The sequence below is a fragment of the Chaetura pelagica genome, unplaced genomic scaffold (assembly GCF_000747805.2).
Source record: "Chaetura pelagica isolate M959 unplaced genomic scaffold, ChaPel_1.0 scaffold62, whole genome shotgun sequence".
Lineage (NCBI taxonomy): Eukaryota > Metazoa > Chordata > Aves > Apodiformes > Apodidae > Chaetura > Chaetura pelagica.
In genome coordinates this window covers 96,583-151,507 of record NW_009952438.1, presented here as the reverse complement: position 1 = coordinate 151,507, position 54,925 = coordinate 96,583, and the positions used below count along the sequence as shown (strand labels likewise).

General features: G+C 40.1%; 2 protein-coding genes across 2 annotated transcripts in view; both read right to left on the bottom strand.

Annotated features, from left to right (window-relative positions):
- Positions 1–2,322, bottom strand: part of KIAA1919 (KIAA1919 ortholog) — a 9,005-nt gene extending 6,683 nt beyond the window's left edge. Inside the window, exon 1 of the mRNA XM_010008379.1 lies at positions 2,299–2,322. The gene's annotated coding sequence lies outside the window, so the exon portion shown is untranslated. The remainder of the gene's footprint in view (positions 1–2,298) is intronic.
- A 4,413-nt stretch (positions 2,323–6,735) lies between these two features.
- On the bottom strand, positions 6,736–33,106 carry SLC16A10 (solute carrier family 16 (aromatic amino acid transporter), member 10). Its single transcript, XM_010008388.1, has 6 exons — positions 33,040–33,106; positions 31,776–31,920; positions 28,432–28,870; positions 10,166–10,309; positions 7,767–7,995; positions 6,736–6,971 (listed from the first exon to the last, which is right to left on the bottom strand). The coding sequence occupies exons 1-6, from the start codon at positions 33,104–33,106 to the stop codon at positions 6,736–6,738; spliced, it is 1,260 nt and encodes a 419-aa protein (XP_010006690.1).
- Positions 33,107–54,925: the final 21,819 nt, after the last annotated feature.

Below are 54,925 nucleotides of genomic sequence, written 5' to 3'. Positions count from 1 at the left end.
GGCCCCGCTGCAGCTCCTTCCCCTATTAAAGCCAGAAGCAGCCGGGGTAGCATTCAAGCCTCACCAAACACAACGATAATAACCGAGTTTGTTTGGTTTTTTTAACAGACCCGTAGAAATCTGATTATTTTGGGTCCCCTTCTATAAGTAAAGAAGGACTTGGGGGTGGTGAGAGCCTGGCCCAGGTTGCCCAGGGAACCTGTGGCTGCCCCATCCCTGGCAGTGTTGAAGGGCAGGTTGGATGGGGCTTGGAGCAGCCTGGTCACTTCCAACCCATTCTATAATTCATCAGTAGACAGCATTCCAAATAAAAACAATTTCAAAGTATAAAATGACAGCATTAGTTTTCTGAAAACCATATACATGTTAAACCCCATCTCCGGATGCTAGTATTTTCCTCCCTTAACTAGCTGTCATCATAAATGCTGGTATAAAAACAGCTTCCTGAAAAAGTACTAACGTATTTGAAAGGTATTCTTCTCACTTGTGTTTTACAAGGTTACAAAGAGGTTTTGCACCTTGGGAACGTACAAATGACAACAGCACTAGGGCTCCGAAAAAGCTTTAAGGCACCTTTTTCAAAGTTTAATTCAAAATACAAGCAGTCTAGAGAATAACCCCCAGCGGAATGGGAATATTTCCTCCTTATCATCAGATACATCTATGAAAGAACAAAGTATTTGGCCCTACTACAAAGGAAAGGTGAATGAACCCCTCTGATTTACTGAAGCTGTCAATGAGGAAACACTTCACACTGCCAAGGTAAACCAAGGTGGAATTGGTAGTGGGCCAGTGAATGATCAAAGTTCCCCTGATTTACACTGGCAGGGCATGAAGCCAAATATGGACAATTCTTGTAAAAAGCCACTCAAGTTTATTCTACCACAGTTTCCCTCTCTCCATTTTACTTTTGCCTTTTGTGAATGCCACTGTTCTGGAAGTTTGAGATGAAACCCCAGAATGGAAGAGTACACAACATTTTCAGACGCATGTAACAGACCTGTCGGGGCTGGAAGGGACCTCTAGAGATCATCCAGTCCCACCCCACTCCAGCAGGACCCCCAGGAGCACATCCCACAGGGCTGCATCCAGGGGTGAATCTCTCCAGAGAAGGGGACTCCACAGCCCCCTGGGCAGCCTGTCCCAGGGCTCTCTCACCCTCACAGCCAAGAAGTTTCTCCCCACCTTTCAGGGGCACTTCCCATGTTCCAGCTGGTGCCCGTTGCCCCTCGCCCTGTCCCTGGGCACTGCTGAGCAGAGTCTGGCTCCATCCTCCTGCACCCACCCTCAGACACGTGTAGGCAGTGATCAGGTCTCCCCTCAGCCTTCTCTTCTCCAGGCTGAGCAGCCCCAGCTCCCTCAGCCTTTCCTCAGCAGGGAGATGTTCCAAACCCCCCTGGCATCTTTGTCACCCTCCCCTGGACTCTCTCCAGCAGTTCCCTGTCTCTCTTGAACTGGGGAGCCCAGAACTGGGCACAACACTCCAGCTGTGGCCTCACCAGGGCAGAGCAGAGCAGAGGGGCAGGATGACCTCTCTCCACCTCCTGGACACACTTCCTTATGCACCCCAGGCTTCCATGGGCCCTCTTGGCCACAAAGACACATCCCTGCCTCATAGATCATTTCCAGTGGTATTAAAAGCTGTAAAGGCTTTAAACCCAAGTCTGCATACGAGATTCAATAGTAATCAGAATATAACTCTATTTTTTAAAAAATACATGTTTTGCAGGAGATTTAAGACTAAAAATGATGGATGCAGTAACAAATGGGGCTCTTAAGAATTATTATCTTTATTCTGAATCATTTGAGACTGATCACAGTTACTTTAGCACCATGAAAACATTAGACATTCATTTCTTACCCTTCTCACAAAGCAGAACTTTAAAGAATGGAGTTAAGGCCAGCAAAATGTATATCTTTTAATATCAAAAACAACATACAAAATATGATGTCTATAAAGATACTCAAAGATGTCCGTATTATCAATATTAGCACACATTTTAGTATAAATTCAGTCTAATCTTAGCATATGCAGTTCTGAAACATTAAACATGTTGACACAATATATATATGTATATATAAAGGATTAGAAGGCATACTGAGAATATGCCACAGTTTGCATGACTAGAAACTCCCTGGCTGTCTGGAACTGTCACAGTGCTGTGCTTGTCAACAGTGAAACACACAGGAGAACAATTGCTTTTCCTCAGCTCTGCCCCCATCCCAGTGCTACAGCTCCTGTGGTTAAAATGCAGAATGTTGGTGTGTGCCCTGCTCAAAATACAGAGCTACACACACAATACCAGAGAGCCAGTTCAGGCAGAGGATGTGCCTGAAGTCAGCTCCCATAGCCCTTCCAGCTGCTGGAGGGGCTCAGAGCCCAGAGAGGCAGCACCTCTCTGAGTTCCCTGCTCAGAGGGGACAGCCAAGCCCCAAGGGCTGCAGCACCATGAGATGCCCCAGCCAGCACAGTGAGGACCTGTGAGGAGAACCCCAAGGATAGCAGTCTTGATTCCCATCCTTTGGAAGCATCTCCTGCCCTTCAGCAGGTACCACCTGATGCAAGGAAGGGAGCAGGGCACTCCTGCTTTCACAGGCAGTGTCCATTTCTTACCCCATATGTGACCAAAGCATCATCTAGTCTGAGACCTGCCCTCAGCACTCCTGGAGTTGCCAGTTGCTCCCCCCTCACAAAAACTTGCCTGCCCTGTCAGGCTACAACTACTCACAGGGTTACTGCAGCTTGAGAAAGGAAGGCTGACAAGTGTGCAGCAGCTGGGACAATCCCGTGTCTCCAATGGGAAGGGGGGTGGATGTGCCCAGGCATCATCCATGAAGAGCCAAAGCAGAAAGATGTCAGTGCCTCCCTCATCTGGTACTGACTGTGCCCTGAAGGGTGGCCACAGAATGGCTGTGCCACCTGTGACATGAGTGAGCAATTCAGGAAGCTCCATAAGTGGTCGGTGAAAGTAAACTTAGGAAAAAAATAATTAAGTGTTAATGCAGAACGTACAAAGATCTGGATGAAAGAAATTCCAAGAGTGTGTTAATTTGAAAGTCTTGGTTTGAGACTTGTACAGGTCCTTTAACATGTAGCCAGAACAAATCCATCAATACATTTTCATTAATTACACATTGTAGATTGTTGCACAGCTTAGAGGTAAATAAGAACCTGAAGGGTTTTTGTTATTTCAGACTCTCTGAACAAACACATGAAGACTTACAAGGCTCATACCTCCTGAAAAAAACGTGTCAGCCGCATATAAATCCAACCCCTTGCTCAACATTAATCCTGATTTCATGGTCTGGTGAACATCGAGGAGGACTGGGAATTTCACACTGCCATTTAAGGGACCCTCTTGCTACTCCCTTTCTGCAGCTCACTCTGAGAGCACAGAATGGGAAAAAGACCATTATTCTGCTCACAGAAAGGGAGGGTGATGTCTACACAAAGTACTTTGCTCAAGGGAGGGATACATCTGAGCAAAGGTTTTCTTAACTAAGCTAGTGCTTTAATTCTAGCATCTACCCCCCAACAAGATCCAATCTAACATGATTTAGGCCATCAAAATATGAGTTCAGCAGGTTTCCCATCACAACAGGTTTCCACACTTCAAATTAGATTTTGTTACAAACACTTATTTACATTGACTTAGTCAAAAGAAAGTCAAATATTCTGTGCTTTTCTCTTCTAGTTTTCAGAACAGCAACAGTTTCTACATTACTGAATAATTTTTTCATAGATGTACTAAATAATTGCTGTGGGGTTTGTGGGTTGGGTTTAGTTTGTTTTTTAAAGAGAGACCACTAACCTCATTTTTGAAACCTCAGGGTATATAGAATCCAGGATCTCTCTGAGTTTCTCAGTGGTTAGTTAGCCTCACTGCTAACCAGCTGCAACTTTAATTTCTGCTGCACCTTATCTAGCTCTAGGGCACAGTCTTTTTATGCTTGTGTCAATTAAAGAGCATTTTCTGCTGGACATTTCCCCCACAGATACAAGCTAACAGTGAGGATGCTAAAAAAAAAAAAAAATGCTCATGCATTCATTTCTTTTTTTACTTTTTCTGAAATATCTTCCCCCCACCCCTCCCCGAAGTTTTCTCAATTTCAGCCTTGTTGTAAAACAGGCTCTGGCATCAGAAATGAGTTCATCATCCCAACCTCAGACCAGCAGAGCTTCTCACCCCTCACCTCTGCTTCCCCCTTGCCTGACATCCCATTCCCTAGCTGTTTTTCACACAGTAATCACTCCTAAACAATTATTCACTCATCATACCTTCTCCCTGGAGTCCCTGGGTTTTGTGAGGTGTTTTCAATGCACATCCTTCATATTTGTGAGCAGAATTTACATATTTCGTTCTTCAAATATGCAAGTTTGGATTTTTATGTATAAATACATTTTTTTTCAGGTATGGTCATAATTAATCCATACTATTGTTATACCATTTCTGTATAATTTCTAAAATTTACCAACAACTATTTTATATTTTCTCCCAGATAATTTATATACAAACAGAGCAGCAAGTCAGGAAGATGCCACAGTTATATCCAGATGTCTGGTCATAAGGATTTCAAATTGCATCAGTGCTAAAAAGCAGCCTTGTTTTTGGTTAAAAAGTCAAAGCTAAAACACCTGAAATAAGATCTGTGATGAATACTGATTTTTCACAGCAAAGCAGGAAACAAGAGGCTTTTATCACACTTAATCAAGACCTTTTGCATTGCCCAAACAGGAGATAATACTGAAAAATGTGCTCTACAGAAATACTCCAGGCAAGAACAGCATAAAATGTTCACATAATTTTTTGTCATGAAGGCAGCATCTTGCAGTCATTTTAATTAACAATACTATAAGCATTTTAATGATATTTTTAGAAGCACTTGGGAGGTCCAGAAGCACAAGTTCTAGTGAACCTAAAGGAACCTTTGGATTACAGATTGGTTGGGGTGTTTGTTTATTTCCACCTCCTCATCTTTCCCATCCACCTCTAACATTTTAACATCTAATTCTTTTAAACCTCCCCCTCATGTAAAGCAGGGATTGAAATCCTGCAATACAAAAAAAGGTGTGAGTTTTGGTCTCAAAAAATTAGGATGCTTTGTGTGATTATATTTAAAGGACTTTTGTAAGCTGATAGATGTAAACATTCTAAGCAGTAGTATTGCCAACAATGTTTTATATCACAAGTATACATGGGCTTTATGTTCAATTTACTACAACTCTGGAGAAAGAAAAATAACAGAAAAGACAATAAGGGTTATAATTTTGAAACAGTATGCCTCTGGTTTATGTCAAGAACAGGTATGGTTACTAATTAAGAAAATGCACTTCAGTGTGCACTTTGTCTGCAAACCACACATAGTTTACTCTCTGCTATGACACTTCCAAACAGGAAAACAAATATTATTTAGTTTCAAATGGACCTGAAATAGTGATTAAATATTCCACTCTTGATCCATATCCACAAATAAACAGTGTACTTGGAAGTGGTTTCTGATTAACTGAAAAGCAGTGTTTTGATCTCAGAGTATTATGCTTCCAAATACTTATCAAAGAGGATTTCAGAAATACCTGCTTGAGAAACAGTGCATAATTCCTAAGAATACATAAGCAACAGGGCCAAGTTTAGTATGCTAGGCAATAAACAGGACATGCAAAGACATTTATTTATATCTGAATAAAATATGGAGCTATATCCTACAACTGAACTACAAAGACCTATAATAAACCTGCATGTTCACTTAGTGCAAAAATCTTCAATTGTTGAATGTCATTTTCATAGCTTGTATGTCCATGTTAAAAAACAACTTATTATTGCACTTAGAATGTATTCTTTAAAGCTGTCTTGTTTTCAAGAATAAAAAAACCCTAACAACAGAACAATTTGAAAATCAATCTAATAATTCACAATACTGCTCCAAAGTGTTACTGTCAGTGTCATTTCAGAACTACCAGCTCCTCTGAGGTTTAGCTGAACGAGAAGACACACATATACATTAAGAATATTGCCTTCAACCAAATAAAAAATATCTCTCACTCAGCAGCTTCACTTCTGAATGTGTTTGCACCTGGAGCTTAGTTTGCACATAATTCCAAACCTGTGCCCATCAAAAAAATTAATCCTTAATGTTTTGTTCGGGCTCCTGGGAGAAGGTGAATCGGTGCAAGAACAGGTGAAGGTTTAAGCAGAATGAATGCTGGGGTGTTTTAGGAAAAGAATACAGGTGATTCATAATTTAGCTTTCTAATTATTTCAGCAGTAAAGGGAATCAAAGAGGTGCAAATTTGTGTTGTTGATCTAGAATCGTAAAAGACAAACTTCAACAAATCAGTCCCAAGAGCTACAACATTTCCCAGTGTAAACAGCCACAGGTGTGTGCCTGCACTGATGGACCATCAGAGTTAATGAAGTCACTGGGTCAGTGAACCAAAACCAGCTTTTACACCTTCAGAAAGAGAGGAATTAGAAAAATATTCTCTTCACACACAGAATCACTATACACAAACACACCAACACTACAAAACTTCAAATACCTTGAAAATGTGGCTTGAAATCCAACTCGGCCACTCATCAAAAAAAGTTCAAAGGTATAAAAGATTGTTATAGCAGTTTTGCCATTTGAGCAATAGTTCAGAACTTCTCCACTATCATATAGTATCTTCAGCCAAAAAGTACCAGTCTAGCTAGCTTCAGCAGGGAGGGGGTGGGGCTGGTAGAGGAAAAGCAAGCATCAAACCCCAGACTCTGTTTCTTTGATTGGCTTTTGTGTAGTGTCTGACACCAAAGTGTTCTCGTTTTCCAGCATTTTCTCAGTAGTTTCTCCATCAACGGGCTTGGCTCTTGCTTTTAGCTTCTGTCGCTCATGGACCCAGGGGATGAAACACAAGATAGCACCACCAATAAGAGGAGGGACTCCAGCCAGGTAGAACGCCACGTCGTACGTGCCGAGGTGATCCCGCAGGAGGCCTGGGAGGACACAACATCATCTCTGATCAATAGTGGGGACCCAGCAACCTACAGAAGAGTCCTCTCTTTGGATTCCAAAACTTTAGAGCTAGCACAGATTATCACTACCACCAATCTGACTACCTGATGGCCAAATCTAGGTATATATGGGCAGAAAGGGATTCCAGAATTCACTAAGAACTCCCCAAGTACCAAAGAACTCAGCATGTCACCACTTGACTGATTGGTTACCATCCCTCCATAAAAACATGCACCATAGTCCCCATAGGAAAGCTGCTCTTTTTAGCTTCTCCAGCCCTTGACTCTTCATGGAATCACAGAATGGTTTGGTTTGGAAGGGACCTTCAAGATGCCCTGTGAGAGGACAAGGAATGGGTATAAGTTGGAACATAGGAAGTTCTACCTCAACAGGTGGAATGGGTATAAGTTGGAACATAGGAAGTTCCACCTCAACAGGGGGAGAAACTTCTTTACTATGAGGGTGACAGAGCCCTGGGACAGGCTGCCCAGAAAGGTTGTGGAGTCTCCTTCTCTGGAGACTTTGAGGACCCACCTGGACACGTTCCTGTGTGACCTGCCCTGGGTGTTCCTGCTCTGGCAGGGGAGGTGGACTAGATGATCTCTGGAGGCCCCTTCCAGCCCCGACCATTCTGTGATTCTATGATTCTCTGGAGCACATGCTGAGAAAGCTGACATGGTAAGTGAACTGCAAGTGGTGCAGGAATGGAAACCATGTCCACAGAGTCATGCAACCACAGGAGCATATTCACAGCTACAGACCAGGTCTGTACTTACCTGCAATGGGTGGACCAACTGTCATAGGCACTGACATGAATCCCAGTAGAAATCCTATGGCCTGGGAGACATCCTGAGCCCCAACAAGCTCAAAGGCAATAGGAGCCATAATGCAAATGAAGCAGCCATCAAACAGGCCCATGAAGAGACAGACAGCAATGAGACCTCCGAAGACATGGCACAGGGGGATCATCATGGACATCAGGCCAATAAAGAAGAATGAGGCCACCTAAACAGGACCAAGGGAAAAATTTAAGCGTGTTACATCAAATAAGCAAAGATCAAGGGAACAGAAGAGTTTTGGTACATTTCTAGTGAATTATCTGCCTGTACATACTTAAAAATGAAGAGAAGCAGTCTCTGGGGGTTACCAGCACCAAAAGTTACACACCAAGATAAACCAAACACACAGAACTCATGACATGCCAAGAGATTCAACTGCCCATTTCACAAGTTTTCCAAATGCATTTCTAATCAACTCTCCTGCTAAAACACTATAATTAGACTCCTCACTGCTGCATTTTAAGTTTAAAAAAAAAATATCTATTTTATGAGTGATTGCTTCAAGGTGCTTATTTTTCCATATACAGGTATCTTTCCATATTCCTGTATCCATGCATACTAACAAGGATTTTATATTATAATCTTAGTTTAAGATGATTATTTGCTTGTTTAAAATTAAAGGAATGAAACAGTGTCTTTCAGCAAAATTAAGAAAATAAAAAAGGTAAGAATTTTGCTTGTGCACCATCCCTGTGCCAGGACACAAAACCAATGTCCCACCTTAATGCACAAACACATTTTCTAATCGAGACACAGGAATTATGCATTGGTCACTTGTAGGATACTAAAGAAATACAAGGTCACTTAAAACCTACTAGACATCACCTTTTTTTTTTTTTTTTAAATGGATAAGCAACATCACATAAATTACTTCATTAGGAGGAGTCTTGAATCATAGAATCAGAGTGGTTTGTGTTGGAAGGGATCTTAAAGACCACCTAGTTCCAACCCCAACCTGAACACACTGTGGGAAGGCACCAAGCACCCAGCTTTGTTCAAGCCTGCAATGAATGACAATGTCTCCTTCCTAAACATAGTCCCCTGATCTGTGTTTTAGCAGCCAGCTTAAAACAGGAGAGTTAACAGTATGAACTGTTGGACAAGACAATCCAGACTAATTCTTCAGGTGAACAGTCGCTTTCTTTCACAAATACTTATTTGAAACAAGAGAGCTGGAGGTGCTGGGCCATGGCTTTGCAACATGGTTTTCCTGCTTAAAACCAGGGAACACCAACAGCACCCAGATGTATCTGGTTCATGCCTTGAATAAAAGGCCCTGGTTTTCAGTTCTAGCTATTCAAGGAAAAGAATATTAAAAGCTTGTAGTTTTTACTGCATTTGGTATTTTTGCTTTGTTGATGTGTAACATCTCAATGCTGCCTTTTCATTTTTTTATCTTAACATTGACTTTTCCTGAAAATAGAACAATAGGTGTTCAATCAATGCATGAATGAGATCCAGTCCCAGGCTCTATCATCATGAAGCCCAAATTTTTGTAACTATGGCAACAAATACTCCATCCTCAGAAAGGTAGTTCTTTCCTAAGGATGTTTGTTTTCAATCATGTAGTACAGACAATACCCATTAGATGTCTCCCTTGTTACTCATTTTAAAACAACAAAACAAGAACACCCACAGGTTGATAACATGCAAGTTACTAAATAAAGCTTTTCCAAAAATCTACACTAACATTGCTGCTTTCTCAGAAAAACAGTATTTATAAGTGTGGAGGGGAAAAAGTGTATATATCCTCCTTCATTCCTAAGCTTAATCATTTCTGGAAGCTGAGACTTTCTGCAAATTACCCACTGCATTCAGCAAAATCTCTTCAACTAAGCACCTCTTATTCCCTTGGCTTTACCTTGGACTATGCACAGAACATACTTGACACCAAATTATCACTTATCAAAGATCAAGAAAAGAGATCCCAAATCCTTCATACAGGGAACACAGAGAAAAACAAACAAAACAGAACAAAAAAAAAAAATCTTTCTGCAGCCATTATGAAATCATGAGATAAAAGAGGGAAAGCAGAATTTAGAGAATTCCCAGAGGTTTTCCCACTCACATACTAATAATTAGCAATTTCATTCCCAGCAAGTAGGGAGCAGACATGTTTCCTTAGCATTAAAAGAGGAAAAAAAAGAAAGAAATCAGATTCCTGAACTTTGTACCAAAGGTTCCAAGTATCAAACCACCATGCATTGACTTTCCTACAGTTTTTTTAATTCCTCAACTTCGAATCTCCAATCAGTTAATTCCACTTACTTAAAATAGTACCTGCAACCAAAGACTTCAGAACACTGTTTGTATATTTCTTCAGGGTAAAGGCATACCTGTAAATAAACTTTTTTTGCACCAGGAATATAATCTGCAACTCTGCCAAAGACCAGTCTGCCAACTCCTGAAGTAATACCCAGGCACAGCAGCAGCACTTCTTCTGGCACGTTGTCCCCGAATCTGTCTTTCACATGATTCATCTGGTTAAAGAGATGGTTGAGAAAAACAACTGGCTTTAGAACCAAAAGGAAGGTAATCCTTAGGAAACCTGGGTTAAACAGAGGTAATATGTGACTCTCAGACTTAAAAATACAGCTACAAATGTTCAGCTTGCTCTGCTTGTATACATTTTAGAATCAGTTTTGCACTGGCTTTATCAGTATGAACTGCAATACAATAAAATCAACCTGAAAACATGTCATTTTATTCACAATTAAGGAGCTTAATTCAGGAAAACAAAAAGGCTGCATCTATTACCAAGAAAACTGAAGAGATCCCAGGAGTTATTCTCCTCTACCACACTGAGTTTACTGGTCACAGGTCTAACACAGAACCCCAGAGGATGTCTGGAACAGGTCCCTGCCCTGGCTGGGGCAATGCTCTCGGGTCTGCAGGCACTGAGTGGTTACTGAGTCTCACCACAGCTCAGTTCTGTGCACTAAGACAGAGATAACACACCAAACTTTCAGGATAGCTCAGGGCAGGAGCAAGAAGCAGAGGGACAGAGAGTTGGAGAGGCTCCTCCAGGCTGCCTCAGCCTGCCATCCATCAGCATGACCTCCTGGGACAAGGAGGAAGAGGAGCAGGAACCACCGCAGGGTCAAACACAGCAGCACCACACGCTTCCAGGAGAGGGTGCAGCTCCAGCAGCAACGAGCTGGGCAAACTGCAGGCAAGATTTATCAGTCACCTAAAGAACTAAAGCAACTGACCAGCAGTCCCAGCACTACTGACCATCAACTACCCTGTGCTGAACTACCCCTGTCAGTAACTCCAGCCTTCTGGGTCATGTTAAAGAAAAAAGGAAAAATAAAAACCGTAAGACTGGCTTGATGGATTGTTTAGATCCTGTCTGGTTCCACCTTGCTTTTTGTTTGGCTGTGGGTTGTGTTTTGTTTTGTGTGTGTGTTTTGGTTTTTTTTAATCAACTAGGAAGACAAGAAGGTACCCACAGGAAGGACCTTCCTGCACAATCACTTTTTGAAACACACTTGGCAACACCAAATATGCCAAAGTAAGCATTAAAGGACAGAGGAATCATTGGCATAGTCCTGCCATCTCTGTGCTCATAACTAGCTCCAAACTAGCAACTGTGAAGTCTCATTGGTGTAAGGAAGCAAACAGAAAAACCTCTTTTTAAGGAAAGATGTAGTAAAAAGATTTGAAAGATAAGGTGGCCACAGGCTGACAGACAAAAGCTGCACACCAATTTGTGTTCTTAATTCTGATTATGTGATATCACTTGCAGCTAAAGAATCTTTATCCTCCCATCTATAAAACTGAAAAGCTCCGTTTTAGTAAATACTTCTAGAGTAAAATAGTCAAGATTCTTTCCTGGCCAGAGCATTAATACACAAACAGAGCCTTTTTTCCCCAACACAAACAGCATTTGCTGAGTGATGGCCATTTTTCTAAAGTATAAAATCAGCTGCACTTTGTTTACATGTCACAGAAAGTCCATTCACTCTAATAATAATTTGCCCAATATAATTGATTTTGTCAGAAAGGAAATAAAAAATAAGGCTTAGTGGCTTTGTTTTGGTTTTAAATAGTAACTTCTGGACTCAATTGAAGACAGATGCTTGCTCTTTCTATTTTTGAGGATTGTTTTTTTGCTCTTTAAGACACATTTGGGAACAGAATCTGATGAAATGTTTCTTCTGGAATGATATTTGAACATAAGATAACCTGTTCTATTTATTCTCTTTCTGTCAAAGGTGAGAAGAGGAAAAGCTGACAGTTTTCCCACCCCTACCTTTATGTACCTCTCAACACCTGCTGGCCCAGCCAGCAAAAGCAGTCAAGGTATTTTCTTTCCTTCTTTCCACCTGCTCCACTTCCATGTTTCTGCAGCCTCTTGCTTGTTTAACTAGCAGACCTGATTCATCCACTCCCTGGAGGCTTTTCAAGAGGTGAGATAAAGCTCTGTGTCTAGATAAGCATTAACCCTGCATCTGCAACTGAGTAACTGGCTGTCTCAAAGCAGAACTCTCAAGGGTAAAATGCTGCCTTCTCTTAGACCAAGGGGGGAAAATACTGGACTCAGTCAACTCCTTAAGTAGGAAGATAATCACTACTCATCTCTTATCTTCAAATATCTAAATTAGTATTTATTTTTTTAACTTTCACTCCTCTTAAACACATCATGACCTTAAAGAGAGCTTCCATCTCAATGTGAAGAGGAATTTCTTCCCCAGAGGGCAGGCACTGGGCAGTGGCACAGGCTGCCCAGGGAGCTTGTTCAGTCTCCTTCCTTGGAGCTTTTCCAGACCCAAGTGCACAAAGCCCTGAGCAACCTGGTCTGATCTCAGAGCTGACCTTCACATCCTCAGCATCACATTCAATCTCCAGTGATACAGTCACTAAGCAAGCTGTAAGTAACAGCAGTATTATTAACCAAATACCTGAAAATACAGTGATTCAGGATTAACTCAGTAACTTACACAAGTGCTATCTATTTATGTACTCAGAGACATTTCTTGTAACCCTAGGTTAAACATCTCTATCTATTTATGATGAAGCATCTTGCACTACATTCAGATTTCCACGGGTTTTTAATGGAAAATGCCAAAAAATGGGCAATTACTTGTTGACTTTCTCAGGCAGCATCCAGGCTGTGTTGCTGTGACTCCTCCAGCACCACCTGCAGCAGCCATAGGCAGTGATTGTCCTCTGGATTTTGCCTGTTCTCAGGAACTCAGCTAGCTCCTCACTCTCAGCAGAGCTCTGGGCCTGCTCAGTCACAGGTCTGATTTTTCCAAAGGTAGTAAAAGCCTGGAATTTAACCTGAGTCATGAGTACAAGATTTCCCAGACTAGCACAGTTTCTTTATGATTTCTTTAATTATTCTTTATGACTTTAAAATGAGTTAGCTTTGTACAATGCAGTTTTGCAAACCAGGACACAGACAATGGACAATATAACTGAATGCATCCCTGGCACCTGCATTTTATCCTGTAGCCTTGCTCTCTAGTACCAGGATAATGCAAACAAACACAGATCTTGTTGTCCAAGTTCTCATTGACCACTTGACAGTGGCTGGAATGTGTTCAGACACACCTCTCTTGGCTAACCTCTTTCCATTGAGTAAAGATCCTAATTTTTCAAAAGATCTTCCATTCAATGCAGATACATGGGAAGGACTTTTTCCAGGGTGAGAGGACAAGGGGTGATTGTTTTAAAATGGAGGAGAGGAGATTTAGGTTTAGGAAGAAATTCTTGAATGTGAGGGTGGTGAGAGCCTAGCCCAGGTTGCCCAGGGAAGCTGTGGCTGCCCCATCCCTGGCAGTGTTGAAGGGCAGGTTGGATGGGGCTTGGAGCAGCCTGGGCTGGTGGGAGGTGTCCCTGCCCATGCAGGGGGTTGGAACTGGATGATCTTTAAGTCCCCTTCCAACCCAGACCATTCTGTGATTTCAGCTACATTCATGCACTGAACAAAATACAAAGCACTCTGAGTAGAGCTCCAGTTTCTTTTTCCAAACACCAAAAACCTGGATCTGAAAGAAGTGAAAGTAATGAACTAGCAAGAAATAATTCTGTCAACTGCTTTCCTCCTGTGCATATTCCATTTTGGAGCTCCCAATAAAGTAAAGCTTTAGTAGGCCAAAGCAATGCACTCCCTGACTAGAAGGGATAGCCAACAGCAGTACATAACCTGGAAAAGTTCCAGCACATAAACCCCAGCATTTCCACGTCCAGATGCAAGGCCTGATGTCTGACACTGTCCTTACACTGGTTCTGCATGAAAAAAAGGGAACTTGTACAGAGTACTGCTGGTACCATTTATAAATTGGAGATATTATTCCTAACTACTCCAAATTAACAACTTTCTGAAAGAGCTGGGGGAGGTTCTTTTGATTTTTATTTTGCTTTCCCAGACAGGAAAAGAAAAATTATAGCCTACACAAACTGACTTTTCATTATTCATACTTTCCAGCAATGTGAGAGTTCTACAGAAATCCAGGGAAAATTGTGCAAAGTGGTGAGCCATGCCTGTAAGGAGCACACACAGAGCTTTTCATGAGGTGTCAGATGAGTATAAACACAAGCTGACAGGCATAAACTATGATCAGACACTGAGTCTATCATAGGGCTCATGGTATAGAATCTGCCTTCAGGTATAAGCACTTGAAGTATAAGCACTTGTACTATCCAGAGCTGTTTTAATAATCTTGATTTTTTTCAGTACTAATTGGCCCTCTTAGCCATGCAACAATTTTAAATCCAGACATCCAAAATAATTCTAGACTTGCATAATCTATGACATTTAGCCATTCATCTAGCCATGGCAATACCTCCATTGTCTGTCATTTTGATGATTACTACTGTTTGTTTGATTTTTCCCCAAGCTGTAAGTGCAAGAAAGGAAAAAAAAAAAAAAAGACAAAAACAAGTGCATGTCCAAGTAAGGGTATTAGGAACTGACAGGATACAAATAGAGTGAATACACATAGAAAAATTATGCTGGTGATCATCCTCACATCTACAACTAGATTTTTGAAAATTTCAGAAAACCAAAACTTCAGGTTTGTTTCACAAACATCTCCTGAGAAAAGCACAGCCCTAGTGATGGTGCCCAGATCTGTCTGTACTAGGAGTGCCATCACTCAGCAGCCTTCCTTCCATTCACATCTGCCACGTGCCTGAACCAGCCAGCCCCCCAAAGGCCTAAAGAAAAATATTATCTGTTGCCTTGATAAAGTTTATCAAGAACTTTGCAGTGAACTGTCCTGGAAAACTGAGAGTTTGAAAGGATGGGCTGAAAAACAGAGCATAAAGTAACTCTGATGACATCACTCCTTATTCCCTAACAGAACAACTTGCCACAAAAATGGGGTGGAGGGGGGAGTGGTGAGGGAGGGGAGAATAAAGCCTTGATAAAGTTTATCAAGAACTTTGCAGTGAACTGTCCTGGAAAACTGAGAGTTTGAAAGGATGGGCTGAAAAACAGAGCATAAAGTAACTCTGATGACATCACTCCTTATTCCCTAACAGAACAACTTGCCACAAAAATGGGGTGGAGGGGGGAGTGGTGAGGGAGGGGAGGAATAAAGCCAGATAAGTAAGAACTGAAGTGTTGCCTACACATGAAGGCAGAGTTAAAATGTCAAATAGCTTATCTTTTTTAAGCATTTTTTACAAATAGATTCTCATTTGTGACTACAGTCCAAAACTTACAGCATGAGTTCTATCCATGCCTTGTGGCCCTACAGCAGTGTTTCCTGGGCCCATCTTACTCTCAAAACTCAACTGGCAAGATGTCCAAAATAAGCAACTGTCAGCAAGTCCTGGAGAGTTACAGGGCAATCATCTTATCGTGAATTTCCAGAGTAAGAGCAGAAAAGGAAACCAGAGCTATTCATAAAGATCTAACAGGTAACATCATAAACTGAGTATTGACATAGATTTGGGGTTGGGAGGGGTGGAACAAGCACAAAGAAACAACAAAACCCAAACCCAAACAAATGAAAAAAACAACCCTAATTTCTCTCTATGGCATGGCAGGCAGCAAACCTTGAAAACAGGGCAAGGACAGATATAACAAGTCTTGGCATTGGCCAGTGTTATGAAGTTCTCTCAAACATAACTCACATGAGCCAGTCTGGAATACATAACTTAAACAGAACAACTGTAAAGATGGATGTTCAAGTGTTTGGGAAAAGCTGCTTTTAATTAGTCATTTGTTGCAAAATTGAATATGCCAGAGGCAGCTCCATAAAAACCTACACAAATCTACCACTATTTAAGTTTAATTAAGGATATGAACGATGCAATAGAGAATATACTTATTAAACTACATCCAATGATAAGTATTGCAGGTGCTGTACAGAAAACAACTGCAATTCACAATTATCTTAGCAACCTAGCATCTCAGTCAATAGTGTTAAATAAATATTAATAAATTCCATTAAAACATTATGAGGTAAATAATACTAAAAAAACATTACATGAAGTGAAACTCTGATGCAGAAAAGCAAGATGGAAGCACAGTCTGGCAACAGCTCTTTAGAAAGGGAACTGAAGGCTTAACAGATTAAGCTCCAGCATATTCTAATTATTCCATCATCCTGCAAAAGTAAGAGAACCTATCAATTCCTAACATGATGTGACCTTCACGTGCTGCTCAGGGCTTCGGCTGAATTATTATGGCCCATTTTGGATGTTACTCATTAAATACACAGACCATGTGTGCAGAGTCCAAAAGAAAGATCTGGCAACAAGCAGGAAGTGTCCTAAACATGACTTATAAAAAAAGATTTTAAAGGAAAAACTTCTGTACAGAAAGGGCTGAAAGGTGCTGCCCAGGAAAGTGGTGCCATCACCACCCCTGAACTTTAGTTTAAAAGTCCTTTAGATACAAGTGTTCAGGGACAAGGTTGAGCAGGGGGCTGGCAGAGCTGGGTTAGCAGAGTTAGGTTACAGCTTGGACTGGATGATCTTCCAGGTCTTTTCCAACCCAAACAATTCTAGGGAATGATTTGATGGATGTCTCAGTACAGTCACAAATACACACTTATTGTTAGAACTTGAAAACTAAGTTCTTGGCAAAACTCTGCTGCACATTTGCTTAAAAGCAACCTTATGACTGAAGGAAGCAACTTGCTGACATCACCACTTCCATTCTAGAAGTGTAATATAAGTAATTATTTTCAAATCATTGTGGCATTTAGTAATGTGATAAAGTGTTATCAGGTTATAAATTCTGTAATTACAACTGAGCATATTACATGCTACGCTATGATACCTAATGCACTGTGTTCTCTATCATATTCAATTAAGTTTCTAGTATGGTTTAACTTTATTTAGCATACTAAAGCAAAATGTTATTGCAAGTCTGCTGCTACACATCCAGTTTAGTCTTCCTCAGCTTTAAAAAAGAAAAAGAAAAACACATCTATTGTAGTATTTTGTCTAATGCTGATAATGCTTTGGCCTTGAATTCCAAAGAAATGAGGTTAAATTACATTAGTCTACTTAAAAATAAAAATAATAGAATACAGAGAAGGGGAATGTAACAGCATATGCTATTTTTTAAAAAAAATGTGCAAATATATGTTAACAAAAGCATTTTGCTTTTTAACTTAAGAACTGTTAGTAGTTACACTTATTTCAGTTCAATACCTAATTTTCTTCCTTTTTTTTGCCCGAATTGGACATTACTGGAAATATTACATCAGTTTTATAGAAAGCATATATTTAGCTCCTGAAAATTCAGTTCAGCAAAAGTTGAAGGTAAGCTTTCAGTTGATTAAATGGGAAGACAAGAGGAATAAACTGTGTGTGAACCAATTAAGTGAAGTTACAAGTGGAAAAAAGAAAGGGTTAACACCATTTTAATTTTAAAAAGGCAAGACCATTATTAGGATGTTATATTAGCTACAGTGTTTACACAAAATAATGTCATCTCTCTGCTAATCTTAAATGTCTGGCCTTAGCCAGGTAATCTTCCTAACCAATTAAAAGAAAGCAATTATTTCAGAGGCAGTTCAGAGGCCTGACCCTGATGCTCCAAGTTGCCCTCTGGGGAGGAGCTGCTTATGCTTTGAACTACAAGGACTAGTCAGTCAAACTAAAGGTCTTCAAGAAAAGTGAGGTGAGTACTCCTTGAAAAACGTTTTGAAAGACAGCTAGGAGACTGATTCCAGGTCTCTGGAATATGCCCTGCTGACAAACGTTGTAGGAGAGAGCTCATGTTCTGTCACTGCTCAGCAAGGAAAGTGGCAAAGGCAAAGAGAAACACTGGAAGCTGGAAAAAGATCAGAATGAAAAAAAAAAAACAACACCAAAACCAACAGTGCTTATTTGCATCAGTGAAAGGAATTATCCAGGAACAATAACGATTTTTCAAAAGGATGGTTTCCATTTTACAAACACTACTACCTCAGGTTTTCCACCTCCCCAGCAGAATTGGCAGCAAGATCACCAGACAAGATTGTGCAGCTCACTGGTGTGAAAAGAAACCAGCTTTTTGCAGAAGCCCCTTCTAGAATTTACTAACAAAGACTGTATTTCTTACCTATCTTGAAGAGCAACAACACGATAAGCAACTAAATTTGAGTTAACTGTTTAATAAAAGAGATTTCTTCATCTACCTACACGTTACAACACTACTGTCATCTTCCAAGAAAGCTGGACTTCCTTACTGCACAACAGAATCTGAGCTACTTCTATCAACTCTCTCAGGATTAGACTCCTTAAACCACAGGATTTAGGGAAGCAAAATCAAAACACAGATTCACAAACCTTTATTCAGCTGCCATATAATTTTTAGGGCATCCATGACACATTGATATTAGAGATCTACTTATGGGTATGGTCAGAATCACCTCAGCTCTGACAGAGCTGGGTGAAGTGTCTGTCTCATTCTACTGGGAAACAGGGAAAAAAAACCACTCTCAAGAGTCTCAATTCTAGATGGAAGTCCCAGGTACACTGCCAAATATCTACCAGATCAGGACCCAGAGAAATTGCATTAACTAGTCATATTTTCATTTAAAAAACAATAAAAAGAGACAATTATAGTCTTCCCTCCTCTCACAGAGATATAGCCCTGACTCAGGATATATTTATGTTGTTTTCTTTCCTGCCTGGAGCAATCCAAAACCACCTCTCCCTTTTCCTAGAATACATTCTGCTCAGTAGTAATGACAATTTTAAAGTCAATCATCAGAAAAGAACCTGAAAAATAGCTCACACCTTGGCAATTACTGGCAGTCAAGTGGAAAGAGCTAGAGTCCAGGATTTATTCAAAGGAAAAAACAAAATACAAGGAAAAAGATTCACAAGTCTGAACAGGATTTAAAAAGCAAGGAGCATTTCTATGCAGCTCTTCCTGAAGCAGAATATGGACACAAGAACTGGTCTGTAGATGAGTGAAGGGAAGTTCCTAGTTTAATTTTGGTGATCAGTTTTCTTTACTCTGTAAAAACCAGGAAAAATAATCAACTGTGATCACAGGCTTCTGGGCTCTTTTGGAGCTTGAAGAGTTTAGTTGAGGTCAAGATCCTTCAAGCATCCAAAGACAAGATGCTGAGCTTACCATTAAAATAGCACATTTAAATTAAGCAAAACCAAAATCAAAACAACCCAATTCAATCTGAATTTGACCTATATGCTCCATTTGCTATTAGAAGAGTTTGTACTATGCAAGGGTCCATCAAGCAGTGTGTTGGGAGACTGATGCAAAGGAAATCATGATATAACTCAGACCTTTCCCCTTGCTACTATGGCACAGACCTGAGGAAGACTGCTTTGCTCTTTCCCTTTGACATCACCTTATTGTTTCTACCACAGCATACCTGCTACCTAAAATATTTTTTTATTTTAATTTACTTTTACTTCTAAAAATACAGAAAACATTAGTTTTATTCTTTTCAGTTTCTATTGTTTCTGTACTTAGGATTTTTATTCTCCCGTATTCATCTGGAAAACACATTTTAAATATGTTTTCATAACAATAACAAGTATAAGGTAGGAAATAATTTCTTTCTTCCCCCCCAAATGTCAAAAGTGGACAATGTAGCTGAGAATAAATACTGACAGATCAACATTAAGGGATACTGGGAAAGAAATAGGTGCACAGGATAATTACAGAAGCGGATAAAGGGCGAAAATTTCACTAACCTGAGCAAACTGCAGCAGATGTTGAGATCTGAAGGGAGATAAATGCAAAGATTAGAAAGGCAAGTAAAGCATGAGGAGACACTGAAGGTTTGGGGTCTCAGAGATACATGTGCTTTATCACTTCATTGGACCTTTATGAAAACAGCACCTTGTTAGTCTTCCATTGGAGACAGAAATATGGTAGATTAAGCGGAATGAGAAAGGTATTAGTGCTAAAATGGACAACTATGCCTACAGCTCTAAACTGTTTAGATTATCTACTGTATAGAGAAATAAGTGTTGGACACACAGTTACATGTTAGTACTGGACGTAATTTAAAAGATACTACCCTATCATTCCAAAACAGAGAAAGAGCAGGTTCTGGGAAATAAAAGACGTCATAGAGAAATGACTGATGTAGCAGAACTGAAGACATGAACAGCTTTCTTGAGCAGCAGCCCATAAAAGCAAGTGAATGCAGTGATGGAGGCTGATTTCTTTCTAGTTGGACTAAAAAAATCCAGACATACCAGTTAGATATTAAACATTATTTTACACCACATTTTAAAAGTAGCAAATTCATGAGATAACACAAGTGGTTCAAAAAACAGAGAGAGTACTTACCTTACAACAACTGAGTTTGTTCAAGATGTGCCATCTGTGTGCACTTTACTGTGGCTGTGCATGAGTTTATAGGTTTAAGCTCAGAGATTTCTGGTTACTGGAGCCCATACAGCACAACAACACACTTTCCATCCTGCTCTCAGACAAAGGACAGAATTGGTATCTGTGCTTCTGTTTGTCTGCAATGTGGAGTCCAGGGGCACAGGACTTAAAGGGAGGAGAAAGATGCAAGAGTAGGACTGTGCACACAGAATGCATAGCCTGAAGACCTTCATTTACTGCAGGGTCTCTAACTCCTTTCTACCATGGCTCCTGCACATCCCACTGCAGAGAACAGAAAGCAACTACCCCCATCTTTGCAGAGATGGCCACCCTTGCAAGGGCCACAACCAAAACTCTGGTTTCTCAGATGAGGCATCAATCTAGAGATGTCACATCTGGCAATATTTGGAGAACATGACATTAGTAAGCAGGGCTTGAAGAGTTACAAAAAGATTTGTAAGCCATGTTATGGATGATGACCAGGGTCATGTTAAGCAGAACAGCAGCTGCTGCTGTGAGTTTCATCCTGACTATCCCATAGCTTGTCCAGGTACAGCAGCTCAGATCTGCTTGGAGAAGCTTGGATGGTTTCTGTACCCTTCATATTCCCCAATATAATTATTCTTCATGACCCAGAGCTTTTGCTGGGGAAGGGTGCAGTGTAAAAGTGGAAAATGGCTACTTTTCTGAAGGGATGGAATAAAGAGACTGTTTTGTCCTGGATAAATAAGGCCTTTTAGAAACTGAGCATATGGAAATGAATACAGTTTTCAAAGTATGTAACAGGAATTTCAAATAAGTTCCTAGAAAAACTGGGTACAGATGATCTCATGAGAGCTTGGCTCTTCACTTCTCCAAGTTGCACAGGAAGACAGTTTTTACTGGCCCATGTTCTAGGGGGAAAAAGCTTCACATACTGAATTTGCACAGCAGAATCTGATCTCATAATGACAAAAACAAGGCACATCACTAATACTGAGTGCAAAATGGGTAGAGCCAAGTCAAAATAGCTGGCTGGTAAGGAACAAAGCTGAAGGACAACTCACCCCAGTCCAAGTTAAGAAGGCAATCAAAGGAGATAAAACACTTGTAGAATAGTTAGATCACATGCAGACAAGAATCTTACACTACAAAGGGGAAGGAGAGAATCAGATCAGCAAGATCTCCAGACAACAATAGGAACAAAAATGGATTTTCCAGCAAAAGATAGGAAGTCTAGACCAGCAGACAGCACTATCTTTTTGTCTAAGGACAGACGATGTGGGCACAGCACTAGACCCCACAACTTCAAAACAACAAACACAGAAGATCTGGAGTCAGACTAAGCCACAGAGAGGACAGACTAATACTTATCTGTCTGGTTTTGTGATGCTGCCTGGCAAATGAGCTTGTTATTATGTGTTTAGAAGTTCTTGTGACTGACAAAGTACTTTACGGAGATTCCAACCATCCCCTCCCAGGAATAAAAATGTGTGTCTTGTTAAGATGGTGAAGATTATGAACACAGTTAAGCTTCCATCTGAGAAGCAGATGCCTACATGAATTAGCCTTTAAGCATCCATCATCTGTTCTGATAAGAAATATCTGAAATACTTTGCTTGAAGGCTTCTCTATGCAGCAGAAGGACCCTGACCTCTCTCTCTGATAACAGCAAATACAATTGCAAAATTGTCCAGGGCTACATTTAAGCCCAGAGATTGTCTAGAGAACAGATTCATAAGTTCTAAAAGACAGTTTACATTCTGAGGGCACTGTATCTGTTGCTACAACCAGTGAGTTTCCCCCAGTGAACTCGTTGCCCTGGATGTCAAAAGGAGATTCTTCAGACACTTAAACTCTTCTAGAATTTCAAGAAGGCAACAGCATATATATTAAAAATACCTGCCTGTGGAACAGGCTAAGCCTTCAACAGCCCACATGTGATCACAGATGTAGCCTGGCATGTGGCACAAGGTACACTGGTGTTTTGATCTGCAAGTCTGAACAGGCTCTAGAACTTACTGCAAGAGCGATACACCTTTGCAAATGTGGAAGGAGGCCACCATAAACTTCATTGTGCCAAGGGAAAAGGTTTGACTTCCAAGAGTTTAAAAAGCTTATTGAGCTTTTCAGTCAGGCCTCCAAATATTTCACTACTACATATGTTCTGTAGAGAAGATCTGTCTGCATTAGCTACATCAAAGACCTGGTTTACAACCCTCCAAGCTGTCAGTAATGGAAGTGACAAGGGCTCTGGCCCTGTTGATGGTTTTAACCTCACACCAGCTAAGGAACTGCACAGATGTGGTAATGGAATTGCTGAGTTCTGAAAGCTCAGACATAAGACTGTCTCTCAACTACATTTAACTTCAGTTTGCAGCTGAAAAGGTTTCCACAAAACTGTGATTTTTTTTTTAAATGAAAGCAAGTAATTTCCTGTTCTCCAGGAAACTTCCTATTGTAAAAGAGATCATTGGAAGGACAGCTGAAAGACCATGGGAGGTAATGAACAGGAAACAAACTGAACTGGAAGAATTATCCAGATGAAAGAGAGCCCAAGATGACTAGGTAAGCTGGGTAAGCGTGACCCAAACTCTCAGTGGGCCCAGTGGTCTCCAAAGAGTAACACAGCAAGGCAGTCCATCCATCACAGCTGCTTGTGGGCTGAGCAGAGCAGGGGATTGCTGGCCTCAAAACTGCTTGTCAACACTGGCACTTCTACCCAGCCCTTCCTAAGGTCTACAGAAACAGAAGGTGGCTGAACTGGTTTCCTTCATGCAACACAGAACACCACAGGGAGCAAGGAACCTCCTTGGAATTCTTTCAAACACAGTGGTTTTCAAACAGCAAAGCACAGCACCTCAGAGGACATAAACACCACAGGAAACAGCTACACAGTGTCTGCTGAATAAGGCTGGCTGCCAGCAGAGGCTAACCTTGGCTTCACTGGAACAAAGCTTCCCCCAGAAGCTGCAAAGGCAGCTTGCCAGCAGAGCCTGAGGATCTCCTATTTTCTAAGAAGCCAGCAGAGCCCAGGAGTTGGTACCTAACAATGGTCCTGAGGCTGCTGTATGTTTTGAAACATCTTCTAGCTGCCCAGCTGCTTGGAAGCCTCTTTACTTTACAATACAGATGATGAAAGTCTTAGAGCACTGAGTCCAAGATGATGTTTTGTTTCACAGTGTTGGCTTCTGGAATCTGAAGAAGTATCTATTTTTTTCCAAACTTTAAGTTTGCAGTTTCACTCCCCTGTTCCTTGGAAGTCCAGCTGAGCTGGTATGTGCAGATTCAGAGAATAATGAGATACTGAATCTTCAGTACCTGTCTGTGGAGGAGAATAAATCCAGTACTTAAACCTGTCTCCCAAGACAGATTTTCCTCATGGAAGTTGCTAGAAAAAAATGGCCAGGCACACATCATTTTTTCCTGTCCTAAACATGATGCACGGACACACAACACATATACTCCACAGAGCTACTGCTAACCAAAAATCTCTACATATGCAAGTAATAATGGAATATGAACATGGATAAGCATCAAAAGGAGAAGTCAGATTTACACAGTAAATTAAAAAATAGACAGCAAAGCAGGTTGAGAAATATAGAAATATATTTTTCCTGAGCTATTCTGTATTTTAAGAGCACAGTCAGTGTTATGGTAATTTCACATTACCAGTCAATTAATGGGTAACTCTGTCTACAAGCTTGTAACCATATTTAAACAATAAGCCTAATTTTCAAATAGATCTGACCATTCTTTAAGAACACATATTTCTTTATTTTAATAAGATCTAGAAGAGGTAATTTTTTAAATGGTAGGAGAGAACAGCACTAAATGTTTAACATGAGACTGTGATTCCTGAAAAACAGAAGTTCTGTTTTTATTATCAACAACAAGCAGAAGACAAGCAGCAGCAGAGAGACTAGGGACACTTTTTTCATATATATTTAATATTCAAACATACTTACTATTTCTTTGTGAGACAGTACTGATTTAAAACAACTTGGAAAGAGTATTTTACATTAATCTGACAGATTTCTGTTGTGGCCTCACAATTCAAATCTGAATTGACTGAACTAGTTTATTTGGGTATTTGTCTATTTTAGAGAGGCATCAAGAGAAAAAGAACTCTCAATCACTGCAGCTTAGACTGGATTTAAAGCTGAGAGGAATAACAGCATTTGATTTAGTAACCCTAAGAACTATCAGTTTGCTATTCAACAATCTGAATTAATAGTAAAATAAAGAGTAAAAAACCTATTTTTAGTATTACTCCCAATCCAATTCCCCAAAATCATATGGAAGGGAACACCTACAAATGGAATTTAACACCAATTAAACTGGGATAAGAAAAGCTCTCTTGTTGATACTCTCCTGCAAGAGCCCAGAGGAATATGATGCCTGTTTCCCATGCAGCTGATATCTGCCAGTTAGGGACTGGTAACTCTTGCCAGCTCCTAAGTAGGAATCCTATCTGGCATGCCATATAAATTGGTTTGTTGATTAATTTTAGTTAGAGCTCTATGTACAGGTGTGTTTTCTCAGGGCACTTGCAGCCAGCATCCCATTCCAGCAGTCTGGCTCCTGCCAGCCATCCCCACCAGTGGGGAATCCCCAGATCTTTAGCATAACCAAAGCTGCCACTTGTCCAAGTGTGAGACTCCTTTTCCAGTACTGCCACAATTTAAATCATACAATATAGAATGGAACAACAGTAACTTTCCTTTGCAAAAGTTGAGGAGAATAATCTCTGCTTTGGTAGATGTACCAGCAATGTTTATTTTCTTACAGCCTTTGATTTATCTGCAAGTCCTTGTATGTACTTCTAGAAAGACATTAAAATGTGGCCTTTATCAAAAGCAGACACAACTAGGATAAAAACAGTCCAGAGCTATCTACTGGAGTTGAAGTATCTGTGCTGAAGGGCAGAATCCATGCTGCTCCTTCATAAACACCTTTTCACTTTCTCAGATACAGAAGAACCACAGAGACTTGGAGGCTTTAAACAGTCCCCCAGCAGACATCAGTGCCCACCAGCAATTAACGCCATGGTTCTTCACATGTGTTGTCATACAAATAAATACCTCTTTCAATTAAAATATTTTCCCTCCTATTTGGAATTGTTAAATTTGAGTCAGAGGGATGAGTGTTTCCTTAGCTCTAAAAGCAGACTTAAATTCAAGGAGTTAGGGTTCATGTAGAAATAATTACAGAAGTGATGGGTTTAGCTGCAAGAACACCTCATTCTTAGGCCCCAGGCAGCAAGTCTGTTAGTCCTACATCTGCATCCCCCAACCCAGCAACTTGAATTCCTGCTTCTGCCACAAAGGTTTCTGCTACTGAGGTTACATCCATCCTTGGTAACCACATACAAAATAACTGTAACACAGTCTTAAATATGATCTGCAGGTCGTATATTTATCTTGATGTTGAAGGTCTTTTCCAACCTTAAGTGATTCTGTATTAAACTCTTTTCACCCAGATGAAACATCTTATGCATTCTGGAAGTGGAAATACTGCCCTGTATGAAATTGAAGTCCTAGTTTTCCATTTCAACATCAGCAAAGCTAGTGATTATTTTATTAAACTATTTGTTTATCAAGCTTTCTGGAAGAGAAGTGAGCATTTACATAGTACTTAAGGGATCATATAAATAAGCAAATAGAAAGCTGAATTTCATGGTTCCTACACAGTCTCTTATCAGTCTAAAACACATTAAATTTTATTCCAGTTCACACCCAGTTCACACTGTTTCTTACTATCCCAATAATACTCACAGATCATAATTTAGTTTGGGCTTTAAATATTTCATAGAATGGTCAAGAGTCCTAAGTACATAACCCAAGTTCAGTAGTACTCCAGTCCTCCATGTATTCTTTGCACATATTGAAATGTACCTAAATTAAATTTTAGATAAAAATCTGAATCATAAATAACAGATGTTTTAAAAGATTGAAGAAAAAATCCAACATTTAACAAAGCTACCTGCAAAGCCAAGAATGAAAGTGAAGTTTCTTCTTTAGAATGGTTTTATTAAAAGTAGTTGAAGCTTTTTAAAAGATCTTTTTAAAGATCTTCCCCTCTAGTTTACAGGAGTATTTAGAGATTAGTAAATTAGAACAATAACTTTTGGGCTTCAAGAAGGGGTTTTGATAATAAGACTTAACAGTAAGGAGTTCCTAAGGACTGGTGAAGCTGCCCCTCTCAAAAGTGACACACAAAGCAAACTGACTACACCTGTGAAAGTTCTGTGTTATAAATAGTTAAACTTAATGGTTCCTCTGAATCTCTGAGGAAAACAAAAGCTGAAATTTAAATCTCTTGCTATATTTCTGAGGTAATATTTAAGATATTATATTCTAACTGTACTTTGGAATAGTTTTATTGTGCTATCAAACACTATATTAGAAACAGCCTTGATCAAGTTGTTTTCAAGCACTGGAGCTGTATTTCACAATCAAAATTTGTGCCAATCTGATATGAGGGGGAAAAGCACTCATCAGGAGTGAAAGTTCACTGTAAGAAGAAAAGTTATATTTAAAAATAAAGTATTATCCTCTGGCAGGTTGACTAGCTGCTTTAGTCCAATCTAGAAACAAGCAGCATTCATACAAGCATCTTAGTAAAAAAAAACACCAAACAAAAACCAAAACACAAGCTTTTTGTTAAACAAATGTATTTTAGAGGTTGTGACTGCTTTTATAGCCTTGTTCTTCAGTTCTCTGCAAGTGTTAATGATCATTTCCAGTCCACCCAACAGCTTTCTTTACAACACTTCCCTTCTCCTCTGAACAGTTTCATTTCAAAACATCACTTGCTGTTTCCCTGTGAGTTTTGAAGAGATGTCACAACAGCCTCACCACCCAATTGGACAGTGCTTTGAAATAGCTCAAGTGTGACAGAATGGGATCTGTGTGACTAAAAAATCAAGCAACAAGAACTAGCCACGAAGAAGAGTCAGTTTACAGCTGCTCAGAAACAAACCAGCCCACACCCTAAGATAATTCTTAAAATAAATACATGATGCAGAGTCAGTGATGTAACCAATGTCTTACCAGAAAGCAGCCACAGCACTTGCTCTATTGCACACAAACCCATGGGCTTTTAAGGAGCTGAAGATTTTTTGGCAGAATTCAAGACATTTATCATCATGAATCTCACTGTTCTATCATGGCTGAATAATAAATACAATCCTTCTTTTTTTCACAGTGGGTACTAGTTGTACTAGTCCATGATGGTATCTATCAAATATGTTGGAATTTGGGGATGTGTAATGGTATAAATAGAGCATCCCACTACAGGTTGTGGGGGTTGGGGTTTCCCTTTTCCTTTTCTCTTTCAAGCCTTTTGATTTGCTTCACTTCAGTTTAGACAGCACTAGCAGGAAGCCACTGAAAAATAATTCACCATTTACATAGGGCAACGAGTGCCAGCTGATGGACAGCTTCCCACCAGCAGAAACTAAAGTTCTGCCAGTTACTGTGGACAGCAATGAAACCAAACTTCAAGATCTTCAAGACCATCCAGTCCCACCCCCTGCATGGGCAGGGACACCTCCCACCAGCCCAGGCTGCTCCAAGCCCCATCCAACCTGCCCTTCAACACTGCCAGGGATGGGGCAGCCACAGCTTCCCTGGGCAACCTGGGCCAGGCTCTCACCACCCTCACACTCCACAATTCCCTCCTCATGTCTCACCTCAATCTCCCCTCCTCCAGTTTTCATCCATCCCCCCTTGTCCTCTCCCTCCCTGTCCTTGTCCCAAGCCCCTCCCCAGCTTTCCTGTAGGCTCCCTACACAACAGAAAATAGCTATAGTTTTAAATACATTATATATAGTAAGAAACATGCACTTACCAAGTGAACATAAGGCACAAAGTATCCAAAAAGTGCAGCTGGGATCCCAAAAGCCCAGATTCGGTAACTGGGAACTCTGAAAACTGAGAAATTGCAAATCTTTTTTTCCGGAGGAAATCTGAACTTCGCCTTCTTTCCTCCCTCCTTGTCTTTGGCATTGGAAACAAGGGGTTTGTAGGTAAAGCCAGCCAGGAAAAGGACAAACATGAGGATGCAGAGGACCCGCAGGGTGTTGTAGAGGCCAAGGGAGTCGAGGAGGAGCCTCAGGAGGAAGGGCAGAGACACAGTGAACAAGCTGCTGCCGGCGGTGACGATGCCGTTCACCAGGCCAAGGCGCTTCTTGAAATAGTGCCCCAGAATGACCAAGGAGGGCTGGTAGGCAAAGGAGCAGCCGCAGGCAAACAACACTCCGTAGGTGAAATACAGGGGTTCAATGGTGCTGTACCGCGAGAAGACATAAAAAAAATGTCATTAGTGTTATGGACAACACAATGCTCACGTTCACCCACTGTGTGCAAGACAGTTTTTCAATTAACGGAAGAGAAGCTACATCAAAAAAAAGATGCTGCATCAATAAAAGAAGATGCATCAAAACAAGTGTGGCCAGACAGAAGTGGATTCTGTCCCTCTGCTCTGGTGAGACCCGCACCTGGAGAACTGTGTCCAGCTCTGGAGCCCTCAGCACAGGAGAGACATGGAGCTATTGAAAAGGGTCCAGAGAAGGCCACAAAGATGATCCCTGGGCTGGAGCAGCTCTGCTCTGGAGCCAGGCTGGGAGAGTTGGGGTGTTCAGCCTGGAGAAGAGAAGGCTCCAGGGAGACCTTAGAGCACCTTCCAGACATGAGGAGAAAATTCTGGAGTGAGGGTGGTGAGAGCCTGGCCCAGGTTGCCCAGGGAAGCTGTGGCTGCCCCATCCCTGGCAGGTCCCTTCCAACCCAAACCTTCCTGTGATTCTATGATTTTCTGCACTCTGGTGAAGGAGGCAACCTGTGAGAAATGGTTTTAGAAGATCTGAGGTGGCACATGCTGATTTATTTATTTAATACTATGTTTTCAAAGAACCACAGTTAACACCTGCTTTTACAGCAGTTGTAGAAAACTATTAAACCTGTTAGCAGACATACTAACTTTTTTCCCCCCAAAGAGTATGAATGCTTTCTGTGGTGCTCCTACCCACCAGCATCCCACCAAAACACACTCTGCGTCTTCCCATGCAGTTACAGACATTCTTAGGAGAAAGTATTTGACTCACAAAGGTCTGACACCAGGAGCTCTGGTTTTGTATGTTCTTGTGAAAAATAATCTGTGTAACATATTGTTGCTTTCCACATTGAACTAACAGTTTTTCTGAAACTGATTATACCCAAGGTAAGCCAGGAGAAAGAACATAAGGGGGAGAGACTGATTACCTTTATCAATGGAAATATAAAAATATATAAACAGAAGTTACAAAATGGGAGAAGGAACCTAACAGAAGGAACAGAGAAGTTCTGCTTCCCTCTGCAGATTCATTCAGAGTCTGTAGCATGACACACAGTAAAATATTTCCTGCCTTACAAATTATTTTACATCTCCACTTCCTAAGAGATAAAATTTATATTAAGAAATCAGTATGTAACAAAAGCAGTAAATCATATTTACATTTATCTGCTGTACAATACTTTGCTTTTATAGCATTGACTTTTATATCTGAACTATCCTCCCTCAATTAACTGATAACATCAGAGGAATAAATCATTTTAGTGTAAGTAACATAAATGAAACACCAAGAGCACCCATTAACATGGCATGTACTCCAACAAGAATTTACCTCTTCTCTCAAAGTGCTCCTCAAATTCTAAACCAAAATTCAAATCAACTAAAATATTTTTAAAGCCTTTACAAAGTAACTTCCTTTTGCACGTCTCTTCTGTGCCCTTGTTCCACTGGATACCAGGGAAACACAAAGATTACATCATTTTGTTCAAAGGAAGAAAACAGCTTTCCTTTATCAAGAGGCTTAATTTATAATGAGACTATTTTAGTATTCATCCCATGAGACACCCTTGGGAAGCAAGGAGGAAGACTTTTCCAAGATGCATTCCTTTAGCTTTTACCTCTCATGTGGTAACAAGCCTCCTAAAATACATATCAGGAAGTGGTAAGTTTTTGTTGTTTCCTTTAATAAAATTAATTAAGCAAAATATTTGCACTTGGATTAACAAAAAAATAAAACTCAGAAACTTGCTCAACTAACAAGAAAAGAAAGCTCTCCTTTTCCCTATAAATGTTATTCTGAGAATAAATATAAAAATTAGTCTCTATACCCAAGACAGAAGTATTTTTCTTCTGTTCCTGTATTTATCCCTGGCAGGTCCACATGAGGGGACACATGCCCAAACCAGCCACATAGCTCAGGTAAGTGCCACACAGTGTGGCCAGTCACTCAGCTCCATCCACCTGGCGCAGAGCAGAGGCACAGAAAACATCTTCACAAGCCAGTCTGGATTGGTATTTTTGTTTATGTAGGAAACTTCTCAATTTTGCTTTATGTTCCTGTACTTATTTTGCTAAGGGTGGGAAAAGCAAACTGAGAACTAGAAATAACTGCCTTATTTTCCTGCTATTTCCTACCTTATCTTCACTAACCAATTTCTATTGATGACTAGAGTAAGTGAATTTCCTTTTTCCTCATCTTCTACTGTGCCTCTGCAACGAGTCATCTGTTCTTAAATTTCTTAGGACTCATTCTGCAAAATTTACAGAAATATACAAAATTAAGTGTAATCTAGAGGGAAAAAAAAGCCTCAAATACTATTCAGACCTTTTTCAGTAACACAAGAACCAAGATTTTCTCCATTAAGACAATTATCCCCAAGTAGCTGTCCTTGTAGCAAGATTTTCACTATCTTGGTGACTGGCAATTGGACCAGTAAGAAGAGAAGAAAACATCAAGTTTGACTAAACCATGAACACCTTTCCTGGAGGTGCAGGGGAGTAAGAAGCAATGTTTATGTCCTGCCAGCACCAGCAGACATCGACAAAGCATGCAAGAACTTCTCCAGGACAGCGCTCTTGATCTGAGAGCATTAGTCTTGCTGTTGATACATTTACACACAGTGGTTCCTGTTAAGCAGGGAGTGCTCTCATGCTGCTATATTGTATTTTTTCAACTACTTTTGAAGTTGAAAGTACCATTTGGTTTTTCCATGAGTCATAGTTTGAAAGACAAAGTCAAAAATGAAATTAAACAAGGTTTCTACTCTAACAGCATATCAAGTAGTACTGCTTACTCCTGAATATTCTGTTGATAGGACCATATAAAACTGATAAAAGACTTTGAATGGAAAGAAAATATTTTTTACCTTACAAAAGAACTTGAAAGGAGTCCAACAAATCCTACTGCAGCTCCAATAACAGCTACTTTTCGACAACCAAACAGGTCTGTGAATATGCTGACTATGGGAGAGCAGAAGAAGACCATTCCCATAGAGAGAGAGTTCACCCATGCTGCAGAAGAGAAAAAATTAGCATTTTAGAAGACAAATTATTTCAGATTTCACTGCATATTTGTTTGAGTTCAGCAACATAAAATCACAGATAAAAAGGAAACAATTAAGCAACTATTAAAAAATATTTAAAGACATTGAAAAATATTTTTACCTAACATGGTAAAAGTTAAAAGCTTGGCCAAATATATAGTCAACTAATTTAGACTATCAGCTCTACTGCAAACAGCTACAGAAATTATTACTTTTCCTCTTTTTTTTTTTTTTAACACAAGTATTCCTCCAGTGATTAACCTAGTAGTCAAGCTGATAACTAGGCCATTAAAGATACCTTTGAGGCTTCTTATCCATTCTTCTATCAATTAGCACACTCCACTTGCTTTAATTCTAGATTCATAGAATCATTAAAGTTGGAAAAGACCTCTGTCCTGGTGTGAGCCAGGCTGAGGTGCTCCACAGTTATCAGTCTTAGTAGGAACACTCTGCTGCTAGTTAAAAAAAAAGCTTATGGGGGGGGGATGAAAAAAAAAATAAATATATATGTGTGTGTGTGTGTGTGTGTATATATGGAAAAGGAAAATTGGCTTCATCCTGGCTCAAACCAGGACATCCTCTAAGACTGAGTCCAACCATCAACCCAACACCACCATGCCAACTAAATCATGTCCCAAAACGCCACATCTACATGTTTTTTTAACACCTCCAGGGATGGTGACTCCACCATGTCCCTAGGCAGCCTGTTCCAGTGCCTGACCACTCCTGCAGTAAAGAAAATGCTTTCTAATATCCAGTCTAAACCTCCCCTGGCACAACTTGACCCCGTTTCCTCTTGTTCTATCACTGACTTGGAGAAGAGCCTAACCTCCACCTCCCTACAACCTCCTTTCAGGAGCTGCAGAGGGCAATGAGGTCTCCCCTCAGCCTCCTCTTCTCCAGACTAAACACCCCCAGCTCCCTCAGCCTCTCCTCATCAGACCTGTTCTTCAGACCCCTCATCAGCCTGGTTGCGCTTCTCTGCACCCTCTCCAGCCACTCCATGTCCTTCCTATCCTGCAGTGCCCAGAACTTCCACCAGTGCTGGACGTGAAGCCCCACCAGTGCCAGGACAGGGCACCATCACCTCCCTGGCTCCTGCTGGACACACCATTCCTGATCCAGGCCAGGATGGGATTGGTGTCCTTGCCCATCTGGGCACACGCTGGCTCATCTTCAGCTCCTGTCACCCAGCACCCCCAGGTCCTTTTCCTCTGGACAGCTCTCCAGCCACTCTGCCCCCAGCCTACAGAGTATTGCCTGAGGTTGTTGTGACCCAAGTGCAGTACCCAACACTTGGCCTTCTTCAACCTCATACTATTGGCCTTGGCCTATTCTAGACTTTTAAGACTTTAAAACAGCTAGGTTGGCTGAAAAAAAATTACCACCTTTAACTTATAGTTAGAGATAATACTGAACACCAGTAAGTAAAGCCAGCTTTTATACCATAAAGCTTCAATTAACAATATGATATTACTTTAAAAATCAAAAGACCTTGAGCAACTATAACTTTTCATTTACATTGTATAGACAAAAGAGAATAGGTGGGTAGACAAAAACAGAAATGGGAGTACAAGAAATAAACCCTTTATTTTAGTGCAAACAATGATCTTGATAAACCACAAAGTAACTGTTTGGGGCAAGGGAGGAAGGGAATGTTATTGAGGGTTTAAAGCACACAATAAATATAATAGAATTTCAAGCTTAAAGAAGAGTGAGGTACTTTTTTAGGTCTTTGCTGCATTTCCTGGGTATGACTAACCCAAGAGAAGATGGCCCTGAACATGAGCAGGAAGGACTAGGAAGAACAAGGCACTGTGACACAGACTGAAAGGCAAAGATCCAAATTAAGAAAGGTCTGTCCTTTCTCTTCCTCTGCAGTTGAGAAAGGTTCAAATGCACCCTGGATGTGGCAAGAGACAACTTGGAGGTCTGTCCCATGTCACAGCACAGATGGCTCCTGCTATTGCCAGATAACATTGTACCAGCTACAGTTTGTGCAGTCAGGAGTAAATGTTCTCACATATGCTGGAGACCAGTCAATTGCAAACCTTCTGAGTTCTTCAACTTCTACAAGACTCCTAATCCTTTTACTTATCTTTCCCTGAGTGAGCGATATAGAGACCCTGAAGTTGTGCTATCCAAAGGAAACTGCAAACATAAGGAGGTGGAATGTCCACAGCTTCTTGTCACCCTCCCAAAAAAATGGCAGCTCCACCACCACTCGTCAGCACATCTGCATGACTTGCAGGACAGCCCTGGGGATCAAAGTGCCTGTGCTACCTGGTGTAAGTGCAAGGCCAATAGAATAGGCACCTGAAAGTTGAAGTGGGCATTACAAGACTGAGTGGCAGATTCCCAGTGGTGTGAAGGTACCAAGCAATGGTTGAACCTCCTGCCAGCCTTCCTGCCTAAGAGACACAAAAGCAACAGTGGCACTAGACAAGACCAACAGGGATTACTGGTTATGGGAATCCAGTCCCACATGGACAGGTACATGCACATCACTCATAGAGACAAACAGGTACTGGAACTGGGCAACTGAATCAGAGTTCAAGTAGCTTGCATGAAGTGAGACTATGTTACTTCAGAGCCACAAAGAGAGGCCAGCAGTCCTAATTTCCAGTTAGCACAGCCTGTGATTCACAAAGCAGTCTCCTTAGTGTAACCAAATAGTTTACAGTACTTTTTAATGGTTTATAGAACTAATAAAATAATTGCTATTAAAAAAAGCCTGAAGTGAAAACATTTCACTCTAATTATATTCAATTAACAACATGCTGACATTTTCTCTTGACGCTTCCAGGTACTAATGAAAGAATATGCCTCTCATCACTTGAATCTCTCATGTTGCAACAGTGGGAGGTAAGGCCTGAAAGAGAAGAAAGGTTCCCACTGGTTCCCAGTGCAACACACAGTTAGGAGGGACAAGAGCCTTATCTGAAGCATTTCAGAACACACTGTGACTCAGCTGCACAAGTGGGTGCCCTGTGCTCTACCACTTCATCCAGCTAATGCAAACTGCAGCCCTTTAGCTTAAAACCTGAAGTTAAATATGAGGCTCTTAGGTCCTACAGAAGTATAATTTAAACACATCTTGTTGGCATGCCTCGCATGCTTTATTGTTTTAATTAAGAGCGTTCTTGAAGTTTAAGTCATTGTGTATGCATAGTTTGAGAAAATTTACTGTATTCATCCTGCAGCAGGATGAAGAAACCTAGCAAATTAAGATACATGTAGAACAGCACATATGTAAAATGTTAGTTTCCTTAAGGCAAATAATTCTTGCTGCAATATGTTGATCCTATTAAGAAATGGATTCATATATACAATAGAACCAAGATTGATTATTTTTTTTTTTGCTTTGTTCAAGTGCGTTTTCAAGCATTCTTACACTTCTCCACTCAGTATGAAAGAGGCACAATGAATTGCCTTCCACATTTTTTAAATAAAAATTACAATTGTCCCAAATAAGTAAAAGCAAAAGTTATAAATGCAGCTTGCCAGGATAATGAGAGCTCTCCAGAGCAGTTATTACATATTAATTAAAACATTTCTCCTCCAGGCTATTGGCTGCTTTCCTGGCCACAAGCTGGCTATGTTCCAGAGTTGCTAATTCAAACACTAACACAGCACCTAATTGCTACATATAACTGCATTCATATTCATACACAAAACATTTTCATTGCCATAGAAGAAAAGCTTTTCCTGCTTTAAGGACCTACGCTTTCCTTAAGGCACTGGAAGAATTAGCTCCTCAAAACATATAATTGCAAAATAAGCAATTCCCAGGCTTCCCTAGAAGTCATACCAGAAGTTATCCTTAAGATAAACATATCAGACCACAGAGCCTCTTGGGAGCCTCCATGCTGAAAACTGTTCCTATGCCATTTAAACACAATTATAAACCCACCCACCTTTATTCTAACTAAAATTATTGCAACATGAAAAGTCACAGCTACTTGTTCATAATAGTGCACTACAAACTTGTGTACTTCAGATATAATCTGAGAACATGTTCTGATGTTTCTTTGTTCAATCATGAACCTGTGCCATGTACTCCATAAACGTGCTGCCAGCCTGCCATGAGTTTTTGACAGGCTTTTTTGTAATAGTGCCTTTCATCTTCAGCAATAAATATAGTCGCTAATATCTCAGAGTTTACAAAATCATTCCCATCATCACAGTGGCATTACATAATATGTATTTATACACCAAACTGTGGCCTAAGCTGTGCAATGTTTTTGGTCACAGACTCAAGCACTAGGATTCAGGGACAAAAGAAAAGCAAGCAGTGACACCAAATTGCAGTGGAACGCTTCATTGTGCATGAAGTTAAACAGAAGCTGCTCATCCATAGCTCTCCTCTTTACAGTCATTTTTTTTTCTATGCATTGTAATAAGAATCTTACCAGTTTTATCCTCATAAAATCAGAGAATGGTTAAGGTTTGAAGGGACCTTAAAGATCATCAGGTTCCAATCTCCCTGCCATGGGCAGGGACACCTCCCACCAGCCCAGGTTGCTCCAAGCCCCATCCAACCTGCCCTTCAACACTGCCAGGGATGGGGCAGCCACAGCTTCCCTGGGCAACCTGGGCCAGTGCCTTCCTATTCTCAGGAGTCTTTCAAGTGGTAGGTTTACCACACTAATAACATCCTTCATTCTTTAATGAACTTACAGAATATTTTGTTTCAATCTTCCCTAGAGATTTTTCCAGTTGAGACAGAACAAAACGCTACTGTCTGGAGGACAAGAGATATGAGGCAAGTGAAGAGCATTTAAGTTGAAGATTCAAAATCAACTCAAAAATAAGCTATTTGTTGTGATTTATGCAAGAAGGAAGTCTGTATGCACCCTCCCAGCCTCAAAACATTAACTGAGGGACTTCCTGAGACAGATGGCTTTTTTGTTTTATCCTCTGAACAAATTCAGACTTTTTTTTTTTTTTTAAATTCAATGTATTTATCAATACCCTGCCAACTTCTCCTCATTAAATTCCAGCCTCTCCTGGAACACTTACACATTTCGGTATCTGCAACATCTTACAGCAAACTACTCCATAACTCAACTATGGGCTGTGTGAAGAACCTCCACTCCCATTCTGACCATGTACATCCAAGCAAAGCAGAAGACTGGCTTTGTTAGGAGTGAGAATTCAAGAGGTCCTGTTTTGCAGGAAACAGAAGTCGCTGTTCCAAGTTATTTCTGGAGATAATTTGCTCGTCTCCAGCTCATATTAATAATCCCTTGCCTGCTTAATCACATTTAAATGGCAAAAGAATTGCAATACTCTGTAGATCAAAGCCTCATTTAGCCCAGTATCCTGTTTCTGACCACCATAAAATACTTAGAGAATATTTGAAATGCTGCTAGTAGCATCCTGCAGTGCTTTTTTCTTGCCTATCTCCTCCTAAAATCCAGCAATAACCAGCTTAGAAACCTTCTAAGCAGAAAGTTGCATCTAATAATTCTTCGAGAACGTTCAGTTCCATCAATATTACTTGGGCTTCACTGCATTTTACAGTTCTCAGTTACAGAGCATGCGCAGGCACCAGCACCACAAAAAAATAACCTCCCCTTTGCTTTGAAGCTTCTTGTACTTTAATTCTTGTTCTGTAAGAGATATGAACTGATCATCTCTGCCAAACTTTCTCTTGCAACCTATGGATTTTGTATGCCTTTATCAGATCTGTTCATATTAGTTTCTTTTCTAAAATGAAGCATCTTTACTTAGTCTGTCTTTGCATAGAAGACAGACTTAATATAAAGGGGAATGGGGAAGAAGCAAAATTGCACCAGTCTGTTTCTGAGACAGGGTAGTCAGAACTTCTTGCAGTATCTAACATGGGACAAACAAGCTTCCATACTAATGTAACATTTTTATTATCTCCTAATTATCCTTCCTCTTTTTTTAATAATTGAAGTATTGCAACTACTTCCAAGTAAATATGTTTAGAAAACTATCCATTAACTTATTTTCCCACTAATGGTAATGATTGATATAGAGGCCTTTTCTTTCCAGGACATATTTTAATTATATTGCTCCCCAGGAGAATCATATGTACACAGAATTTAACCTGCCATATCAATCTCTCAGCAAAAACACAAGAATTCAGCAAGTCTAGTGGTCAGCCAATAACATGCTCACATGTGAGGCCAGACAACAAGTTTCATCTGTTCAGCCTGGAGATGAGAAGGCCAGCAGCTCAAAAGGAATCTAATTAGTGCTCTCAGATATCTAACTGGTGCTTACTGCAGAACATAGAGCTAGTCTCTTTTCAGTGGTGCTCAGTGACAGGTAAAAAAGAACAACTGAAACTACAATAGAGGATATTCCTAATAGATGTTCTGAAAATATGTTTCACTATGAAGGTAGCCAAAACACCAGAATGTGTGGTCCAGAAAAGCTGTGGAATTTCTGAACACTTGTCTGGACAAGGCCATGAACAACCTTGACCGAACTCTGAAGTTCAATGTATTTTTTAACTCAGCCTTTGTTTTGAGTCAGGAGTGCCAGAACAGATAACCAGAGTCTCTTCCCACTCAAGTTATTCTAAGATACTACAGTTTATGGAACAATACTGCTCTAAACCCACTTCTTGAAAAACTGGGTTCTGAAGATCATGTTAAACATTAGCAGTTCTTTAGAAAAAAAAAATAAAAGCTTAGCAGTATTAGGGCAACCACCAATCCCTGGTCTGTGAATCACAGAAAGATGTAAATATTCCTTCAGGTAAGAAAAAAAAATTAACTGAGCTGTAAGATTAAAACCCTTTTTTTTTGTTTTTCCCTTAGGAAATGGGAAGGAGTTGAGAACACTCTTGGATTCTAGGCCAAAGAGATTCTTGCAAGTAGATCTGATTCAACCTATTGTTGGCTTTTATAGACAAGGTCCACTGCTCTGATCCACTGTGTCCCTCCTACTAATGCATTTTCCCCATCAATATTGTTCTACTCTTGTTGAGCATGCCTGGAAGCACAGGCTAATTCTTTGCCCAAGGCTTTCCAGATAAATAGATAATGGATAAAATAGGAACTTTCTTGTAATTTTCAAATGGGGGAATTACTCAACAGATGTTAGTTAACCAATAAGGTAATGGGACCATTAGACCCAAAAAGTATAAAAATATCCTTCATATACACAGAGCCCTTATGTCAGCCACCTTGGAACTGCCAACCCTGTTTTTATCCAGCTACCCAAAGAAGTCACTTCCTGCCCAAAAGGAGACATCAAATGATACCCAAAATAGACATCAAATGGGTTGTGCTATGTGCCTTGCTTACACACTCCTGGAAAAATTAAGTCAGACTGCTCAGGAGCTTCTCAAATTCTGAGGAATTTAATTAATTGTGGGTGCAAAAGGGAGAGCAACTGAATTTCTCCATAGTTGTTACCCTAACTGATCAACCCACAGATCACAACAGGATGTCGGGAGAAAAAGAGAGACATGTTGAAATGCATGTACTGACACATTCCAGTTCCTGCTGTCAAAGAAGTACACTGCTTGTTTTGTTCAAAAGAGATCTGCAGACTCCATTAGAGAAAGCATGTGTTTAACAACTAAAAATACATTGATGACATAATGCTACCACAGGAAGTATCCTATGAACTCAGGTTACATGACTACAGCTTTCAGTTTGCTTACTTCCAAGTGTATCCCTTACAGATGTCTGAGCTGGGCTCTCCTTAAAGCAAAACTATCAAAAAAACACCATCACCACCTACTACTACTACTAATAATAATAATAAAATTAGGGCCACTTTAAATGAGAATTCAAAATACTTTGGACAAAGATAATTTAGTGCAAAGAAATACCATCTCTTTTGGACACTAAAGTTGTCCTGAACAGGCTTTAAGTATCAGAATGATTTATTAAGGGTCTAACTAGATTTCCACAACACACACAAGGGTTTATGAACCAGGGACTAGTGGAAGTATCGAAAGGGAATACATGGCATTGCTTCTCCCCACTGCCTTTTTCTTGTCCCTGATGAATAAGGCTTTTACTGAATAATCTTGTTACTGAAAGATACTGAAAGTATATTAAGCCACAATTCAAGAACTAGATATGACCCACTGGATCCCAATTAAGAGTTCTTTGAACAGATGCAATGTTTCCATAATCAAACCATTTGCTGTCACAAGCAAGGATGTGTAACCTCTGTCTTCAGAAAACAGTAAGTCATTATCAGACAGGCTAAATTAGTTTATTCTGAACTCACATTTCAAGGACAGTTTACACTATTTTTATGCACAGCATCTCTTCAGTGTACATGCCTTTTTGGCAGTCCAAAATGCTACTTCAAGTTTGCATGTGCCATTTTCATCTTGATGCAACAAGGTAGAAAGGCTTCTAAACTTGCCAATACGTGGCTAAATTCACAAAACAAGCTCATACAGTAGGATTAAAAAAAAAAAATAATCAAACAAAATAGGATATCAAGTCAAAACATACACTGATTTCTTCCAAAGCTTTATATAACAGAGAAGTTGAAGATGAAAGCCAAGTGCTAGAAGATTCACATACATCCTTAATACAAATCTTCCGAAACTTGCTGTCTACAAAAATAGGGTTAGTTCCACCTTCTGCCTTCTGAAGTCATGACTGTACAAAAGCAGAATTTTTACTGAGAGCAGGTTTTCCTAAACATAAGCAGAAAGAGAACAGAAAAGCCAGGAAAATCGGTATTCATGCACTAACACAACATCCTACACAGCTATGAGCTGATTACTTGACTCCATCTCACTTGCACTCACTACAATAACACAAGCTTTTGTGGGTTTTTTTTGCTTGTTGGCTCCCAATTCTCCCCTTTAACAAATCCACAAAGCACAGTACTGGAAAATCCAAAGCATGTATCATGGCAAACTGATCCTGACATTTTCTTCAAACTCTAAGGCACAAAATAGGAACCTGAAACAAGTTTTTTTAAAAAAAAAGATGTTCTTTTAGGTAAACAACTTTTACTACTAGAGGGACTTCAGAACTTCTATGTAGTTGAACAAATTAGAGGAAAATTTTAAAATGCTTAAATTAGTAAAAGCTAAAGCAAAAGTTCAAAAGTAAAAGGTAGGCAAAATATTGCTAGTAGAAATTATAATATTAAGCCTTCAGGAACCTTTAAAGGAAGACTGAAGTCAATCATTAACAGAAATACACATGCATTTGGATTTCATGGCAAACTGAGCTTGACCTTTGACAATGAAGTCTGAAAATGCTGTGGTAGGAAGAATAAACAAGGAACAAATCGATAAGAAATGGCTGTAATCACTTGTTTTTCCTTTTAGAAGTCATACAAGAATGCTTTCTGCTGACTGTCTGAGACAGTTCTCAAAGCACAATGTAATCACATTTTTAACTAACAGCCTAAAAAAAATAAAATTATTCAAGGTCTGACTTACAGGCCCTTTTTTCTTTGCTTCCCTCCCCCTCCCCCCTCAAATTACCCCTGGTTTCTTTATTTTTTTAAATATCAAACAGTTGAACACCTAGGATCATGTTCTGCTTTGATTTAGAATCAGTAACATTCTGCATAAGAAAGTAATAGCTATTAACTTCAAAGGTGACAGCCTGATTTGCCAGTAAGCTTTAATCCTAACTGCTCCCACAACCAACAGTTGCACACATATTCCAAACATACCTGCAGCCCAATGACGTGCAATTTTACAGCTATAGCATAAAGCTCAAGACCCAAATTCCAAAGTACTTAGTGGAGCTACTAGTCTTCCTTTCCCCTCTCACTTGCACTGGGGCAAGAGCTGCAAGTCAAGGTTGCTTTTTAAAAGGCACAAGCATATACTCCACATGCAGCACCAGAAGCCCTTGTGAGACCATGGTGAAGGTAAAAAAGTTAAAGAAATTTGACTTCATAAGTAAGTTTCATACACAATTTGAACTTCAGGAGTGTAGTTTGCCATAAGGCAGCTCACAAACTAACTCAAACTTTTCACATGCCAAGATCTTTCTGAATCCATCACCATCAGCCTGGAGACCCTCTCACATCTCAGTAACTTCATGACCATTCTCAGGACAGATTTCATTAGCATGTGTTCTCCAACCACATCAATGTTACAAACCACCATTCCCCACTATCCAACCCAAAACATTAAGAACCTCACGTTTAGGGCTTTATAAGTAAACAACAAGTCCTCATTTTCAGCTGGGGAAAGACTACTTACCATAAAGAAGAAAAGCATACACTAACCAAGGCCAAAATTTTCATGAAGAAAAGCATACACTAACCAAGGCCAAAATACTATTTCATAGAGCAAATAAAACAGAAGAACAAGTAATTTTAGGACAAATCACCTAGATGCTGTAAGAGGTAGTGCTTCTCAAGGTAAGGTCAGATGTTGAACTAGCAGCTGTTTCAGAGGAAAAGGATTTGCATTTATGTAGAGCAAAAGCATCTCTTTTCAAACTGAACATTTCAATCCAAAGAAACAGTGACATGTTCAGAAGCATGTGTCTGCATTTGGTACTACAAGTAAAAAACCATTGAGCTAGACAGCAAAATTCTGGCTGTGAAATGGTAACACTGTTTTGTGCTACAAATTATGTGGGAAGCTGCACTTTAAATAAAAGAAGTCATCTTGAGAAGTGAGATGACAAATAAGTTCACTACACCTATCATCCATAAAGAATCCATACTTGCCCCCCCAATGTTTACATATAAATTTACCAGTCTCATCACAAGTAACACTGCCAAATGGGAAAACAAATCCTAAACTGGAATATTTTGAAGTGATAATATGAATTAAGTGGGTTTTTTACAGGTTGAGGGAAAAAGGGGATTTACATGTGACATTTTCTCTCACATCTTCCCTTCAAACACTGAAAAAACTAGTGAAGTAACAGGAGTTCTGTAAGTTTTTGCACAGCAAACAATTGGATTGAACTGCTGTCACTTTCAGAGGATCAACAGGAGGAGGAAATAATTTGCATGGAAAGCTTGATAAGAGCAAATACAAGAACAAGCACATCAGAGTAATTCCCTATATCAGCACGTGCCCTCTATATCAGTTAGACCACACGTTACTCAGGTCGTGCACTCTAACCCTTCTAACCCAGCCACTAACACCTGACTTTGTTCTCCTACCTCATCTCCATCCAACATTTTCAAGTCTGCCAATATCCCCCACTGGGACAAGAAACTATTGCTCATTCATTTCATGCCCAACTACTCAAGCAGTTCAATCTTATCTGATTTCCAGCAACCCAAGTGCCCAGGTTCCATCTACAAAACCTGAACAAACTGCTACTTTGCACACACAAAGTACTTTTATCTTATATACACAACTGATAAACCTTCATGCCTGTGACTTGCTGCACATGTAACGTTTCCCACATGATCCGAGATAAACCAGTGACAGACACAGGACACATGAACTACTTTTCAGCAGGTTTGGAGTTCACATCTGTCCCATCTAGTCTAATATCCACTGTGTGAAAAATCTAAAATGAGAGGTTATACATATTTATATTTATTCATAATACCAACAGGATTTTTACTAGAGTCTCAAGACACTGCAAATACTTATTACTGGAAGCAATTATAATTTAGATTATATTTAAAGTTAGTAAAGTACAAAAAATTTTTAAACAAAAAGCTTCCTGTTGAGCTGTTGAATCCCAGGCCCTCTCTCCCAACCACTAAAATGTTCTTCTACTAGGAAACACTACTGGGTCAAATAATGAAAGCAAACACTTCCTCAAAACTATTTTAAAGGAGCACCATATTTATTTTAAGTTCATATTCTACAGCTGAGAATTTAAATTTTACTGAGCTTACCAAAAAAACCACAATTTTAACTCAGTTTTTCATAGCCATTTTCATACAACTTCTTCATTCCACCATCAGCAGCAGAACACAGCAATTTAATTTTAAAATACAAATAAATGGGCACGTAATTGAGCTATTTAAGTATTGTTCTATACATTAAAACAACATATTTCTTTGAGCTAAAATTTTGTTTACTTGCTACAGGCCACACATTTTATTCTGCAACACTTGTCACATATACAGGCACTCTTTAGCATTACAGGTAGTCTCCTTTTTCATATTTTATTACTTTGCAAAAATTGTTTTGTTATGCTGAAGACATCCAAGCAGTTCTCAAAATATTGAGTATACCTCTGAAGAATATATTTTAGTTAGAGGTTTGGGGTTTTTAACTTTTATATAGGTAAAATCTAGTAAAAAAAAAAATAAGGCAGAAGTAAAGCATATATATCGTATGTAGAAAATTAAAAGCATAAAACCAATGATATCTGGAATAAATTTGTTGCTAAACTGAAGAAACACATATTTCTATTCTAATAATATCACTACTGCATTACTTATTCTTTTCCTTTGAATCCGCCCAGTAGTGATCCTTTTCCACAACCATGATACCTGCTCCCCAGTAAGAGACTAACATCAAAGCTGGGTTAGCAAATAAAACTCTGAAGATTCTTGTAAAGAAATAATAGTTTTGCTTGGCAAAGATCCCACTGCCTTAAAACCAAAACCAACAGTTTTACTGAACATTTTGCTGTATTCTGAAAAATATCAGAAAACCAAACCTCTTATTTATAAAATAAGTAATGGCACAAACCCTGAACCAATCATCCTGCTGCTTCATTTCCTCCCCCAGTTTTCACCAATGCCTTTAGCTCTCCAAAAAAGTCTCTATGAAAGACTCTTTGTACCCACCATGAGCAAACAGACACAGGCACACACTGTCAAGTATAATTTTTTCTCTGAAGCCCTGGATTAAAACATTGCTTAGTACTTCCTTAAGGTATGAAAGTCTTCTTTTTAAGAGAAACTGTAAAATTTAGTCTAGAAAACTGCTGGGACCCATAATGTCCTCCAAGTATCTGCTGAGAGTTGGAAGGCATGAGAGCTTCAATGCCTTACTCCTTAATTGTTCACTAGAGAAACTTTCTCTCAGTGTTTGTTGAAGAGAAGCCCAAACCTACTACTGTCTAGAAACTGCAATAGTCTTGGCTGAAGCTGCACCAAAATGAAACACTTCCCTGCAGTGACATTGTTGTGTCAATGGCAAGATCTGGTGTTTCATCAGTAGATACATTTTTTTCAGTTACATGTAAGAGGATGTAATAGAACAGAATAACAGTAGTGATCAAAAAAAGAAAGCACTCAAGTCCTTCTGCTGAAGGATCATTCTCCATCCATTAACATGCTCATTTCTTAGAATAGCCTGAGCATTTTAAGTCTTTCTATTTTATCAGCTTGCAATCTAAGCACTCAGTGCCTTGGCTACTAGCACTTCTACAACCATGGGAACTTTAATGCTATTCCCAGAACTGTAACCCCACTAGATCAATTAAGAACTACACCAACAATTTCCTATCTTTGCAGTCAGATCTTAACTTTAGATTAATAAGTGAACTACTATTCCCTATTTCTACCTTTAAGGGGAAGGAAGAGAAGGACTAAAGATAATATTAAACCTAGCAAACATGCTATTACATCATAAACAGTAGCTGTCACTAGATAACATGAATAATAAAATAATGCATATAGAATGCATAACCACACCACAGAAAACTGCCACATTAAACACACAGGGTTTTTTAGCCTTATAAAGCATTAAAAAAAAAGCTCCTAAGTTCTTACGATGATTTAAAAAGCTTAAGAAACAGGGCTGTTTCCACTGACAAATTACAGCTTTTGACAGAAGAAAATGCAGAGCAAGGAAAATGGCTGTTACATGTATCACGTGTGGGATCCTGAATAAAGTCTTGGGAGTGCTGCTGCTCATGGAGTGCAGTTCTGCTGAGCTTGGCCAAAGGCCTGCTGCCAGCAGCACTGCTGACCTCAACAGGTATCAGACTGTCTCTTCCATTCAGATCCATCTGCACTGTTGAATAATGTAATACAAGATCACCTGCAGACACAGAAAGGAGCACAGGGAGGCCATGGCAGGAGGGGGGAGCCCGAAGAACATCCTACCCTGGCCCCTCCCAGGCACCAGCCCTGAGAGCACCAGCCCAGCTCTGTGCCTGGAGAAGCACAGGGACAAAGGCAGGTGGGAACCCGAGCTGCAAGCTTAGAGGAGGGGACACCCTGTCCAGTGCCTTCCTGGGCTGTCCCAGGAGAGCCTCACAGCCTCTGTCCAGGTGTGGCACCCATCAGGAGGGGTCAATGCCAGGGCACTTTTGGGACAGAGGGGGATTAGAGCCTGGGGACATGGGACACATTGGGGGATGCCATGGAAGAGCATTTCAGGATCATTCACAACTTAAGGGATGTTCTGGGGAGGAACTAGGGAGGGATATGGGGAGGAGCTAGTTGGGGGGCAGTGAAAGGGAAGAAGAGAGATATGAGAATAAAAAGAATTGGTGACATGCAAGGTTTGCTGGTCAGTACACTTGTCTGGCCATGCCCTGCACCTGATCAGCACAGGCTGCCTTGGCTTCTTGCTGAATTCCTTCCTAACCTTTTCCTGGGCAAGGGCCTCTCCATCTGTGTGCCTATCTGAGCGTCTGAGCCCAGCACCTGAAGAGATCAGATACAGATCCATACACACACACACACTCTCACTAGCAGACTTCTATTTTATGTTCAGCCAGAAGATGCAGCAGGATGAAGCCACAAGTGCTGTGTGTGCTCATGTGTTATCTGAGTGTCTGTCAGTTGGTCTGTGGCCAACCCCGTGCACACGTGTGTACATGGTGCACGTAAGCACTCACTGTCAGCATGGCCACCATAAACACGTTTTCAGCCTCATTACTGGCCAGACCAGGGGCACAAAGCTGTAGCAGCTTCACTTCTCTCAGGCTGTTGAATCTGGCCTGATATTTTCCCCAAGCACTTAGAACCAGAAGAAAAAATAAGAAGGAAAAAGCTACAGTCCTATTTCAAATATTCTAGTCCTCCCCTTCTGGTCCAAGCTTGTATTTCTGAGAAGTTGCACTTGTCATACAGAACAGTTAGCTCTTTCTTCCAGGAGGTCTGGTGAAACAGCCAATGACAAACCAGGAACACAGCAAAGCTTAGCAGAGCTCTCTAGACAAGACAGCTCCAATTCTGAAAGGTTAATTCCACCATCTTAAAGCAGTTTTCATGTAGTGCCCCTTCAGAAACGAGTTTATCTTCCTGAAGAGCTGCTGTAGCACTTGTCCCCAGCTACTACAGAGCCAACTGATGGGGCATCAGAAGTGCTCAATTGTACTGTGGGGGGAAGAGGGCATCTCAGTTGTACTAAAATAACACCCTTCCCCCCAGGGGTCTCCTTGTCACTTCAATTCACAAGTAGCTTTTACGTTGACAAAAATAAGTGCTTAATGGTATTACTCTGTTGTAAAAAAAAAAAAACAAACAAAAAACAACAACCTCTGGGAAGTTCTGCACTTCCTCCCAGGGCTCTCACAGTATAAATGTTGCTAGGACAGAACCCTGTCCTTGCAGCAACTGAAATACAAGTTCTGGAACTCAGCAGCTGTTCTAAACTACACCTGCCAAAGCATCCAAAGGACATGTAGTCAGAATATCTCTGAATAAGGTCTGAATATCTCTATGGAATAAAAAGACTACCATGCACCCATCCCTACTCAGAAATGGAAATAATCTGGTGGGTGTAACTTCACCTTGATGGTGTAACATGGTTACACCAGCACTAGGTAAAAGCTACTGGAAAGATTATCTCAAAAGAGATATCAGCAGGTACAATCAAAAAGCACAATCAAGAAACATTAATAGTATGGTTGCCTGTGAGTACAGTTTGGAAGAACTTTCAATTAAGACAGCAAATAAAAACATCAATCCAATACACAAGTAACCAACTATCAGGAGTGTAGACAGCAAAAAGGATCTATTCTTTCAATTATTCTGCAATTATTATTTTGCAAAAAGCACCACGTGCCAAAGAAAAAAGAAATGCACAGTCAAGTGAGATGCCCTCAGCAGTTCAAACCTGGTACCAACCACCCCATCAAGTCTTCTAGGACTCCATCTCCAGAAGGTGTCTGCTCTTCAGAGAGTTTTAGAGGCAATCGAGGCAGGGTTTGCTGGGTAAGGAAGGCAGGCTCAGCCCACAAGAGGAAATGGAGCAGGAGTGCAGGGCACAAAGAAACTGCAAAGTATTGAGCAGGTTAATAGGTTTAGGGGCTAGGGAAATGTGCATGTATGAAAAAGACAGGAGCCTGCAATACCAAAAAAAGGATTAAGCTGGTAAATGCCTACAGCCAAAGCTGGTGTGACAGCAGAGCTCTGTGTTTTCTCTTCCACCAGCAAGGTAGAAATGCAAGAAAAGGGGGAGAAGGAAGACAAGAGAAATGTCTCAAATTACAGGATAGGAACAAAAATATTCTAGCAAACATACCAGGGCTCCATACAAGAACGGGTAGCAGAAGTTATGTTCATAAAGAATATATAATTTTAACATAAGATAATAGGCCTGATTAAGAGATTTTGGTAGTTTGGTTGTAACAGATTAGGAGCTGCTAGCTCCTAATTGTCCCTTGGAAAATTTCACACTGCCAGGGCCTGTCTCTGGCAGGCTGGGTCAGACTCAAACCTGAGGGACCAAATCCCCCACTACTGCTTCTTGGTGTCACCTCATTTCAAGTCTGTAAGAGAAGGACAGGAGGTATCTGAGCTTGAGCTGCCTTCAGCCAAAGATGATGAGTGGTGTCCCTCACTTGGTTCATGCTCTGGCACACACACACACTGTGCACTCCCAGCCTCAAGTAGTTGGTCTGTGCAGGCAAGAGCTGTGCTCCCAAAGTGCTAGAAGATGGCTCCAGAGGTCTCTTCTTCAGGTCCCTCCTGGTCCACTGATGTCCATAGTCCCTGTGATCACAGATACCTGAGGGAAGTGAGTCTGGCTGCTTCAAACTTCAGTGTGATGTATGGGGGACCCTTTAAACTGTGCCCATAGCTCTCTGTAATCCAAGGTGGGTCCCTTTCTTCTTTGGGGAGGATCAGAAAGCTAAGCTGCCTGATTAGCTCTAGCTTTATGTCTAGCATGGAACAGAGACAGGTGTTCCCTTTTGGTACAAACATAGAGACACTTTGCAATCGAAACACTGAGACTAATGATTGCACAATGAAGAGGAATGCCTGGGGGTGGAAATACCAGGAAGAATGGCAGAAGAAAAGCCTTAAGAACAGCATGTGCTGATGACACTAGATAAGCAGATCAAAGATCACAGTACAACTAGTATCAGCTTCCCAAAATACCCAAGTCAGTAAAACAAGGACTACATTTACAATAAAACAAGGGACAAACTATAGGCTCGAGTCATTAAGTGGTAATGCTGGTAAGATAAATAACAGGACTGAAGCTGTTAAACAGCCAAGATAAGGAGACAAAAGACTGAGTAAATCCTAATGACTCAGAGGTGGAACAGGATTAAGAGATCCTCATCACTGTCAGCTCCTATGGGGTACAAAAGTCACATCCAAATTCAGCACACAGCTGCTGACCCAAGAAGAATCCAGAAAAAACAAGGATTTGCTAGCAGGAATCAGTCATCCCCAATTTCATTGAGCAGATTTCTAGCCAGACCACTTTGACACATTCATCTGTGTGGTCTGGTTGCTCAACATACCACTTGGATACATGGATTTCAAGGCTCATGAGCATGTGGGTATGACTATATGAATGTAGAAAAACGTGTGGGGAGGGGAGTGTATTTGGCTGGGTTTTGGTGTAGGGTTTTGAGTTTATTTGTTTTAATTAAATATCACCTCCCCATCCTCTAAGGGCTTCTCAGTGAGCTTTACCACAACATAATTTATCACAAAAATGGAGGGGAGTGAACGGGACAAGCAAACCCAGTAATTATATCATAGCAGCCAAGGGGACAGTCCACAGCATCCATCCACACAGAAGCCAGGCATGAAGAATTGTACCTACAGGGTGCAGTGCAGACCATTTCATGTCTGGCTTAACATTTCCCACCATTCAACCGGGAGATTTGGTTGCAGGAGAAATTCCTGCTTTTCTAAATAGTATATAACACTAGTTTATTGTGAAAAAAAGAATTGCTGGAGCCATTTGAATGCCAAACCACTCCAAATTCAACATTCTTTTGTAGCTTAAATTTAATTAACTCTCTCCCTGGGTATTCGTGGCTTATGAACCTCACAATTAAAGACCAATTTGGACAATTCCATACACCAGTACAATCATGTTGCATTTTAATACATTCTTAGATAGTTACTTACATTTGGTGCCTTGCATATAAGCTGGACAATGCAATACTACAAGCCACTTCCATCCTACATTAATTTCTTAGGATTACCTACTTAATCCAATGACCTTGGCCAAAAGTAGGACTTGTTAGAAAACAAGTGAAAACAAAACCAAAGTAAACCTTGTTAAAAAATAAAGGAAAACCAATTAGGACAGGAATTTGATCTAATAAATTATTCTGCATGAATAATGACCAGCTTGTCAAAATTTATAGTGTTTGTTCATGAAGCTCACAGCTGGAAACAGCAGGGATATTTCAGGTCAAGAATGAGGTTCTTTGGCAAAAGCTACACAAAGAAGTCTGCTTAGCTCCTGCCAACACCAGGCTTAGCTCGAGGCAATGCTTTTACTTTCAGGAGCTTCGAAGTGACTCTATTTTATTTTAAAATAATCATAAATAATAGTAAAAATAGTCCTTACTAACATACCCAATAATGAAAACAAAGAATTCTGGTAGTTCTAGAACCAGTCTACTCTTAAGAATATTACAGACTTCCTATGAGAAATTACAGAAGCTTGACAGTAAAAAGACTCAAAACAGCAACGTTTATGAGGATTTATCTTCCTTTGGTAAATGCAACTAGGGACAGGCCCCTTGGAAGACAGAGGTCAAACTCACTCAAGTTTCTCATACTCAAGATGGTGACTGCCAAACAGGTTCATTCCTACTCTTAAGAAGCCAGGAAAGAAGAAATTAGAGTAGTTTTCTCCCTCACCCCACACCCCCAGGCAAAGAGTGCCATCCCATAAGCCTGCCAGGGCAAACAAATGGTGCCACATGCTTCAGTATTGGTTACTCTAAATAAAAGTTGTCCTGACAGTCAGAACTAGATGTCCTTTAGGTGCAGGGTAGTAGGATCTTCATGAAGAACACTTCCCTTGTTAATTTTCACTTACCTTTCAGCTTTAATATAGCCCGATACAATAAAGATATTACTAAAAACCAAGAAAGATGGGAATAGCAAAAGCCTTTCTATTCTTGCTTGAGAATAAATAAACCAGCAGCATCTCTGCATGGCAGAGATACAATCAGGAGCTGCTTTTAAAACTAACCCTTTAGGTGGACAAAGGCACTTCAATCAATTTGAGAAATCATCTTTTTAAATGTTTCCTGCATTTTAAGAAACTAGAATAAAACTTAAGAAAAAGTGAAAGTTAACTTATTCTTTTACAAGGTTTATCTTCTTTTCTTTTAAGGATTATTTTACTCTTCATGTAACTATCACTCTAGAAAGCACAAAAAAACCAGAAGTATTTCTTCACCACAATGAAGAGGTCACCTCCTCTGATGCAAAGCCTCTTGAAAGCAGCTGAGTATCATGAGCCTTTGCATACCTTAAGGCAGCTTTAAATACTTACCATTCATCAAGCCATCATGAATTACACAAATATCTATTGAATAAAAATATTTTTAAACCAGTGTTTAGATATAATCACTTACTGAGAATTATCTGGATATACTAAAGTAAACATGCCATTCAAAGTAAGTCTAATGTTAATTGCTTAGAACCTCTTACAGCTTTCAACAAAAGGTTCATCCATCACAGAGAATTCTTAGAAAAACAAAGTTTCCATCGGAGGAAAAGCCCTACAGATATGGATAAACTGACTAAAACAAACAAGGAGAGGTCAGACGAGCATAAAAGAGCAGTTACCAGCAACATCCAGAAAGAATCCATGCTGAGTCCCCTTGCAGTTTGGCAATACTAACATATTACCTGGAAAAGGCAGAAGGGCTGAAGTAACAGAACCTCATATTAGAACAGTACTCGGGTGGCTGTAGCTCAAGGGGTTGTTTGGGGTTTTTTTATTTGTTTGTGTGGTTTTTAAGGGTGGCTTTTTTTTGTTTTGTCTTGTTTGTTTTTACAGCAAGAGTATATATGGATGATATAAGATGGAGAGGGTGGGTGTTTTGTTTCTTATAAAAAAAACACAACAGGATGGACTTCTAAATGTGTTTTATGACAACTTTAGAACACGAGGAAGTGTTAATTATGTTAAGAAAGTAAATTCAACTCTGCATCCTCTACAACTGAGCATTCTGAACTACACAGGTATTAAATGACTGAAAAAAGCAATTGACAGAGGGTCAAGTTCTCTGTTTCTCCAAGTCCAAAAAGCACTGGCTGGCCAAAGGGAAGAAGGTATCTAGCAGGAGAACTACTTTAAGCATCAGTTACCAGTACTAGATAAAGAACACTGGCTTAGATAAATTTGAAGTGGGACCTATTATTTTAATACAATCTTATTTGCTCATGCATGATACAGCCATGCAATATGTGAAGTTACAGTCTCTTTTATTAAGCATTAAAGCCATACACCTGGTTTTACAAGAGATAATATGGTTGAAAAGACAGGCTTCACAAGCACCAAGTCTGGACAAGACCACATTGTAGGAAGTGACTGAGATGCTGAAGAACAGGGCTGCTGTAAGCAGGGACCTCAACATGCTGAGAAACGGGCCAACAAGAAGGAATTAAAAAGCAGGTGTAAAGTCCTGCACCTGGGATGAGGAACAACAGGAGCCAGCACAGGCTACAAGTCAATTGCTTAGAAAGCAGATCTGCAGAACACAAGTTGAGCCTGAGTCAGCGTGGTGCCCTTCAGCTACAGAAACTGACCACGTTCCAGCTGCATTGGCAGGAGTGGTGCCAGCAGCCCGAGGGACGCGGGCATTCCACTCTCCTAGGGCTGGAGCTCGACTTGCACTACATTTTCTGCTCCCTAGAGCAAAAGACAGACATTGACATCCTGGAGTGACTGCAGAAGTCTTGGGAGGCAGGAGCAGTGCAGAGCCTCTTGGTGTCTGCAACTCACTGCAAGACAGAGAAAGCAGAACCACCCTGCCCAGCTGTGCACAGCTGTAGCACAAGGGGCAGAAGCCAAGGTGGGATTTTGACCCATGAAGGTGGTCAAACCTTCATGTGACCCAGAGCAATAGTAGACTCCCTGTCCAGACTTGACAGGATGAGACCCTCAGGCATCTGATCTGACTGAACTTGGTGTGAAGAGGGGGCTGAATAAGATGGTGTCCAGAGATCCTAACCAGTCTAAATTAATATATGTTTCTACAAATACAGACACCACAGCTAAAAGAGTTTCACAGACAGGGCTATTTCCCCTCAAATCTACTGCCAGGTCACTCCAAAGGAAAGCTCATAGATCTTTCTTGCAACTAATGAGGATCCATGCAAGCACAGCATTATAAGTTGAGGTTTTGGAATCTTTTTATGCAATGGGATTCCCTTCTCCATAACTACCAAATACAAATAAAATAGAACGGAAATATATTTTTTTTAAAAAAAAAAGGTTATTGTTAAGTGAAACATTCCTTAGTTTACCCTGGAGGTTTGTTCCCAAGTGGCTCAAGCTGATAACTGTAAATAAAACATTGGTTTTTCACCATGAATTCCCTGTTGATAAACATTTCTGTCAGCAGTTCCTGATTTTCTTTGGAAGACTTATCATACCACTAAATATGCTGCTTTAAAAAAGACAAGAAGTTGAATTCAACTACTCAAGAAGCTTTATGATCAGGTTAAACAGCAAGGTAGTTTGTTTTCTCAGCCAAAGCCATAGCACTGAGCACACTGACACAATTCAACCACTCATTAGTGACAATTCAAATCTAATTTAAAAAGCAGTCAATCCCATGGTCAGGGGTAGTTGCAACCACTTGTGTCCAAAATAAAATCTGACTGCTTCTTATGATGCAGTGTCCTCAGTTTGCACTCAAAAGTTAAATTCCAGATGAGAATAAATTTTGCCTAGGGAATTGGAAGCCTTAGAGCATGTGAATGCAAGTTCTAAGGAATCAGACTTCTGCCAGAGCAGTCACAGACTCAGCATGAATTAATAACATGAACAGCTATGTAGAAGAAGTATTTGATTTTTCAAGTTTAATAGAATTCTTAGAGTTACACAGAAAAAAATCTAGGATGTGGTAATAGTGAAGACATCTATCAGATACACCACTGGGAAGTCATTAAAAGGATGCTAAAGATGAACCAAAATAAGCTGTTCAAAGAGTGTGAGGACCCAATAAAACTTTATCTTACTAGCTGGACAAAGAACTTGGAAATTGAAGCTCAGCATCAGCAACAATAGCAGTCATTTATCCTGCACATCACATTTGCAGTCTTATTTGGAAACCTTTGGGCAATCTGACAATTTAAGTAGGTAGTTTATATAAAAATTTTCCATTTCAGAACTTATGTCTATATTTACACACGGTGCTGAACAAATGCCTACTACACAAGCACTTTGTTTTATTAAACAACAAATTATTAAATGCCAGATACTTAAAGTCTCTCTATGTATGTATAGATTCTTTTGCATACATTTACTTCTTTGTAAAATTCAGAAGCTGAGCCATCTGTGTTTAGATACAACTTTCACAGGTTCAAGAAAGGTATAAAGCATTTCTAATTAACTCTACATTAGCAATTAAAAAACATTAGGAAATGCAAGCAAGTTTTTATTAGCAGTACCTACAAATTCAAAGACAACACTGGGGAAAAGAGTAACATGGTTCCATTTGCTCTGCTTCTGATAAACTGTGCTCAGCATGACACATCTGACTGCTGGAAAATGCCCAGAATAAAGCCATTTTCTGGCTTGCATACAACAATTGTATGCACATGGTACAGGAAACCCACAAATCTGAAATCACATACCTCTGCATTTTATATCAGCCTACTCTAACAAGTTTTAGATACATTTATTTTTTATTACTCTAATCACTAGTTTCAAACTTCAG

Coding starts and splice junctions, on each gene's coding strand:
- SLC16A10 (XM_010008388.1), bottom strand. CDS start 33,106: ATGGGCAAGGACACCAATCCCATCCTGGCCTGGATCAGGAATGGTGTG. Junction 28,871..31,775: donor CTTTCAAGTTCTTTTGTAAG/GTAAAAAATATT, acceptor CTCGCGGTACAG/CACCATTGAACCCCTGTATT. Junction 10,310..28,431: donor TTGTGCCTTATGTTCACTTG/GTAAGTGCATGT, acceptor CTCTTTAACCAG/ATGAATCATGTGAAAGACAG.